This window comes from Triturus cristatus, chromosome 10 (genome assembly GCF_964204655.1).
Source record: "Triturus cristatus chromosome 10, aTriCri1.1, whole genome shotgun sequence".
NCBI lineage: Eukaryota > Metazoa > Chordata > Amphibia > Caudata > Salamandridae > Triturus > Triturus cristatus.
In genome coordinates this window covers 299,570,618-299,642,706 of record NC_140593.1, presented here as the reverse complement: position 1 = coordinate 299,642,706, position 72,089 = coordinate 299,570,618, and positions in this window count along the sequence as shown.

The following is a 72,089-nucleotide window of genomic DNA, read 5'->3' as shown; positions in this document are numbered from 1 at the left end:
TTAATTTTAATGCAGTGACTACTGATATTATTGTGCATCAAATGTAATGTCTATGATGGGATGGTCTGTATTTTTGTGGCCTCAATTTAATTGTTTGTATTTTTTTGTCACAGGTTCTTTGAACGCTGTTGGTAGAGAGCTTTGTCCATCAGATACACAGTTGTGTAAACACAGTGGGTTTGTATGGGAAACAATTTCAAACAACTTAATGAGAAAGTTGATCATTATTTGGGGTGAATGTAAGTTCATCATGATTAATAATGTTACTATTCATTTTAGGTCCAGTAAAGGTTTCAGTAATTAAAACCTGAGCTCTAACCTTGGTAACTATAGCACAGAGCAGACAGACTTAATTTTAGAAAATCTGTAAAGCATTTAGAAGTGCCACAACAGTTACAAAGGCAAAAACACAAAAGAGTAAAAATCCCACTTCAAATGATAAACATAAAGAATACTTTAATGAAGAAAACGACAAGAAAATGATAGAAATACATTAAGGGGAATCTGAGATATAATTTTTTACAAATTGTAAATAACAATAGCACCCAAAAGCTTTAACTCTTCGCTGCTAGGCCTATCCCCCCGTGCTAAGCGTTTTTTTTGGCTATTTGGGGTAGTTTGCGCTTAGGCCCCTGTAACATTTTGACCACATGAGGTATCCATGCCAAATTTGCTTCCTTTTCTTCCAACATCATGGCAATTTTACTGGTACCCAGGGTTTGTTGATTCCACTGGAGAGGACCCAGAAATTAGCCAAAATACAGCCAACTTATTTTTTTAAATGGGAAGAAAATGCTGCAGATGAAAGCGTCTGTTTTTTTTCCTGCAAATGGTATCAACAAAGGGTTTGTGGTGCTGAAATCACGATCTTCCTGCTTTCAGGACTGCAAATTTTGTCACAAAACCAATTTTTTTTACACAGTTTTGGTATTTTAGTAGGACATAGCCTATTTTTGCTATTTTTTGTGCTTTCAGCTTCCTTCCAGTTAGTGGTAAAAATGGGAATGAGAGCAATAATGGATCCTTGTATTGTAAGCTATACACTTTAGAACAGTAGACACAATTCTGGAGTCAGCAAGGGGTCATTTGTGTAGTTCCTTCAAGGTTTTTTCATAGAAATTAACAGTTGAATATAGGAACTATTGAAAATGAGTTAAGCAATATACCGTTACAACCGCTGGACCCTTCTGGTTGTGGGGATACATAGGACTTGTAGGTTCACCAAGAAGATCAGGGGCCTGTTCAGTGGACATAGGAAGGAGGAGGATCGTTCTCTGGATGTGCCTGTCCTTGTCATGGCGGTTCCAGGCAGGTGTTCTCAGAGCAGCAATGCTTGAGACTCTACACCCCGCCTAGGCCGTAGTGGCCCTTCCGAAGCAGTGCCGACGCCTAATGCACCCGGGGTAAGGAGGCCCGTGCTCACTTCAGTGGACACTCCATAGCTGCAATGAGCGCCTGACTTTAAGATGGCCAACGCTGAGGGGTGCCTCCGCACACACACCCACGCCCTAGTGTAGGGGGCAGATTTGCTGACTATTGCAGGGACCCCCTGGTAGAACACCTCCCATGGTGGGGACGCCACGATAGTAGACCTGGAGTATACTTAACCAGGGCCCCTGCTGGGAACCTCATCTATGCCACTGAAGAAGGCGACTGCTAAGGTATCGAGTTATTTTGCGCCGGCGGAGAAAGCTCAAAATCAGGAGAAAGATCCACCTTCACCAGCAATGGCCCTGACTAAGGAAGAGCTGCTTAGCTCCCTCAAAGACTTTAAAACAGAGCTCAGGGCTGAATTAAAAGGAGACTTGCAGGCCACCATGGCCCAACTTAAAGCAGATCTTTCCGAAAGAATGACTTCTATTCAACAGGACGTGGAGTCGATAGGCACGAGAATAATGGAAGTTGAGTCCCACAATCAGGAGCTCGGCAAGCAAACAGCGTCCACAGAGGATCAGCTTCACCTCCTCCAGTCGCAGCTGCATCTGGCCATCTTGAAGAACGAGGTCCTAGAAAACAGGTCACATCGCGAGAATGTGCGCAATAGGGACCTGGAGGAGGGGGTGGAAGGTCTGGACTTGGAGGCCTTTGTGGAAGGTCTTTTTGCAGAGATACTGGGGCCTAAAAGTCTGAAAATTAAAATCGAGAGGGCACATAGGGTAGGCCCAGCCTTGCCGGGAGAGAGACGCTGCACCCGTGATGTTCTGGTCAAACTCCACTCATATAAGGTCAAAGAGACCATCCTGCAGAATGCCAGGAAAAAGTACACCATTTCGTTTCAAGGCTATAGATGCGTACTGTTCCAGGACCTGGTGTCAGCGACTCTTCAGAGGAGGCAATCTTTCCGACCTATCATGGAAAAGCTTCAGAAGGACTAGATACGATATCGATGGACCTACTCTTTCGGACTGGTCTTTGAATACAGAAATAGGCAGCGACATGTCACTGAGCTCAAGGAGGGCTTGGAGTGTATTGGGCTGCACGTCCAGGAAGAGGAGACGCCGAGCTCACCGTCGGGACGAAGTGGACCTTCATGATCCAAATCGACGAATTGGGAGACGGTCACCAAGGGGAGATCTCCCAAGCCCTGAAGCGCGGCTACTGGAGGCACGCTCAAGCGGGAAAAGCTACCAAACATGTGTAAGGAGTCTGACAGCCCTATCTCTAGGGGAATGGATCTACACACTACTTCAACGCCTCGGCCAGGGGTGACGGGGTCCGGTGGAATTGTGGTCTAGTGACTTGGCACTTTCTACTATGCCGCGACCTACAGTCAGTCTTGGCCTGCGGATGTCTAATGCGTTGCCCTACAGGGATGGAGCCTACGGGTTACTGTCTGACACCGAGAGGTACTGAGCCCTGTCGGATAATGTTACCCTTTCACTCTAGGATCATCTAACAGGCAGTGGCACACAGACTAAGGTCAGGCAACCAGCACCGAGCAATAGGTAGAGGACGCTGAGTTAAACAGCTTACAGACGAGAAGTAGCTTTGTGCAATGGGGTCTTCCCATATCATCTGTTCTGGGTTACTGTGGAAAAAAATACAGCTACCACAAGTCGATATGCGGGGGCCGGAGCCTCCCGGCTTGTCGCTCTTCATGAGGACTCTCGATCCGTCAGGACACGTGAGGGTCCTGTGGACATTTTTTGCTGTTATGTGTTTTGGTTATGGGCTAGTTCTTCAGTTGGGGTTTGGGGAGGGTTGGTGGAGAAAAAGGGGGGAAGGGTCGGGGGTGGGGACTACACCTTCTGGGGTCCTATTGAGGCGACGGCCACAAGGTACAGGGGCACAATTCTGGGCCAGCATGGGAAGTAGGGAGTTCTCAAGGCACATATGAGGCGAGGGAGCGGGACCACCACACATGATGATTTCCATCACAACATGGAATGTGAAGGGCTTGAATTCGCCGTCAAAGAGGCACAAGATATGGAAGTATCTGGAGGACCATCAATTCGATGTGGTGGCGCTCCAAGAGACGCACCTTAAACGGTCTGAGGAGCTACGGCTAAGACATAGGCATTACTCACTCACATATAGATCTTCCGCCACAACGAAGCATAATGGGGTGGCTCTTCTGTTCCACAATAATATTAAGTTTCAAACGGAGGGCATCCATACCAATAAACAAGGGAGGGTGGTAATGGTGAAAGGGTAGCTCAGAGGGAGAATGGTGACATTTGTTTCAGCCTACCTCCCTAACTCTGGCCATTCGTCCTTTGTAAACACACTTTAGATATGGTGGAAGGTTTTGCTGAGGGACACGTAATTGTCATGGGGGACTTTAACCTCACCTGGTATCTAACCGACGGCAGTTCCCAGCCACATAGACAGCCATGAGGCGGATTCTCTAAAGCCCTGAAGCAAGCCCTCTGCTGTCTGGGTCTTTTTGACACATGGAGATCTCTCTACCCCTCCACAACAGATTACACGCACTACTCGCATGCCCACCAAACCTACTCCAGAATAGATTACATGTTCCTATCTCAGGACCTCCAGAGCACCCTCCAAGGGACTAAGATCCTTCCTCTCTCCCTGTCCGACCATAGTCCGGTGACATTGGGTTTTCACTGGGGTTGAAAAACACATGGTTTCCCGAAATGGTACTTCCCCCCCTCACTGACTCGAGACAAGGCACGCCAAGACAAGTTACGAATAGTGATTACAGAGTACTTCCAAGCAAATGACCCAGGGGACACCACTCACCAGAATAACTGGGACGCCGTTAAGCGGTCATTAGAGGAAAGTATATTGCACTGATGTCGGCCTTAAACAGGGAAAGGGCGAAGGAGCGGGAGGAGCTGGAGGTGACACTCACTGAAGCTGTAAAAGAACACAAAACAAATCCCACCCGTAGCCTGAAGCACCAGCTGGGGACTCTCAGGGGGAAATTGGGAGCGATTTACACCAACAGAGCCAAATTCACCCTACTTTGTCTCCGATGCGGTGCCTATGCGCAGGGGAACAAGGTAGGTGCTCACTTAGCGAGACAGCTTAGGGAAAAAAGGGTGAGAGAATATATTGGAGGAATTAAGAACCATGATGGAGAAATGGAACTGGATGACAGTGGCAAGGCTTCCTTATTCGGAGCATTTTAACAGGATTTATATAAAGTGGCCGCCCCAGACATATCAGCCCAGACAGCCTACTTAGACTCACTTACGCTTCCCAGAATCTCAGAGACTTGGAGAGACCAGCTAGACGCCCCAATTTCGGAAGAGGAGGTTCTCCGGGCGATCGAAACGCTTAAACTTCATAAGTCCCCGGGGACGGACAGCTTGACAGCCCTCTTCTATAAGACATACACATCCAAATTACTCCCTCACTTGACAACACTGATCAATGACATCACAATGAGACAGTTGGTCGCACCTACCATGGCGGAGGCTCTTATCACAGTGCTTCCAAAGCCAGGGAAAAACCGGCAGCATTGCACCTCATGCAGGCCGATAGCTCTGTCAAATCTGGACGCCAAGCTCTACTCAGCCATTTCAGCCACCCGCTTGGAGATCTTGCTCCCCAACCTTATTCACCCAGACCAGTCTGGATTTATTAAGGGGAGACAGACACACAATAACATACGTAGGACACTTCACCTTATCGAAAAAGCTAACAAATGTAAGTTCCCAGCGATAGTCCTGGGACTAGACGCGGAAAAAGCATTCGTCAGGGTAAACTGGCACTTTCTGTTTCTCACCCTTGACAATTTTGGATTTGGGGAGCAGTTCACTCGAATGATACAAGCTAATTATGTCAGCCCCGCTCTAGAGTGCAGGTTAATGGCATGAGCTCAGCATTCTTTGAGTTGGGACGAGGAACGAGGCAGGGATGCCCCTTGTCTCCCGTGCTGTTCGCACTGAGTATTGAGCCACTGGTGGCCAGACTCTGGTATTCAGGGGATCCGGTTTGGCGCTGATGAACATAAGCTGTTGCTCCTTGTGGATGACATACTGTTGACCCTCACGGCGCCCAGACTATCCCTCCGAGCTCTACAACCAGAACTGTCCTCCTTTGAAAGAGCAGCAGGTTTTCAGGTCAACTTCTCCAAATCCTCGATTCTTAATCTGACACTTCCTGAGGGAGAGTGTCTTATAATACAGGGAGAATCTCCATATGTGTGGGCTAAACACAGTTTAACTTATGTAGGGATTCAGCTTACCCCCAGTCTGGATGGACTGTTCTGGGTGAACTTCCCTCCCCTGCTCAGACAGGTTAAGCAAGATCTCCAACGTTGGAAGCCCCTGTTTCTCTCTTGGCTGGGTAGGATACATGCTGTCAAAATGTCGCTCCTCCCCAAAATGCTGCATCTGTTTCGGGCACTTCCCATAGAAATAGACAAGGCATATCTTAAGGGAATACGGTCATTGATACTCCTCTACATCTTGCAGGACAATAGGGCGCGGTTACCCTTCCACGTGTTACGAAGACCGAGGGAGGGGTGGCTCATCCGGACATCGAGTTCTACTATAAGGCAGCACAGTTGAGGGTCATCACAGAATGGTCAATGAGTGAGTCAGACAAGCACTGGCTCCACATGGACCGAGCCATTGTGGGGAGGTCAATATAGGATGTATTATGGAAACCAAAAAAGGACAGACCCCTCATTGCTTACCTTAGCACCCAACCAGGACTACGCTGCGGACAATGGATGAGGTAGTTAGGAGCAGAGGCTAGACTTCTTTTCCATCTCCCTATTCTCCTATACACGTTAACCCTGCCTTTCCCCCAGCACTAAAGGAGGTGCCTTTTGATGCATGGAGGGAGGGGGGATGTAAGGTGGTTTTAGATCTCTTTCACAATTATGATATCCTTTCATTTGAGAATTGCCAGTGGGACTATGGGTCCCGCCCTCCATGCACTTCCACTACTTACAATTAAAACATTGGGTACTAGACCCACGAGTCCAGGAAGTGGCATCTAGGGAGCTGACCCCGATAGAAAAGTTGGTGCGGAAAACTAGTTTGGGTAAGGGCACGATTTCTTTTCTCTGTAAAATATTGCTTTCAACTACGAATGCGCCACAACCCCAGTATAAATATGCATTGGTGGAGGTTCTGGGCCTAGGTATCCCTGAAGAGGACTGGAAACACCTTTGGACAGACATCCCCAAATGTAATCATTCACTTTATCTGAGGGAAGCACATTATAAGATCCTATTTGACTGGTACTTAGTACCTGCCAAACTTAAGAAGATCTTCCCCCTTACCTCCGATCTCTGCTGGAGGGGGGTGTGGGGTTTTTGGGGACTTCCGCCACATCTGGTGGGATTGCCCTACAATTAAATCACTTTGGGAGGAAATTTTAGCCCAAATGAAGGAGATGTTAGGTTACCCAGTCCCGACCTTTGTAGAGAAGACCCTGCTGGGTCTGAAAGATTCCACCCTAGAATATCAAACTAAGGCGGATAAGGCTATTATGTGGGCATGTTTGGGTGAGGCTAAAAAGCAATAGCGGCAAATTGGAAGAAACAAGAGGCTCTCATCATAGCGCAATGGCACTCCAGCTTATGGAAAATACTCACGATGGAACGTATGGCAGACATATTTAGAGACAACTACAAGAACTTTGAATATAAGTGGGGTCCATTAGTGGCATATCTTACAAAGGTGCTCCCACTGGCCTTCTGCCCCCCTACACTGAGAGGGCTCCGCCTGTTCCAGTTTTAGAGCTGATTCGGGGGCCATCCGAGATGACACCTACAAGAGTGCGCAAACGGAGTCTGGGCGGGATTTTAAATACATCATCTACGTTAGAGGGAGATATGAGCTCGGGGAGGGGAGGGTCTGCTTCTCCACCACGGAGGGGTCTGTAGTTGGGGAATGTTGAATTGTGTTTTCTTCTTATTCTTTCAACTTCTGGGACGGAATTTTTCTATTGCTGGCCTTTGCCTGGATGCCGAGGGCTATCGACGAGCAGCACTACCCAACCATTCCACAACGTTAAGCAACTGTAACCAAATTAGATTTACTTGGTTCGTGTTTTGCCTGGAATGTTTTGAAGGCTTGTAGCCCTGAGTACCTGGTATTCTGTTCTTTATTCTGAAATGTCAATAAAAAGAAATTTGACAAAAAAAAAAAAAGCCTAGGTGACCCCCCTTTGCAAAATCAGGTTGTTTTGTGATAGGAAATTTCGATGTCTCCACAATACGTTTTGGGCCCTTGCCTGTTGCTGGTCCTTGGCCCACCCACGCGAGTGAGGATCCATTTTTATTGGGAGACCTGGGGGAACACTGGGTGGTTTAGCCCGGTGATCCCACAACTTTCCCACACAGAAGTTTGAGAACAATTTGATTTATTCAGCTAAATTTGAGGTTTGCAGTGGATTCTAGGTTGGACACTTTGGGGGATCCACGCAACTCATACCTCCATGGACTTCCCAGAGTGTCTAGTTTTCAGAAATGTGTAGGTTTGGTAGGTTTCCCTAGATGGCTGTTGAGCCTGGGACCAAAAACACAGGTGACCCCCTTTAAAAAACAGGTTGTTTTGTGATAGATAGGTGGGCACCTATGTTTTTGATCCCAGGTTTGGAGGCATCTAGGGGAACCTATAAAACCCAGATATTTCTGAAAACTAGACACCTGTGGGAGTCCAGGGAGGTGTGGCTTGCGTTGATCCCCCAATATTTTCCTTCCAAGAATCCGCTACAAACTCAAATTTAGCTAAAACGTCACATTTTCCTCTGATATCTGTGTTGGAAAGCTGTGGGATCACTGCACAGCACAAAGCCCTTCAACTCAGACTCCCAATAAAAATGATACCTTACTTCTGTGGATGGGCCAAATGACTACGATATGGAAGGGCCAAAAACATGTAGAGATTGAGGGGGGCCCAAGGCAGATCTAAAAGGGCAGTTTCTTTAAACGTTTTTAGGATTATGCTACTTTGAGCACCCACACAAGTGACACATCATTTTTCTTAGGAGACCAAGGGGGATGCTGGGTAGTAGGGAATTTGTGCCTGCATGATGATCCTACAACTTACTCACACAGACGTGAGGAAAATGTGACTTTGCAAGTAAATTTGAGGTTAGCAGGGAATTCCTGGTAAGAAACCGCTGGGGGATCCATGCAAGCCACACCACCAGGCAAGGGTCAGTACACACACACCACCATCCTCATACACCACCAGCCAAGTGCTATCCAAACACACCGCCAGCCAAGCACCATCCAAGCACACTGGCAGCCAAATACTATCCAAGTACACCTCCAGCCAAATGCTATCAATGTACACAGCCAGACAAGCAATATCCACACACACCACCAACCAAGCACCACCCATGTATTTTGCCATCCAAACACCATCCCCGCACACCGCCAGCCAAGCAGGGCTAGACTGGGAACAGAAACCAACCCTGGCAGATTGCTGCTCGTCCGGCCATGGGGGAGGGGGGCATGCTAGTAAAAAGCACTGCTCCCGCTTTTGTTACTGGGGCTCAATATTGCAGCACTGCTGAAAAACCAGCCACCGGTGACAAAACTGCACCCCCTGGCCAGAAAACCAGCCCACTGGGGAAACGCCCAGCGCCCCATATGGCCAGTCCAGCCCTGCAGCCAAGCACCATTCATGCACACAGCCAGCCAAGCACCAGTCCACGTACACCACCAGCCAAGCACCACTCCATGTACACCACCAGGTAAGCACCAATCTACACACATCATCAAGCACAAGTCCACCCACACCATCAGCCAAGTGCAGGTCTACAGACCACCAGCAAAATGCCAGCTAAAGGTCAGTAGATGCAGACCGTCACCTAACCTACAGTTCAGACACACACAAACTCTCCCTGGTTTCTAGTAGTTTCCTACCCTTGCTTGGGTGCAGAATAGATGAGAATAAAAACATAACTGAAACAGCCAAATGGTGGCTAATTGGCTATCTGCCCCCCCCCCCCCCCCCCATGGGGGGCAGGTAAGGGGCTATTGCTTTGATCCACCTTCTAGGGGGCAGAAAGCCTTATTTGGTGGTGAGGTCATTAGCATGCCCATTCTCAGCAGCCCCCATCCCTATGTAAAAAAAAAAAAAATCCCTGGTGCCTAGTGGGTTTTCTGCCCCCCGGTGGCATATTAGGGACTATTGCCCCATCTACCTCCTGGGGGGGCAGAAAGACTGTGGGATATTTTTGGGAGGGGTGGGTGAATTGGCATACCCATTTTGGGCAGCCCCCACCAAAAAAATCCCTGGTGCCTTGTGTGCTTTCTGACCCCTGGGGGGCAGAAGAGGGACTATTGCTTCCATCTGCCTCCCAGGGGAGGCAGAAAGACTGTGGGATATTTTTGGGAGGGGTGGGTGAATTGGCATACCCATTTTGGGCAGCCCCCACCAAAAAAATCCCTGGTGCCTTGTGTGCTTTCTGACCCCTGGGGGGCAGAAGAGGGACTATTGCTTCCATCTGCCTCCCAGGGGAGGCAGAAAGACTGTGGGATATTTTTGGGAGGGGTGGGTGCATTGGCATACCCATTATGGGCAGCCCCCACCACTACCTATAAAAGAAAATCCCTGGTGCCTTGTGTGCTTTCTGACCCCTGGGGGACAGAACAGGGACTATTGCTCCCATCTGCCTCCCAGGGGAGGCAGAAAGGCTGTGGATCTTTTTTTTGGGGGGTGGAGGCATGGGCATGCCCATTTTGGGCAGCCCCCCCTTACGTATAAAAAACAAAATCCCTGGTGCCTAGTGCGCTTTCTGCCCCCTCAGGGGCAGATTATGGGCTATTGCCCCGATCTGCCTTGGGAGGGCAGAAGGACTGCAGAATTTATTGGGGGAGGTGGGGGCATAGGCAGGCTCATTTTGGGCATCCCCCACCCCTAAAAACTATTAAAAAAATAATCTCTGGCATCTAGTGGGCTTTCTGCCCCACCAGAGGGGACAGATCGGGGGCTAATGCCCCCACCTGCCTTCAAGGGGGGGCAGAAAGACTGGAAGTTTGTGGGAGGGGGTGGGGCACTGACATGCCCATCTTAGGCAGCTCCCACCCCTTAAATTTAATGAAAGAAAATCCCTGGCATCTAGTGGGCTTTTTGCCCCAGGGGGCAGAAAGACTGTAATTGTGTTGGAGAGGGGGGTGGGGGCATTGGCATGCCCATCTTGGGGAGCCCCCACCCCTAAATTCCATGACAAAAAAATCCCTGGCATCTTGTGGCCTTTCTGCCCTCCCTGGTGGCTAGTGGGTGGGTCCCAGCTTGGGGATCACCCTCCTGGGGTGATTCACAAGCAGGGATCTACTAGGAAGGGTTACCATTGTAAAGTGGAAATTCTCCCCTTGCCAATGATACCTCTCCTAACTTTCTAATGCTCAGGGGGCTGAGATAGCCCCCTGAGCATGTAGAAAGTGAAACTCATTTCAGTTTTGGTTTAACTGAAATGACGTCAGCGCAACGTGCGCGCTGATTGTCATTTCAGGGAAACCACACATACAGCCTCGGGAGCTGGGGAAGATCTTCCCCAACTCCTGAGGCTATTGGGGACTAAAGGAAATCCCTCGGGTGCCTGCACCAGAGGGATTTCAAATGCTGCGTGCAAGGACGGCTGGGAGCCGTACTGCACACACGATCACTGTGGTGCAGGATGGCTCCCAGCCGTCCATCACATGAAAAGTGTTAAGGGCCAATTGCGTTCATCTGGTTGTGCTTGACTTGGCTGTAGGTGAGAGTAAAGGCCTTCACAATGGACCGCAGGTTGAGTAAAGAAACCTGATTCATCATGGTTGGATGTTTTACCTCCTGACTTAGGACCCGATTTAGAGTTACACTGAAAGGAAACTCCATTGCATCAGTGACAGAGAACCCTCTCTGCCAAACTGAAGATCCACCCTCCTCATTTAGAGATGGCTGGAACTTCAGTATGTTGATGGCGGAGACTATGCCGACCAAGCAAAAGTTGGGGACCCCCTCTACATCGGATGCTTTAAGGTCAGGGAGAAAAGGGGATAGCAACTATACAATCTAGGAGAACTCCCTTGTGACCTATATTTCTTTCACAAATCTGAAATTAAATTCAGCATGGGCTAACCGACTATATCATGACAACAACAGAATTCAAAAGAGTAGCAATTTAATTTTGAAATTATTTATTTAGCTTCTTTGTTGTCTATCAAAATCCTTTTACTTTTTTTCTTTTTTTAATATAAAAGTATTATTATAAACATGTACATACAAATGAGCAAAGTTGGTACATACAATTTAAATACAAAACATTCTTAGATTAGTGACCCCTGAATGAAAGATCATAAAAGATATTCATGCATGCTAAATCACAAACATCCGACCTCAGACACACTCATACAACATTCACAAATACATATATCTGGAAAGTGGGAGACAAAAGATTCCACAATCTCCACGACCAATTAGAGTGACTGTGTGTAGCAGGATCTGAACAACATTGGTCGACGCGTGTTTCGGTGGCATAAAGAATGGTAGCACCACCTTCCTCAGGACCTTAGCCAGATACCAGAAAGACACATGGACACCCAAGGGATACTAGTCCTGTCAATACCAAAGTCTGACAGTAGAGAAAGCCACTGACAATCTCTGTCATATGTGGCTGTATTTTTCTTAGTTGGTTAAACACGTTCTAAAAACCTTGCGTGTAATATGCACTAGGTTATGTGGTACGTATCAGCGGGGGTAAGTTTCCTAATAATGCAGGGCCAAGAACTAGTCGAGTTAGTGGATCTCATTTAGTCATACTGTCCCAAGTAGCTTCGTGAGTATTTTTTAAACTCATCAAAGTCAGCACCAAATGGCTCGGGGCATGTCGCCGCAAAGTCGTCTATCCATCAGTTACGTGGGGATCAAGAGATAACCCAGCGAATATGCCGTCTGCACCACTTACATACACCCCTGGCAGTCCCGCAGAGTAATGGCCATTGGAGGTTTTGCCATTTGTCCACCCTCTCTATTCTGAGTGGGAGGACACATGACAACTTTTCACTGTCTAGCCACCAGTAAGGGGCAGTGAAAGCTACAAAAGGACTCGCACACTATTAGGGAAAATTCCCATGGTGGGGTGGAATTGCTTTTTTTATTTCAATTTCCAAAAACAAAATCCCAAAGCCTTTTGATCTTGTTTTGAAAATTAATATAAAGAAAAAGTTGAAAGTTTGAGGTATGGCTCTATCATGCTGATTGAGCTGTTCATCATTCTTTCAAAGCATTTATAGAAACTGCCATGATGTCAGTTACTGTAAATGCAAGAGAGGTCCACGGGGCAGCAGTTATCTCTTAATTTGGTGAGCAGAGTACCCTCGCCATGGCAGGAGTAAATTACTCCGCCGTGGCAACAGTACTTAATCACCTGCCAAAGTATTTAAATCAGACCCTTAGTAGACCAGAGGTGTACGTCAGCAGCAGAGATGGAGTAGTCGCCCCTGCCGACATACTGAAAGTCCTAGCAATGCTAAAGGAGTCAGGTAGACCTTCAGGTTGGCAGAGAAGATACTCTCTGCCAAATTCTACATTGCTCCCTTAGTCTCTGAAATGGAAGTTAAAAATGTCCACAGGGCAAGGTATATTGCTCTGGCTGAGAAGGACTCTAGGAGGCCGAATAGCCATTTGACAAAGTCTGGGTGAAGCTGTTGACTATTGGTGGGAAAGCTCTTAGTGGGAGAAATTCAAAATTTGCATCAACAAAAGGACCCTGGCTGGCCAGTGCAGATATTTATGTTTAGACTTGCCATTTTCGGAACTTATATCCCTCCAGCGGGATAAGGCTGCAAAGTTGTAGCCAAACTGGGATTTACAAGGCCCGATACCTTCTCTGCAATGTCCCATTGAGATGGATTTGCTGCTGCCGAAAAGTTCTGAGCTATGTGGTAAAGAATGCTTATCTCTCTTCAGCTTGCTCATTCAGGGCAATCTGCTAGTCCCTGGAAGTCAGGTCAAATGTGCAAAGATGCTTGACAGCCCACTACCAGTTGATGAGCTCATTAACTCTGGCAATGGAGTGTGCATCAGTCTTGGTGGAAGCATTCAGTCTTCTCATAAATGTAGTTCAGATTATTAAATAATGATTGCTTAATAACATGAATGTTTTGCACTAGAAATGAGTAGGCTGCACTTTATTTGAGATTTGTATGTATTTACCTTTTTTGTGGACAATTAACCTCTTCAGTGCCCCGCCCTTTCCACGCCCTGTGCCGGCGTTTCATTAGCGGGCGGGGTTCATGACGAGATAGTCTCGTCATGGGCACAGCGCAACCGCGCTCCATGACGAGACTATCTCGTCATGGGCACTGAAGGGGTTAATAACATGCAGAATGCAGTTGTATATTTGATTAGACATTTATACACTAATATAGTATTATTGTCTTTAAAAGCAAATGTCCTATGCTGTGTACACATGCTTTTTTCTGACCTTGGTTAACCTGACCTCAATTTGGACCTACCAGCCATCTTTTTCAAAATGAATAACATCCTCATAGTTCTAATTGCAACTTTCACTTTGTTACTACTGCAGCACACAGTGTATCAGAGGCATTTTTTAAATTGCCATTGTCACTGTCCATGCTGTTCCTGATGAGTCTTCCCCAGCCCAATCACAACACTGCAAAGTAACTTTAAGGTCCTTCAGCTCACTCACTGTACCCTATTCATTCTTAATAGCTTGCTGTAGTTCATGTGTCTAGTTTGTTTCCCCATCTCTGGATGGCATTAGAATAGAGTAGCCAGAAGTGACATTCATGTAGTGGGATTGTGCGGAGGTATTATGGTGTTATGACTGTCAATAGGGCTATGCTTTTATTTGCTGAGAATGTAACACATTTGAGCATAGCACAATGATTTTAAAGTTCTGGTAATTTTATATTTGAAAATAATATGAAAAAACCCTCGGTGTTGGGGGTGAGCCAGAGCTTTTTTGAATGATACCAAGGATGCTGTCCATTTCTCTCTCGATATTGCCTCCCACTTGGGACTTGGAATATTTTTGATTTTGCATTTCTCTGTAACACCCTATTTGCTGAAAGTATTAAGGGCAATTATTCTGTACAGCCTTTTTGAATGTTTGTAATACATCCTTTAAACTATTTTGTGATCTAGAACTCAGTTATTGGGGGGAGGCTAAATTTAATTGATTGTATGTCTGCCATATTTATTTGTTTGTAGTTAACTTACCTTGGAAAACATATTGCCTCATGAAATTTAGGTTTAACGCCATGTCCGATTCATCCAATTCTGGGGGCCCTGCTGAAGTTAATTTTGGGGTGTTTTTCAGCATTGGCCAGACTAGGCTTAAACTAGGCTTTACTCTATCTTGTATACATGCTTGTGTCTCACTCTGTCTTCGCACACAATGGAATGTGCACAAGAGTAATACTTTGTTGGTTTGCTGTTGTTGGTAAACCTCAGAGAAATCATACTTATAAAATGTAACAGTTCAAGTTATTTTCCTTCCTGCTACAGCAAGTTAAATCACGATATGAGTTTGGCATTGTCTTGTGTGTAACTAGATTTGCACTGTCACATTCGATGACTTTAGCATGCTTACAGAATATTCATTTAGACAATGGTGTTAGGACAGGATAGTGTTTCAAAATGCTTTATAAATTCAGATTTGTTTAACCAGGGTCACAATTTGATCATCTTATGTTGACAATGCAGTTTTACTGTGCATTTTAATATAAAAGGACTCAAAACTAAAAGTGAGCAAGGAGTCATTTTCTTGAGTCTTAGAGGACATATCTACATCTGTCTGTCCAATGCTTAGGACTTAGAATATTTTTGTTAGATTTACTGCTGCACTCAATTAACCCTTATGCTAATTGATTATATTGTCTGTTTCTGGCTTCTGTAAGGACTTCTTGATTCTTTAATAAACCATCATGGTTTCTAACTTGAACTCTGTCCCACGAAGGCTCATTTAACTGACTATGCTGCCTGATACTTTTGGTTCTGTTTTCAACACATTGCATAATCTGTGCTTGAGGTCAGCACTGCCCATGATCCTGGAAATACGCTTTATCTATTATCCATCACATTATCAAAGAAAGTACCAACAGGTCCACACAGGACTTCCTATAGTCCTCCCTTTCTGATTGGCCTTGGGTACCAGAAACACTTTGCTCCTGGAAGACTCAATCACCATATGGGCCTATTTCTGAATCTTTGTATGACAACCTCTTTGCTTTCAGTTCAATTTAGGGACTTTTAATTTGCAACTTAATAGCTAAGTGGTACAGCTAAACATAAGTTCTTGATCCCACCACTGAATGCCAATGTGAAAACATGGATTATTATTTGGGGTGAATGATAGTCCCTCACCTGTAATAATGTCACTATTCTTGTTAGGTCCAGTAAAGATTCCAGTAATTTAAAACAGAGTTAATTATGTTAGTTGTTGCAAGGAGCAGGCAGTTTTTGCAGTATTTAAAATTACAAACAAAATGCAAAACACAACATAATAATAATCCCAAAACCAATAAAGAGGGAATAGCCTTTACAATTAAGTCTTTATCATGCAATGCATTTACCACACAGCCTTTCCCTTACGGGTAAAAATCACTCAGGTTAAGAAAGCTAAGGGTAATTTTATGGTTTAGAGGTGGGTAGTGGTTAAGAAAGCTAAGGGTAATTTTAGGGTTGAATAGTTTTAAAGTAAGTTAAAGGTAAGGTTAGACTTTGGAGTGGGCAATGTAAAGGGATTTAAGAGTAATTTTAGAGTTTGGGGTGGACAGTGGTAAAGAGAGGTAAGTGTGATTTTAGGGTTTAGAGGTGGGCAGTGAAAAGGGAGCTAAGGGTAATTTTATAATTTTGGGGTCTGTAGGGGGTAACAGGAGGCGAGGAGAAAATAAACACATGAGGAATTTGGTGGCCTTAGGGCTCTCTGTAGTTTACCACCGATAACCAGTGCTAACGTGCTTGTGCTCACTCACGTCTACATGATTGGAATATTTCCTTTACTTATAAGTCCCTTGCAGAGATATAACCAAATACTAAGGGCTTATCAATTAAGTGCTACTAGTGGGCCTGCAGCACTGTGTCACATACTTTGGTAGCCCCTTAAAGCATGTCTCAGGCATACCATTGAAGCCTGAATGCAGTTTAAACTGCCAAATTGACATTGTAATATAGCCCTCTTGCCAATCCTTAAACTCCCACTTTATTGCATCGAAGTCACCCCTAATGTAGGCCCTAGGTAGCACATAGAGCATGGTGCATTGTAATTAAAAGGTTGTGATTTAAATGTTTACATACCCTGGTAGAGAAAAACTCTTGATTGGGACCAGGTAGCCCATTCATGTTTGGTATCTATGAAACTGCAAGGAAAATCCTCTTTAATGGTAAAATCTGATTTTTAATGACTATTTTGAAAATGCCAGACTTAAAAAACATGTGCATGATGGCACACTTTTCAGGAAAGACTTACACTGTGGAAGAATTTAAATGTCAAGTGATTGACACGGCCATAGTCCCAGAAAGAGGAGGGGACATTACCCACATTCTACATAAAATGGAATGCAAATCGATGGATTTGTCACCACTCTTGAATCCTAACTGTGTATGACATTCAATGAACCCTTTTACTTGCTTTGATAATAGATATGCACTGAAATGCCTGTTTGGAATTTTATTTCTTTCCACCAACCTGATTTCCCATTTCCATACTCTCTTGGGTAAGTCCCTATGGAAATGCTATGGCTACATACCCTTGTTTTTTTCTCACCCAGTTACTAATTTTTGTTTCTCTTTTATCCTCTGTTTCCCTTAAGCACTCGGCTGGGTCCTAGGTGAGTAACATTTGCTCATATCACCATTTTTTCATTCTGTAAGGTGATTACCCATTGAATCTCCAGGTAACCACTCATCCTTAAAATTCCTTAACATGCGACATTACTTGTTTCTTTTTCTTTTTCTCTCTCTCACTTGCTTATCAATTCCTTTGTTATATCTTAGATGTCCCTTATTTTAAGGTCCTGATCAGCTATGGCTGATGCAGGTAAGAGCGGGTAGTGGGGGAAGTGGACAGACGGCGACAAGGTAAAATAAAATAAAATAAAATAGAAAACCACTTACTTTGCGCTCGCCACATTGTCGAGTTGGCAATGCGGTGAGTGCACGTTAAGTGGTTTTCTTTTCTTTTATTTTATGTTACCACTTCGTTGTCTGTTGACTCCTGCCCCACTGCACCCCCGCACAACCTGCTCTTACCTACACTGGCTGTGGCTGGTCCTGATGAGACCCCCAATGCTTCACAGGGTCTAAACAATGTCAAATCATGCTATAACTAACCGTTTTTGGGCCCCTTTGAATCCTAAAGGTGGCCTCTGTAGGACATTACTCATCTGTGAATGGTTGTTGATGTATATTTAAGAAATCCTAGATAAACTGTATTGTATCACATTTTCTGGTTCTTTTTCACATGGGGGAACCTAGCACTTTTTTAAAAAGAAACTTTTTCAATACACTTGCCGGCGAGGAGGGACAGGTGATTCAGCCTCGTTTTCTCCAAAGGAAGGGACACCATGTTCCAGGTGTCTACTTGATCCGCCGTGCACCGACTGAGATGAGACTTTCAATCTAGGGAGGTTACTGAACAACACTACTGAGAATTTGACCCATAGTGTTCACACGTGGTAGGTAGCAAGAAGCCCCACCACTAGTAGGTGTGGATAGATTCACTGATTAGGTCCTGAAGAATTGCCAAGGATCAAACTGACCATTAGGCATGAAACATGTTGACCTGGAGAGATGAGCATAGCTTTAACTGAACCCTTGTGACAGACAAGCTGCCACTCTGTTTGTTTTACTGAGGTGGATAGCCAGCCAGAATAAAAGTTTTATTTGGACTGTCTTACTTCTTTTAATTCACCTTTCCACTATACCTACACATTACAGGCCACACACCCCACTTCATCATACGGCAAGTAACAAAAGATCTCCGTTAAAGAGCCCTTTTACGGGTGCCTGTTGGGTATTGCAGCGCCGACCCAATGAGGTGCAGGTCCATATGATGAAGCATGACACCTAGCTTGCAGGGTGTGTGAGGACCCTAGTACCGAAAGAAGGAATTCCTCCACTCTCCTTCTCACATCAGACACGACCAAGCTTGTCATTACGAACGACGGTGGTTGGTCTACTGACTATTATTTTCTAGGCACCATTATAAGAGGAACAGAATACCTTTAGATAGTGAGTCCAAATGTAGAAATCTTCACTATGGCTTTGACTAAAGGCTCCCTGATGTCAATGCCTCCTCTTTGAATACCAACTGCAGCCTTGCCTCACGCTAGCTTCCCAAACCATTTTTCTCCAAATTTCTTCCAGGTTCTAAAGTAAGTGCTGACCGGGCCCAATCCAGTTCTTGTATCCGAACCGTGTTCCATCGCAGTCAACCATATTTTTTTTTTACTTTAACATAGTCTCATGAGATTAGGTGTCCGTGGTTGGCGCTTTGATCTTTTTGGCCCTAGTGTTTACTGAAAATGTAAAGAATCCATAACTTTGGTTTCTACTGATTGAATTTTTGTTGTTTTGGAAAAAGTAATTTACAAAAATGTCCTCAATTTTTCTAAATTGGTGTGGGACTTTAAAAATTACCTTTAAGTTAATCTTGAATGATTTTTGTTCCAAGCTACACAGAGTTAAGCATAGGTTCATTTGGTGACTTTTTGTGGTTCACCCTGCAAGGAATAGTGGCTTTTGCTTGACCAAGGTTCACACCCTAGTCATCAAACAACACAATTTGCACAGTGGTTCTTTTTAATTTTAATTTGTTTGAACTCCCAAGTACCGGTACAAGGTGCAGAGGCTTTCCCATTGAGGATGTGCTCGATGTTAGCCACAAAAACACATTCATCTCCCACAAATGTTTTTGCTGTCTTGAAAACTAGTTCAATGTGGTCGCAAAATAGAGGTACCCAGCCTCCTGAGGCCCAACCCAGCTGGAGAATTTTGAGAGCCATAAGAGTTTCATAGTCTGTATGTAAAACCTTGTACCGGGGCAAAGAGACACAACCATCCCAATGATGTAGCAGCCTAGGTTGCAATGAAATCCAGCTTTTTCCTCCTCTGAGCTTTTGGAACCCAAACATGTGGCTTCAATGGAAGTTTGTCAACTATGGATCCAATATCAAGGCAAACTCATCTTAAGCCTTGCCCCCTAGAAGTTTTTGATTCCCAGTAAAATAAGTCTCAATTACAAGTGTGACTGGGACTGGAATCATCAGGTTTGAAAACTCTGGTCATGCTAATTCAGGGCTTGTAGACTCTGGGCCTATTCCAAGAGGTACATGGGCTGGGGCAGTAAGCAACATTAGAGCACAGCCACATTTGATCCATAAATCAGTGTGGGGTAGCAGGAATTGCTCCTCCCAGATAGGCACAAGTTCGGCCTACACCCTGGCCCTCCCACCTTTCTGAATAGATATCTGTGATGCTGGGATACAGGGCAGTATCGTTGCACCCAAAACACTCATAATCAGGCCATTGGTCAGAAGGGAAAATCTTTGGTCGGGTGATGTTTTGGCATGACTGACCTCAGCTCCAGATCAGTTAGAATGAAATGTTTACTTTATTTTGCAATTGTTACAGGGGATTTAACAGATGTTCATTGAGCTTTGTGTTGATACCTAACCAAGGTGTGTTAAATAAATATTGGAAAATGAATATCCCATTTTTTTGGCACCATCTCTCTCTGTCCAGCTGCCTTTCTCCTCTGGTTTGGTAAAAGGGATTCCCAGAGTCCTAGGAAACAGGACTGTGCAGCATTCTAACAAACAACAGAAATGAGTCCAAAAAATGCTTTGACAAGGTAGCAAATTAGATTAAAAATCATGGGTTTGTGTAGGAAAAGTGTTGAATGCCTTTCAGACTAAAGTAGTCCCAACATCTTTTCAATCTCCCACAGCCCAATCAGAAAAAGCCACATCAGAAAACCTTGTCCCAACCACTCCCTGTCCTGCTGAATTACTCCTTTGGCCTGGAATAGCAGTTTCTTCTACCTGGGAACAAATGAACAAGTGTTAATATAGAAAAACAACACAGGTGAAGCTCAAAAAGTGTTCTGCACAATGTAGCAAACGACAAAAAATAAATTGGGAGTGAGTTGACAAAAGTCTGAATACCTTCTTGATAAAAACCATTGACTCTCCAAGACATAAAATCCAGATCTGAGGAGGTCAGTTTTATCATACCTGGAATTCCTCATGTGTTTCACTCTTATTAAAGCTGGATCAGCTTTCTCCATACACAAGCGAGTAGACAGTATAAAGCAAGCAATTTGGGGCAATATTATCAAGGAACGGCGATAACATTATCGCCACTTTAGCGGCAGGAAACTGCCGCTAAAGCGGCGATAATGGGCTTGATAATATGCCCTTGTGAATGCCCATAGAAGCCCAGGTTCACACCAGAGTCTGGGCTGCTATGGGAATTCGCGCATGCGCATTTGTGAGGAAAAAGTTGCGGTTGCACAAGGAAGAGGCAAAAACATCTGGATCTAACTGTGGCTAGCCCATAAGCAATGGCCCTGGGGCTTGTACTCTTTGCCGGCAAGGTCTTGGACAGGGTGGCAGTATGGAAGGGGTGGCCCTTTATCCCCTCACCGACTATCTACAGCGTGGATAACCCAGACTTGCCCCCGGATCAGGAATCAGTGATATTCCATCGCTGTCAAAAACAGGGCTGCAAAAGCATAGGGTCTATCTTTGATCCAGAAGGGCATGTGCCATATTTGTGGCCCATACAGGATTATGAATTTCCCGCTGCTGTTGTGTATTCATAATGCCAAATAACACACTGGGTCACTGGACTCTACGCTGGTTACGTCATATGCAAAGTGGTCAGCACGTAAGGAGGACAAACATTCCCTCATATCTGAGCTGTACGAAATGCTCATCACCACTCTGAGTGGTCTGTGCACAAAAGTGCAGATTTTGTTGGAAATGTAGCTGCGGAGGCCAATTTAAGACAAGGAATGGGAACGTATCCTGTATTGTGCACACCACACTGTACACAGTGTAGCGGGGGCTGGAACCCCCTACAATGTTTGCTCTCATTGTTGTCACACACCTGCGCAACTACATGTCTGGTATAACAGCCAGCCAGATTGCTGCTGTTGGGGATGCAGGATGGCTGGTACCCTCGTGATCTTACTCTGGCATTGTCCAAAATTGTAGAGATATTGGGGTGAGTCCTTAGATAACATAGATACAGCGTGCGACATAGCAATGCCCCGCGCACCAGGGCACACTCTCCTTGGCCTCTCACATCCGAAGGCCTTCTCACTAACATCCCTCAGAGCTAGGCAAATAGTCCCAGCATTGCTGGCGGACTGGCCGGTTATCCTAGCACAGTGGGGGACAGTGGCAGTTCCAGGGCTCCTGTTCTGGTTACAACGTCTAAGGAACCTATTAGCTCGGGAGCGCATGTATCGGGCTGCAGAGGGAAGGGTGAGAGAGTTTTTCCACTCAGTGTTTCCCCTTTGTGACTTCATTGTCGAGAGATATGAGGGAAGTCACATGCCCAAAGTACTTGCAGGTCTGACGCATACCAACGATAGGGCAATCATCCTCCGCCGGTCACACAGTGGAGTGACGAGGGAGCTCCCTTACACACATATTGTGTATGCTTACGCTCATCTAGGTAGGCTGCAACTATTGCGGAAGGTGGGGTTGTGGGAGGGTTATTGGGGGAGGGGTGTCTTTTCACCCTTTTTCATGATTGTTTCACTTCTCTGTTTTACATGGTTAGTCTTTGGAAAAAGGAAGACGCTCTTAGTGGCTTCTTTGCTCTTCCGGTATGCGTCCGGCCTCCGGGTGGCGGCTTAAATGCTGTGTAAATGCACACAATGCGTGCACACCCGACATCCGGATGTAGCCAGCAAGCTGGGTTGGCCACATTAGTCTGCCTTCCTATAAAAATAGGTAACCCTCAAATGGAGTCGGCCGTCATTGTGCAAACCTATCTTCACATTGTATTATTGTGCAGTGACCAGAGAATTGGCCTGAATGTCCATCATTGCCATATAAATTCCGGGGTGTGAGATTCTCATCGCAAACACGATGATATATCCCCGCGCATTTAAAAGCACTTGGCTGGACACACTCCCCAATACGGTATCAGCGTCAGGCCAGTAGCAGCCTCTTAGCGTGAAGAAACCCATTGAAAGCTATGAAACATGCCGCATACACATTACAGTAAGCATATTGACATTAGCGGGTCCCTAGCGTGCAGATTCTGGTCACATGTATGCTGCATGATTACTTTAGCTGCCCCTTAGCGCGCAGATTATGATCTCTTTTCATTAAACTGTATGCATACACATTACATTAAGCATATTGACATTAGCGGGTCCTTAGCGTGCAGATTCTGGTCACATGTATGCTGCATTATTACATTAGCTGCCCCTTAGTGTGCAGATTATGATCGCTTTTCATTAAACTGTATGCATACACATTACAGTAAGCATATTGAAATTAGCGGGTCCTTAGCGTGCAGATTCTGGTCGCATGTATGCTGCATGATTACATTAGCTGTCCCTTAGCATGCAGATTATGATCGCTTTTCATTAAACTGTATGCATACACATTACATTAAGCATATTGACATTAGCGGGTCCTTAGCGTGCAGATTATGGTCGCATGTATGCTGCATTATTACATTAGCTGCCCCTATCGCTTTTCATTAAACTGTATGCATACACATTACAGTAAGCATATTGACATTAGCAGGTCCTTAGCGTGCAGATTCTGGTCGCATGTATGCTGCATGATTACATTAGCTGCCCCTTAGCATGCAGATTATGATCGCTTTTCATTAAACTGTATGTATACACATTACAGTAAGCATATTGACATTAGCGGGCCCTTAGCGTGCAGATTCTGATCGCATGTATGCTGCATGATTACATCAGCGGCCCCTTGGCGTTCAGATTATGATCGCTTTTCATGAAAACGGGCTGCATACCCATTAAAGTATCAGCCAGAGTACAGTAGCGGCCTCTTAGCGTGCAGTTTCTTGTCGCTTTGTACAAAAAATTGCCTCTAACACACAGGAAGTGATGTATGCCTGCTTCCTGTCTCCATGTGTGTGGCATTCACTTTCACTTTCTCTTTTGAGCACATTGTGTTGGATTTGGATGAGTGAGGAGGTGTTTTTGGGATTGTGCTGGTGGAGAGTGTAGTTTGTAGTGTTGCTGTGTTGCTGTGCCCTGTCTAACGTGTTTTTTTTTATTATTTCACATTTAAATTACTTTCTACTGTCTACTGTCCTCAGTCTTGTTGTGTTTTTTGTTGTGTTTTATACTATTGTCATCCTTGAGTTTTCTGTTTTGTATTCTGGGGTTGAGAACTGGGGTGTGTGGAGATGCCGGCGGTGGGCAGGTCAGGGCGGATGTCTGAGGAGGCATTGGGGGGCTTCCTGTGGCTGGTGTGGTGCTACCTGCCTCTGATGCTGGAGAGGGGAGGTTGGATCCTCCAGGGGTATGGTGTGACGGTGCGCAAGTTAAGGTGGGAGCGTTTGCGGGTGCAGATGCTCCGCTGCTTTAAGGTGACCCGGACCGTGCGGCAGTGGAAGCACCGCTGGCAGGATATGCTGGCGCTGGAGGCGGACCTGCTCAATTCCCTTGTTGTCCACAACTAATGTTACGTACATATATGAGTGACGTGTGTGAGAAGAAGTTAAGGGGGTATATGTATCAAAAACCGTATTTGCGATTCTCAAATAGCGATTTTTTGAGAATCGCTATTTGAGAATTGCAAAACGGGATGTATGTAAAAATTCACACAGATTTTGTGAATTCGCAATGAAGGAATACCTTCCCATTCATTTCTATGGGCCAGGAGGCCCATAGGAATGAATGGGAAGTCATTCTCAAATTGCGATACGCAATTTGCTAATTGCAAAATCAGAATAATTTCAAAGGTGCAAGGGGGTCATGATGACACCCTGATGCACCCCTGAAATGAGCATGTGTGCGCATATGGCGCACGTACATGCCATAAGGGCATGAATGAGCGCCACATGGCACCTTGAACAATGCAAAAAAGTGCATTTTTGAAAGAATTCGCAACATACCACCAACTTGAATTTGCTGGTAATTTGCGATTTCTTAAGGAGAAGTCACACAACTCAGGTGCTTGTTACATAGCATTTAAGGAATCGCAATTTGCAATTCCTTAAATGCTTACGCAAAATTAAGGAATTGCAAAATTAGAGATTCCTTATTAGTGAGATGTGAAAAAGGCTCATACATCGCGTTTTGCGATTTTGTATTCGCAAACGCTGTTTTCTTGCGAATCGCAGTGTTTGCAAATACAAAATCGATTGATACGTATGCCCCAAGATGTTTTAATGCTGTCCCAAGACCGTGACACTGTAACAACGTAGTTAATGCAATGCGACTTGCGATAAATACTTGCGCATGATGGCCTTGAGCTTGGATTTGCATGACACACTCTTCCCACTACAGTGTGTGCAACAGTACGGAAGGTGTTGGGATAGTCTATCAAAATACACATTATTGATGTGCGCCATGCAGTGCAAGGTGGAGTGACGATTGGCATTGCAATGACCGCGTAGAGTAACTTTGCTACTGGAAATACCACATAGGAATGGAGATCCCCGGTGTCAAACATCCCAAAACACACATGCCTAATGTGAGCGAATACTCAGCAGGAAGGGTTGCAGGGGCATGGCGGTGTTTGCATGTTGAAGTATATCAAGGGGTGTGTCTGTCGAAGAGCAATGTTCAGAGTTAGTGCTTGGAAAGGGGGAGCAACGTTGCCTGTCAGAGTTGTAGCGGAAGTGTGCCACAGGCCATATCTGCAAGGTAGGAAAAGGAGCCAACTCACAATCAGGTCCCTCTGGGGCGGGGGAACATGGCATAGGCCAGCTGGTTGGATCGTCAAGTCCTTTGATGTCCCATGGAAATAGAGTTGGATGTTAAGGTATGTTTGCCCAGTGTTGTGGATGGCTGTGTGATCCTGGGTGCACATCTTGAATGTGACTCTAGCTTTGATGTGGAGACAGTGGAGTGTGCGCAGGTGGTGGGAGGTGTGACAGGGTCCTGGCAGTGTGATGATCAGTCCTGTGGTTGCATTTGAGATGTCCTGCAGATTGCGGTTGAGATTCATGTTAAATATGTCATGGACTGTGTTGCCGTAGTAGGGTGAGCTATTGCACAGGGCATGAGTGAGTGTCTATGTGTGTCTGAGTAGGAGCCATTTGAGTGTTTTGACATAGGAGGCAGAGTGTGTGGAAGCACGATGATGAGACCGGATAGATCTTGCAATTATCTTGGACTTCGTAGTCCATGATGGATTACATGTCGCGTGCATTGGCCGTGTTGGGGTGTGGGTCCCCCATGCCGTGTGAGGAGCTTGTGTAATTACATGTGTGGATGTTTTGGTGCATGATGGGTACTTTTCGTTTGTTTTTGCTCACTTGTATGCAGCTCTTTGACATTCATCTAGGAAGCTCTGCCATGGATTTGCAATACTTTTGTTTGCTGTAGTTGTGTGGGCTGGATGTGTCGAGGAGGAGTTGGCAGTCGTATGCCTATGATACAATGTTGAGTCCATAGCTAATCACGATTGTGGCGTGCGGAGACATGTAGATGTGAAAGATTGTAGGTCTGAATGAGGATCTCTGGGGGACTCCATGGCTGGTTGTTTGAGGCTCCAAGACAACAGAGGGGTGTCTGACCCACACATATGTACGTTGAGGAAGGAGCGGATCCAGTTGAGGGCTTTGTCTTGGATCCCTTTCTTGTGGAGTCTGCATATTGGTGGGCTTTGTGAGACAGTGCTGAAAGCCGCAGCGATTGGTCAAGGATGATGAGTAAGAAGGTTTATTTGCGCTCCGTGTGGATGAGGTGCCTTGATATTGCGTGAAACAACTCAGATGTGCAGCTCGGCCAGCAGTGATGTTTTGGCAGTCCAGCCTCTGCTTCCACATGTTTGTATGTGGATGCCATTCAAAGTAGGCCCAGTTATGTCGCCAACATGAAGTCAACACCACAGGGATGTAGCATTGTTTGTCACTGTAACAATTCACATAGTGAATATGCCATGTTTGCTGGGGTTTTATAACAACACCTATTTGCATTTGTTCTCTCACAGATGGACGCCAACCGATCACCCAGGGGGACATTGACCGGTTCCGGGACCCACACGCCACTGGTGAGTAGTGACAAGAAATATTGGCATGTTGCGTGGTCATGAGTGTCTGTGCCAAATGCAGCACGTTGTTGATTAGCAGTATGGGTGTGTATCGCATGTCAATTGCCTATGATGTGCAGAGGTATTCAGCCTTTCTGTACTGTGTCTAATATGGTAGTGTAAAGGAGTACAATGCATCTCATTCAGAGTTGTGAGTTTGTCCATCAACAGTCATTGATACATGTGTCAATGTATGTGCCTATTTCCGAGCTAATAATGCTGCCAACTAGGCATTTACACTGCAGTTGTGATGGCAATAGGCCACAAGCATTTACTCCCATGTTCATTTGTGCAGCCTAGTCAAGATGTCACACATGCATGCGGTAGACATCATCCAAGGGCGTGCAGTGGGTGTAGCATTGTGCACAATGAGGCAGTGCTATTATGTCAGTACAAGGTCATACATCTTGGCACAGTGATACCTAAGGTATGCTGCATAGCACAGAAGCAGAAGTGGCAGGGTGTAGCTCAGATCCAATTTTGTCAATGGTGTGTAACACAAACACATTCCATAGATGTGTAGGTCAATTGAGAATTGATATTTGTGCACTGCAATGGTGTTGACAGGCTATGTCTGTGTGGACATACCAGGCTGGAATCAGGATCATGTGTACCAACTCATCTGACACAATTGGTGACAACACACATTTCATACCCATGCATTAGCTCAGCATCATTTGATGTCACATAGATTAGCTAGTCAGGACTGTGGCAACAAGATCTGTGTGTACATATTAGCCATAACAATTACACAATCCTCATGACCCCAGGGTGCCATTACAATGTGTAACCCATTGTAACAGTTTGCGTAGTTGATGCATACGTCTCATCTCTACTATGGAGTGAGATTGGGGGTTACAACACATGCATGACTGGCAGTTGTGGGTCAATGATGTATCCCCCTCGCAGTGGATGACTATCACCAATTGCATAGTAATGGTGGAGTGAGTAAGTGCCTAAGTCCGCATTCATACCCTAAACATGTTTCCATGTGTGCGGCATGATGCAGCATGATTACAAGTGTGAGTAGGGCAGTCCCAGGCCTGTTGTTGTGCATGTAGTTTGAGACTACAATAGGTAGTTATTCACACCTGCACACATACACCCTTGCCTGTCTTGGCACTGACTTGATGTACTGCACACAGTTCCTAGGGGACACACATGGCTGCACATGTGCATTGTAATTCTGATGCAGCTGTCTGTCATAGGGTGGGAGAGGGTTGTGCTGTGCACATAGGGGTTATGCCTCCCGAATGAAGTCAATTGTGCAGGTCACCCACAGCCCGGTTGTCCAATGGTGTCATGTTTGTAGCGTATCCTTAGCTTTCAGTTGTGTCAGTGCATGTACCATGCCATGCACTGTCATGTCAGTCTCAACAGCATGTAGTTATTTAATCCTGCGTAGGCATTGTGTTTAACAGGTCAGTCCTTGACTTAACATGTTGTTTTCCACTTGTGATACAGATCTCATGTTGTACGGTTACATAGTGTAGGGGACAGAAAACTGACATAGATTTTTTTTTTCTCATAGACAACATGACACCTGAGGAACAGCACCGGTTCCAGGTCACCAAGGACTAGTACCTCTATGTGCGGAAGGTACACAAGGGTTACAGGTTGATGGCAAGGAGGTACCGGGCCGAGAGGAGGGCAGGGACCTGGCCGTCGCTGCCAGAATGCATCACCACTGGCAGCGGCTCTACACCATCCACCTCAGGTGTCGTCGTGGGATTCCGAGACATCAATCCCTCTGCTACCACACCCGCACCGGTGCCAGGCCAGCATGCGCCGCCACCAGCACTGGCACCGGCACCAGCCCCCGCACCAGCACCAGCACCGGCACCGGCACCAGCACCAGCACCAGCACCGGCCACCATGGACCCTGGACTTGCACAGATAATGAGGATTGTCCAGGGCCACACTACCCTCCTACAGGACATCCGCCATGAGTTCCTCTATATGAACAGGCAGATCCACGAGATCAGGGCCTACCTCGGACTGCCCTGAACACTGCTCCTGTTCTCACCCCACCCTCTTCTCCCTTCCCATACTGTCCCCCTTTTATTATTATGTTGTGTGATATCCTAGTTGTATGTGTTGTTAAGCATAGTTTTAGTGTAGGCTTAGTTAGGGTTAGTTTTAGACTGGTTTTACTATTTGTATGTTATAGGATTTGGGTATAGGTTTCATTTATCTTTGGGTGGGGGGTTGATGTATTTATTCTTTTTCTGTGTTTGTAAATAGTTAGTTAAGATAGTTTTAGGTAGAATTCATAGTTGTACTTAGTTTAGGGCTAGAGTTAGGGACATAGATTAGTGTAGGTTATCATTTTATATATATATGTCTTTGTATAATAAATCTTGTTAACCATAGATTTCTGCTAGCACTTATATCATGGCTGATGCGGGGGAGTGGGTCTTGCCCCATCGTGAGCAAATCATACCATCTTTGGAGTAATCATTGTATGTGTAACTATGGTCGTGACCTGTCACTCAGCAGGATGGATTGAGGCCAGATACCTTAGATGTGAGCACAATGACCTTGCATGTCTGATAGATTAGCAATTATGGTTTACGGCCTACTCTGGTGACAGTTCATTGTGACCTCCAACATCTCACATGTTCCTGGCCATGGCCAATCGATCTCCATTCCATGCATGCTGTTGGTCTTTTGTGGGTCAATTGTTAATGTCACATGGCACAACAGTGTTAGTGAGTCACATGAGTTATATGAGACTGAGTAATGAGTTTGGAATAGAGGTCACTCACAGGTGTATAGGAGTATTAGCACTGTCCAGAATACAGACTTAACTTCAAATTTCTTGCTTTTGTGAAACACTTACTCATTACAGTAATGCCTTGGGACCTGATGATGTTGGTTTGCAGATACACAGTTGTGCTGCACACAAGTGGTGACATGCTGCATTGCTCCCTGTACCAACAGTGCCATAGCCACTCATCCCAGCTGTTACTTTCACATTGTCTCATAGTGATGACACCCTTGTAATTTTGTCACTGATCCAGACTATATGCTGAGTGCAGTTCAAATGACATCCATGAGCACATTGGCCAATATGTGTTCACTTCATGGCAGTGTTCAGAAGTTGCTTTGGCAGTGGTTTTGCACAGGTAGGAGCTGACTGACGCAATGCACTTTGGATTCAGTAAGTATTGGGGACTCAGCTGCAGTGTGGCTTAGTTTGTAGTTCCATATATGTATGTTAGACCTGTGCCCTTGGGTCTCCTCAGCGATGTGAATCTGTTGTGAACACCTAGAGATGTGACATGCAATGTGCTACATCACAACAATCTTTGGCCAACACGTCCCGTGTTTAGCTATATGCCAGGAGACCATGCTTTGCTATCATTCTTGCCATCACTACTTATGTCCTGTACATGTTGTCACACATGCATATTGTTAGAAAGTGGCTAGGTATATACTGTTCCCAAATAAGTATGGTGTGCACAGAGTCCACAGTCACCAGAGTTTGGGCAGAGCTTACAGTTAGCTTGGTTAAGCAGTAAGGCAGTATCAGAGGACAGTGTAAAGCATTTGTTGTACACACTCAGTCAGCAGGTGGTCTCACACACTCAATAACTGAACTCAAGGCCAATGTTTTTGATGTAAAAATATATGTTAGTTTTATTTTATAACCAACAATAGGTCTCAAAAGATACTTACTCAGATTGCGAGGCTTTAGTTACATACTTTGGCAACATGCCATTGACTTTGGTAGGTAATAGTTACAAGTTGTTGCAATAGGCAACACAATTTCAAACACAATAATACATTGAGCTCAATGTGAGTTTGAAGTGATTTGCTAATGATTACTTCCAGGATAACTTTTGTAAGTCATGGCCTGGATCCTATATTCAGTCCTGTGCAAGGTCTTGGAAACATGTGAGTATATCCGTTGTAGTTGCTGTTGTGATTTTCAGGCAATATTTTGCTATTACTAAACTTGACACTAAGAAGAAATTTTACAGAGAAACTGCCAATGATTTCCTATGGAAGAAAATAGTGTGATTGGTAAGTACGGTTGTGAGTGGTTTTCTGTGTCAGTGTTGGTCACCAAGATCCAGCATTGGGATCTCTCCTAATTAAGCCTGGGCAAAGCACTTCGCTACGCTCGCGTAGTTTGCGAAGTTCGCGCTACTTCGCACTACGCGAACTGCACGTAGCACAGTGCGAACACGCGTAGCGTAGTGTTGCGTAGTGCTGCAGTCATTTTTTGCTTGCTCGCGGTCCTCAACGTCAAGTTGGCGACCGCGAGCAAGCAAAATGACATCCCGGCGAGACTTTTTCCTTGTTCGCAATCAGCAACTGCAAGTTGGCGATCGCGAGCATGGAAAATAAACCTCCCGGCGAGATTCCCAACGCGAGGAGATCAGGTTTCTCATTGCGAGTGGTCGCGTATGCTCGCGACCGCTCGCGATGAAAAACTACCAGTTCGCGTTGAGAAAGCTGAAGCTCGAGTAAAAATCTACTCGAGCAGCAGAAAACTACAGCTCGCACTGTGCAAGATGCCATTTTCAATGATTGCACAGTGCCGGTTGCTTGTCCGCACTGTGCAATCATTGAAAACGACATCTGGCACAGTGCGAACAAGGTACTACGCAGTTCGCGAAGTGCTACGCGTAGCTCGCGTAGTGCGAACCTCACTTTGCGTAGCTTCGCGAAGTGCTACTTCGCGAACTACGCCCAGGCCTACTCCTAATAGCAGTTGAGTTTTTCCATTTCTGTTAGTTGGTTGATTTTAAGCAAAAATGTAACTTTTAGAATCTCCACACTTACAAGGAATTTCTGATGAAACCAATCAATGTTACCCTATGGAATACATTTGGGTTATCAGCTTTTTGATAAGTACTTGACTGGCAGAGTTAAGGTTCTGGGCACAGACTCAAGGTTCCCCCAGGCTCAGGTTTGTACAGTTGTTACACCCTCTGTGGGACTGTGGCAGACGGGGGCAGAGTGAGTTTGGCACGATGTTATCCTATGGGAGGCAGGGGGGCCTTGGTTGCTGGCTGCTGACTAGCAGGCCACACGGCTGTGGGAGCTGGGCTCATGGTGACTTGCTCAGGGCAAATGTGGGAAGTAGGTAGGAGTAGAAGTTACACTGCCAGGGCCACTTGGGCAGGTGGGTGCAGGGTACCTTTTACCCTTTGTGCGCTCAATGGATTGCAATGGGAAAGCTTCCGGGCAAACCAAGGCTGCAAGCTCGGGGTCACAGTTTCTTCATGTGCCCCCACCATTTTGTGAGTTAAATTGGGTATTTGGAGGGTGGGTATGTCCCCAGGAGTCAGGCACAGGGGGCCGCAGTGCGCCGGGTGCTGGGGTGACTTTTGGTCTTGGTAAATCTTACCCTCTGTTGATTGTGGTCGGGGGGTCCCTGGTTCTAAGGCTGCAGGTGTCGTCATGAGCATCGAGGTGGGACCTTGGTGGCCAGATTCGGGGTCACAGTTGCCAGGGGGGACGTCATCGGGGTCTTTGTCCACTCTGACACAGGCCAGGCTTGTCCAGTACAGAGTGTGCAGGCTTTGCGGTTCCGTGATGACGCCAGGGATTAGAAACTTGCTTTGAGCAGAGCTACTGCTCATGGGCCTTCCAGATGATCAGAGTCACAAGGTAGCCAGGTCTGCAGGGCTTTGTGAGGTTGCTGGCCACAAGTGGGTCTGGGCTGTGGCAGGAACAGGTTCAAGTGTCGACAGGCCGGTAGGGCTGGGGCCAAGGCAGTTGGTGTCTTTGCCTTCTTAGCAGCTGCACGGAAGTTTCTTTCTTCTTGCTCTTCAGGGTGCCTCTAAATACTATGTTTAGTTGCGTTACAGGTAGGTACAGGGCAGGGACCAATGGGTCCCTGCCCTGGGGGGGTTACACACACTTTCCTGCCACGCACCTGTGGAAGTGGGCCAGTAGCCTAGACCTGATTGTGCAGGGCTTCACATCTTCAAGATGTAGAGCGCACGGAGATGGGCTTCACCTCGCCTCCCCCATCTGAGGGTTGGTGTTTACATGCTGGAACATACCCTGTCCTTATTTTGTGTTTCCATCCAGTCTTACCGCAAGAGTGGGTGTCAGAACGGGGTATTGGGGGCAGTTTTCTGGGTACAGCCCGTGGCCTGTAGAAGCTCACTGAGTCTGCATGCCTTTGAAGGTTCCCCCTGGCCATCCTGGGGGAGGAGACCTAGCAACCCACCCAGCATGTGCATTATTGCAGGCCCAGGGGAGCAGGGGCTGTACACCCTGGGGTCCAGCAACATGTCTGATGTGTGGCAGCCTAGGCAGCCTTCAAACCAGACGTGGATTGTAGGTTAGTTGTCCATGGTTTTACAATTTTGAATGTTAGTGTTTAGGGAAGGAACATAGGCCTTGGGCACCTGATTGGCAGGAGTCCAGGGCACACTCAGTCCAAGTCCATTCAGCAGTTCATCAACAAGTGGGTGAATACCATGCATGAAAGATTGTACTTTCTCACACATATGTCATACATGTTGTGGGACCAGAATTGGGATATTGCTAGTTGTGCCATCAGATTAATGATGTCAGTGCAATGTATTGCTCATTTGCATTTCTTACCCTGTATTTGGACACGTGTTTTTGAAACTGCCTCCGCTCTCCCTTCCCGCCACAGTTTCCGCTGCTGAGCCGCACAGCAACACGCACTTTGGTAACACCCACATGCCAGGCTGATTCGCCCACCTCTCCTTCTACTTGTGTACATCCACGCCGGGTCCGTGCAAAGTGCAGGAACATCCTGGATCCACAAATGCAACTACACACGTTGCCACTACGATGCTAGCACACTCAACGCCCTCTACATAGGACGATCACACACCTGCTTCCTGCCCAGACCAGAACGCACACAAGGACACATCTCCAGCCGGAACTGGATTGTCCCCAGCATTGAATCTGCAAATCCACCCACTGTGTTGGAAGCCAACTACCTCAGATGCATTGTCCCCAACACCTGCCACAGATGCCAACACACAAGTGAACTCTGGGACCTACTCAACTCAACCTCCCCAGACATGGTCTCCATGACAGTGAACTAAGTGTACCCCTCCTCAGAACACTACCTCGCCATAGCCATCCTGTGCAGCTACAAGATCAACCACAGGGACAGCACCAACAGAGTAGGACTAGGGATTGCCATCATCAACAGGAACACTCGCAAAGTCTCAACCAACCACAACAACATCCTCATCAACACCAGACACATGCACATCCAGATCCACAACAATCCAAAAACCACCCTCAGAGTAACACGCGTCTACATAGCCTCCAGACCCCGAACACAGTTCTGCATCTCCATCACCAACTTTGTCAGTACACACGCCATCACATCCACAGACTACATCCTTCATGTAGAGCTGAACTTACACCTCGTGTACATTGACGACACCGTATCCACCACCCTGACAGACACCCTGGCCACCCTCGGGCTCATACAACTTGTCACAACACCCACCCACCACAACAGCCACACGCTTGACCACATATTATCCGCAAACTCCCATGTCTACTCCAACCACCCACCCAACCTCCACTGGAACAACCATCAACGCAGCACATTCCCATTCCATGAAGACACCACGCGCCACCACACCCAACAGATCCACTGACACTGCTGGAGAACAGTCACAGAAGCAGAGCTAACCAGCAACCTTGCCTGGAGCACAACCACCGACACTGACTCCAGCGCCCAGAACGTGAGGCAAGGGATAGGCAACAGCGCAAACCCACTCGCCCAGATTAAGACACACTCCGACAGACACACCAGCAAGTAAGCCAGCTGGTTCAATGCAGAACACCAGGCCTCAATGCCGCCCTGCCATGAGCTAGTGAAGAAATTGCTGCATGAACAGACACTGGACAGCTACGCAACCCACAAAGACGCCACACGCAGCACCATCAGCTCATCAGATACGCAATTGGCCCTCCTTCAAAGACCGCATTGCCAACAACGCACACACCAGCTAAGTGCTCTTCAACCTAGTGAAAGAACTCTCCAAAACCAGCTCCAACACCAACACCATCCCACCTTTGCAAGACTTGTGCAACTCCTTTGTTACTTTTGTCCATCGCAAGGGTGCAGCCATCCATGACAGCTACAACGCCACGACTGCCACGAATAGCACTGATACCTTCATGACCACGGATTCCATACATGCCAAGCCCCTGCTCTCCTGGACCAACGTAAACAACACAAACACAATGCACATCTGGTACAACATCCACCCCGGATCAACGTCAGGCACATGCCCACACTAGGCCTGGGCTAAAATTTTGTTCCGTTCGCGGAAATTGCGATAATTTGACATTTTCGCGTTCCGCGGAAAGCGCGAAAATGTCAAAATTTCCGCATTCCGCAGCTTTGCGATAATTTGGTTCTTGCTCGCGCTGTAAAATAATACATTCTCGCGCGCGCGAGCTCCCTCCGCTCCCTGGACTCCTTTACCCCTGCCAGTCGGGATAATGCAGCAGAGACACTGCTGGAGCTATCCTGCCGGGACTGTGTGTCCACTCTATGGATCAGGACCCCAGCAATGTCATCCAGGGAGCGTTGGATGTCTGTTTTCAAGCCGATTCAGACACCCACTGAGCTCCTTAAACTTGGCTGACAGGCTCTCCAAGCCCACCTGCAAAAAGTCCTGTGTCTCCAGTTGGACCTCCAGCACCATGATTTGAAAGGCCGCGTATGTGTTGGCTGGGTCCTGGGAGGCAGCTGTGGTTGGAGGTGCTTGCTGCTGGGTGGTTTGTGCAGGGGGTGGGCTGGGTGCAATGCTGGTGGGTAGCCCTGCTACTGGAGTTGGTGTTGAGAAGGAATCGAGGAGACGCTCAAACTCGTCCATATTGATGGTTGGTGTTTGGGACGAGTCATCGTGGTGGAGTGGGTCGTCCCGCTGTCCAGGAGATGTTGTCGCTCCCCCTGAAATGTTCATGGGAGATACAGTTTAACAGTGGTATCCATGTATGGGCATGCATTATTTGACTTAACAATCAGACTGAGGGAGACTGTACATGATAGATATTTGGTACCATATGCATGCTAGTTACTGGATGGTGATTATTTCAGAGACATCACAGATGTGTGTGTGTACTTGTACGTTGTAATATCACAAGTTCCCTATGTGAGAAATGTGTCTTGACAGTGTCTACACACAAATGCTACCTGTTGTGTCTTGGTTTGTGTCATGTGACTGATGCAGTTCGCAACACCTATTAGGCAATGTTGATGTACTCAGATTAGTATGTGTGTACACTGCATTGTGTGATGGTGGCGCCTGCTGCCTTTGTTTAGCTGCCCCTTGTCCCTTTCATGAAATGGGCCTTTGACTTCTATGTATGGACAATGCAGACATGTGGAAATCTGTGTGGATGGTGTATCCTTGTCAGAGTAGTGACACTTGTGCATAGTAGGTCATCAAGTGTCTTGGTCACATCAGGGGTTGTGTGTACATAAGTTTGTGCCATGCTCCCTTGAGGATGAGTTCCACACTCCGCAACATCAGTGAGGTGTCCTGCACCATGTGAATGTCTTTGTTCTGCAGGCATGCTATCCATCATGCCCTATCACATGCCTTATCAGTGTGGCTCAAGGAGTTGCAGCTTTGCAGGGGCTTGCACATGTGCATGTGTTTAGTGTGGTATTGGTGAAGTGCACACTTTTGGAACATTGGCAATGGGAGCCTACTTTGGGGCATGTTATCATGGACGTCCATGGTGTTATCTGCGCTTTAGCAGCAGGAGACATCCGCTACAAGCGGCAAAGATGACCTTGGAAATGTGCCGCATAGAATTCCAGGAGAAGCACATGTTCTGGTGTGAACATGGACTTTGATTAGAATTATCTGCTGCATGTTATCAGGCACATCATCACCGCTTTGGTGTCTGTTTCATGCCGCTGAAGTGGTGATAATTTTAAGAACGTCCTTGATTATATACGATTTGTTGTTTCTACAAAGCTGCACTGTGTAGGACACATGTGCCTCTAAGTTGCTTTGGCTCCTTGCAATTTGTGTTGTGTGCATTGTGTCTGTCATGTTTAATCTTGCTTCCTGTATTTCTTTTGGATTACCCTTTCAGAGTATGGTGCAGCATGTATGGCAAATGTTGTTGCTATCTGAGCAGAGAGTGTCCACACCCATTACCCACAGATTTGGTACCACATGTGGAGTGTGTGTGGCAGTGGTGGGCCGTTTTGTGCATCATACCAGGCGCAAACCTTCTAGATTCTGCATGAGCGGTTTGATTTTCGAAGGGGGGACTACATACTCCATGCAGCGATCACAGCGGATATTCGTGCGCATTGTAAAGGGGACCAAGCAGGACCTGAGCTTTCTTTAGGGTGCCAATACATATTGACAGCAGCTGTAATTTTTAAGGCAGTCACATGCCTGTACATGCGCATTTGTCTCGTGGAGCTGCCCCCTTTGGACAGACTGAATTGAAATGGGAGGTAGATGTAGTTAGAAAGATACCGGAAAGGGCTTGTGCTGAGATTGTAGAGTAATCATGGAGGTGCAGCAGGCACACCCGCTTCCAAAGGCTTATTTTTAATGTTTTACATTGCCTTACCTCACACCGGCAGAAAGTCAATGCATGTTTCTACACTGACTCATAGGCATGCACAAGGGTTCAGGGAGAGGGGGAAAACTCTCCTCACATGATTTGGGGGTGACCACTTTGGGCAACTTATTGGACCATAGTGATAACAGTCTTGAAGGTGTTGACAGACATGGAGGTAGATCTGTCGTAGGGGGCTTGTATCCTAAATTGCTTCCCACACACGGCTCTAAGTGGGCTTGCCGCAAGTTTATGGATAGGGTATTATTAGTGGCCATGAGGGGATATTACGATGCACTGGAAGGCAAGTGGGGCCACGAGTTTAGATCAATGGGAGTGCAAGTTCACCAAATGGGCTGTGTGTGATGGGATAGTTAGGCTACTACTGGTCAAGGGTATAGTGAGCAAGGGATCACTTGAGGCGGCTAGGGCATGGGACCATTTATTTGGACCATTTGTGGACGAAGACAGCGAGAGCAATGTCAACACTGAGCCAGGTGAGCTGGTACCAGGCTAGTGCCTTTATACCCCGTAGATGTGACCATTCCGCACCATTGTAGACATGCATGATGTGTGAATCTAAAGTAGCCTACCCCGAGAAAGAAGTTTATATTGTTATATTTACTTGCACTATGAGCACCCAATTATCAATGCCCCTGTCTCACTCAAACCTCTTGTGTTTCTGCCACATAAGTGGAAATCTAATACCATACACAAACCGCCTCTATTATTACAATCTGTGTGAATGAAAACTCCTATGTATCTATGTGTTTCCCTGAACTAGTGTGCTGTGAAGAGCTATTAATAATAAAGCAAAAAGAACAGGAAAAATGTGAAAGGCCGGCAGTGCCTCACGGAAGTAGCCCCAACGAGGTTGTGTAGACAGGTACTCGCCTACTACCTCACGTTATCATCATAGGCTGCTGCCGCCAAAACAGAAAAGAAGGAGTGCTGGAAACCTCATGCTGATCCTAATAACTAGTGTCTAGAAAGAAATTCATATGGTGACGTGTATCTATATTTGTAGAAAAGAAGGGGAGTGTCGACCCAACAGCAGGAAGACTGAGTCTGATCAGGACCCAAGTCACTCCGATTAAAACCGAGCAGTACTACACTGGCTATGTGAAACTTTATTCTGTGCTGTGTAGCTGCTCATTAAAACCAACATGTTTCGTTGCCCAATTAAATTTAGCGGCAACTTCTTCAGGGCTAGGGTCGACTGGTCTCTCTGCGTCGCTAGTTCAGACCAGCGATTTGTCTATCAGCACCTAGGGGAAACACAATTAAAAACACACACTCAGTTTAACACCCATATAATTAATATGGGTCCTTCACAGGTACATGAGAGCAATTGCTCATACAATACGGTGCCTGCAACACAACTGACGTTCATATTTACCATCAAAGATGATGTCTGTCAGCATACCTGAACCTTTGGTATGTGTGGATGTATGTCATATCATAAAAACCTGGACTGCTTGCCCAGCGGCTGCGAAACCACGTTTCTAGAAAGGCACAAAGATACATACAGTAGTTAAACATCTCGATTTGGACTATACAGTCCCATCTACTCATGTGTCAATTGTCCACTCTATTAAAAAACCAATTGTTTCAATACTCCAGGGATACACAAGTAATGCCAACGTTTTGGTATTACCCCGGTTTGTATTAACACTTCAGTACATAATCAGTATCATTGCATGTCCATAAGTATGATACCGGCTAACAGCGCTGCTCTACGAGTGTTGATAGTACTTCGACTATTAGAAAGACGAAACCCCCCCATTATCAGACGGTCCTTCGGTTGTACCTTGCCCCCATCTAGCTCAGGATTAGGGCTACATCCCTCAATGGTATCGCCGGGTCATGCCTGATCAATGTAACCACGGAAGCACGGAAACGAGCCTTGAACACTCCCAGAGCTGCTCTCTTGGAAAGAACACCTAAAACCAAAGGGGATTGTATTCCGGTGGTCACAACCTTTGGTCCCTTGTCCACCAAAGTTAGACAGGTGATCAGGAAACATTGGCCCCTGTTGAACACTCCGACTATGATGATGCCACAACCACGATTTGCCTTTAAGCAGTCTACCAATCTACGTGACCGCTTAGTGCACTCATGACCCCAGCATAAGAACAAGGACACTGGCATCCCGCCCGGACACTACCAATGCGGCGAATGTACAGTGTGCGAACTCACCACCCCAACCAAAAGTGTCACTTTGGTAGGTGGCAAGACCTGGCACTTGAACACATTCAGTAACTGCAACACGAATAATGTCATCTACAGACTGACATGTCCCTGTGGTCTGCAGTACATCGGTCTCACCACACGCAAAGTAAAGATCAGAGTACAGGAACACCTGAGTACCATCAGGGTGGGCAAACTGACCACGAAGTTGGTCCAGCACTTCCTGGTGGCCGGACATAACCCCAGAGATATACGTTGGGTGGTACTGGAGCGAGTGTTTGATGACACATATAACATGGAAGCCAGGCTATCGACCAAGGATGCTCGTTGGATTTACCAAGAGAAAGCAGACCAACAGGGCCTTAACGATTTCATTGAGTGGGGTAAGGTAGCACAGTAAGGCAGGACACCCATGACCTTTGTTTGGGAATATTTTTCTTTATTTCCTTCATTGTAACATGAATGCCGGGGGCCAATATAAGAGCAGATGGGCAGAGATACGCGGCAGAGGGCCTTTCTAGCATCTAAACCTTTTTTTGACCAGCCCACAGTAGATAGTCCCAATCTGTAGACCTACACATGGCTCATGCTTACGCATACATAGAACAACTTTCCAGCTGCAGTATACATGCCCGAGGTTTATACATGAGCAGACGGGCGCAACACACGAGGCTAGTCATTCCCGGGTATTTTAACCCCATCTTAGCAGCCCTCATAGTATAGACACATATGACTGAAGTTGATGCACATTTAAATTTAATTATTCTTTTTAGTTCATTTTCTCAAGCGGCGCTCCCAGTCTTTGTAAACATCAGTCTGGGATGTCAAGATTAAACTACACCTTATCTTAGATATAATCAGGGAGACACCAGGTGTAGTGGAGGAAGTGCGGGCGGTTTACACAATATGGCCGCCATCTCCTTCAGCAAACAACTGCGCATGCGCGTATAACAGCGCGCGAGATGCATTTAAGCAGGAAGTAGCCTTCCCGTCCGTGATGGAGGATGAGCCATGTCCGGACTATCAGGCTGACGAGGTAAGATCGCAATTGGTGGTTACATTGATCAGGCATGACCCGGCGATACCATTGAGGGATGTAGCCCTAATCCTGAGCTAGATGGCGGCAAGGTACAACCGAAGGACCGTCTGATAATGGGGGGGTTTCGTCTTTCTAATAGTCGAAGTACTATCAACACTCGTAGAGCAGCGCTGTTAGCCGGTATCATACTTATGGACATGCAATGATACTGATTATGTACTGAAGTGTTAATGCAAACCGGGGTAATACCATAACGTTGGCATTACTTGTGTATCCCTGGAGTATTGAAACAATTGGTTTTTTAATAGAGTGGACAATTGACACATGAGTAGATGGGACTGTATAGTCCAAATCGAGATGTTTAACTACTGTATGTATCTTTGTGCCTTTCTAGAAACTTGGTTTCGCAGCCGCTGGGCAAGCAGTCCAGGTTTTTATGATATGACATACATCCACACATACCAAAGGTTCAGGTATGCTGACAGACATCATCTTTGATGGTAAATATGAACGTCAGTTGTGTTGCAGGCACCGTATTGTATGAGCAATTGCTCTCATGTACCTGTGAAGGACCCATATTAATTATATGGGTGTTAAACTGAGTGTGTGTTTTTAATTGTGTTTCCCCTAGGTGCTGATAGACAAATCGCTGGTCTGAACTAGCGACGCAGAGAGGCCAGTCGACCCTAGCCCTGAAGAAGTTGCCGCTAAATTTAATTGGGCAACGAAACATGTTGGTTTTAATGAGCAGCTACACAGCACAGAATAAAGTTTCACATAGCCAGTGTAGTACTGCTCGGTTTTAATCGGAGTGACTTGGGTCCTGATCAGACTCAGTCTTCCTGCTGTTGGGTCGACACACCCCTTCTTTTCTACAAATACAAATATAGATACACGTCACCATATGAATTTCTTTCTAGACACTAGTTATTAGGATCAGCATGAGGTTTCCAGCACTCCTTCTTTTCTGTTTTGGCGGCAGCAGCCTATGATGATAACGTGAGGTAGTAGGCGAGTACCTGTCTACACAACCTTGTTGGGGCTACTTCCGTGAGGCACTGCCGGCCTTTCACATTTTTCCTGTTCTTTTTGCTTTATTATTAATAGCTCTTCACAGCACACTAGTTCAGGGAAACACATAGATACATAGGAGTTTTCATTCACACAGATTGTAATAATAGAGGCGGTTTGTGTATGGTATTAGATTTCCACTTATGTGGCAGAAAAACAAGAGGTTTGAGTGAGACAGGGGCATTGATAATTGGGTGCTCATAGTGCAAGTAAATATAACAATATAAACTTCTTTCTCGGGGTAGGTCTCTTTTTGATATATGGGTATGAGAGGGGGGCGACCTACCCTTTGACCCCCTTGGCTCCCTTTTGTTTGAGAGAGAATCTAAAGTAGGCCTGGGCTAAAATTTCGTTCCGTTCGCGGAAATTGCGATAATTTGACCTTTTCACGTTCCGCAGAAAGCGCGAAAATGTCAACATTTCCGCATTCCGCAGCTTAGCGATACTTTGGTTCTTGCGTGCGCTGTAAAATAATACATTCTCGCGCGCGCGCGATCGCCTTACCTGAATCCCTGCGTTCGCCGACAAGTTTTCTTGATCCGGTCGCGTTCTCCATGAGATGTTGTATTGTTTTTAGCCATTTGCGCTGTCTCGCGACAGTTCGCGCCCGCAGTGACGTCATGCGTCGAGCGATCACGTCTTTCTTCTCGTGATCATGCACCGCGAGACAACTGAAAACAAGATGGCCGCACCCGCGAGCAACCACATGGGTAAGTTGGCGAGCCGCAACCATGCAGAAAATCTCCCGAACATGCGGGAAAAAAACTTCCGCATATTTGCGATATTTCTGCGTGTTTGCGATAATTTTTAACATTTTCACGATAATTTGCGAAAGTGGATTTCGCAAATTCCGCCCACCCCTAATCTAAAGCGGCAGCCTGTATATTGTGTTTTTCGTGTTTAGCTTCTGGATAACACAGATTACCACAGATTACGCACTGCTAAGGCCATCAAGGAGTACAGAGCAACATGGGTAGTGACATGCCTTGAGGGATTGTGAAATAGACTTTCGTATGGATAATGATTGCGGCTTTAGCGGCAGGTAACGGCCACTATAGCGGCAGTGTTGGGCTTGATGATCGGCCCTTGTGAATTCCCATAGAAGTCCATGTTGTGGTGTGAAGATGGGCTTCTCTGGAAATTCACAGGGGCATATTATCAAGCCAATTTCCGCCACTTTAGTGGCAGTTCCTGCCGCTAAAGCAGCAATGATTTTAACACTGATCTTGGTAATATGTCCCTAGGTTTGCGCAATTGTTAGATCTGAAGATCTAGCTTTCGCAGACATGAAGATTTTTAAATTTTGCTAGTGAAAATAGTACATGCCATGCATTGACTTGGGGCAGGAGAAGGTGGTGGGTATTATGGACAGGGATATATGTGCATGCAGGTGAGTTGCCTTTGGATGACTGAATGGCTTTCATGGTGCGCCCCGCATTGCATTTTGCAATGGAGAGCACATAACTAAGGGGCAAATTATCAGGGTCGGCATTACAGATTATCGGCACTTGAGCGGCAGAGGACTGCCGCTTAAGCGGCGACCATGCCCTTGATAATATGCCCTAGGGAATTCCAATAGAAGTCCATGGTCTAGTGTGACCATGGGCTTGTTTTGCAATTCTCCAGGGCATTTTATTAAGGGCCATTATCGCCACTTTAGTGGCAATTTTCTGCCGCTCAAACAGATATTATTTTAACGCCGTCCTTGTTAATATGCCCCATAATCCGTATTTTTGGTGTGACATTGCATGTGTTGTCGGTATGCAGAGTGACTCATTACTTTCTCATCTTGCTGTACACAGTGCTGCATAGCATGTACAGGCAAGGGGGCATTTTTGTTGTACAGGCATGAGTTTGTCACAATGTCCCCCTTGCCTCATCACCACACTTATCCAAATCTTCTTCAGAAGTCCGCAACTCACATGTGCCAAAATGAGTATGCAGCGTGAATGTGACTGGTCACATGCACGAGTAAGCATGCCAGCGACAGGCTCAGCACACCTGCAACATTGTACATGTGTCTGGCTCGTGTGCAAGGTTGTGTGTGGCCCTCCAAGTCACACTTGTTGGCCACGCACATCCTTGCACATAAGTCAGCCATATGTGCTATTTTGCAGGTGTGCTGTTCTTGCTGTTGGCAGCTTACACGTGCACGTGGTCAGTCACTTTCACACTGCATACTCATTTTGGCACATGTGAGTTGCGGCCTTGTGGAGATGATTTGGATATAGGTTGTGATGGTGCAAGGTGTGCATTTTGTCAGCATTGTGCGTGTCTATTTGATGTGGCATTTTGGTATGTGATGTGGCAATTATTTTGTGGCCTGATAATGTAGCTAGAGTGTGTTTTTCTGAGGTTTATGTCAGTGTGTCATATCCTGCGCCATGGTGCGGGGTACTTACAACGTGATGCATCTGGGAGATGCGTCACATTGTAAAGCCCTGTGCCACATGTAGGCGTTCCTGCGCAGGGGGGGGCGTTCCGGCGCAGGAACGCCTCCTAAAAGTGGCTGAGTGAAATCTGCAAGATTTCACTCAGTCACTTTTAGGATCATGCTGCGTCAAAACCCTGCGCCTGCCTGAAGCAGGCGTAAGGATTAACGCAGCATTAACAAGATAGGGCCCCCCCAGACCATTGATGGAGCTCTGCCGCGCTTGCGACGCAACTCCAGCAATGCGCCAGTTTTACGGCACAGATGCGTCACGCATATGTGCCGTTTTTGCCCCATGGTGCGCCGCATTGTAATCTGTAATGGGAAGGGATCCCTTTGGAATTTCTTGTAATCTTTATTGTATATGGTTATTTAAAACCTTTACAATGAACAATACGAATAAAAGCCAGTCAATTTTATAAAATCAGACGGAAAACTAGGACATTATATAAAATTTGGATAAAAGATTAATAAATACATCATTACAGAATGGTCTAACAAGTGCCTTTGCGTGCTGGCAGACAATGAAATGCGCCTGGCAGCTTTCAGAAAAGTGCGGGTGCTCGAGAATAATAGCTGATTGTTCCTTGGCAAGAGGTATGGGGGAATGATTTATAAAGTGCTGGTGCAGGGCACAGGGTTTGGACCGGGAGACATGATTGGTGGAACTGCGGAGTATCTCGGTTGGCCTCCCTGGCCCCTAAACCTTTTGTATACTTTTTACTTTATGCAGTTTTATTAGCGCGAACTTGGGGGCATATTATCAACAAACGGCGATAAAATTATCGCCACTTTAGCGGCAGAAAACTGCAGCTAAAATGGCGATAATGGGCTTGATAATATGCTCTATGGAATTCCAATTGAAGCCCATGTTAGATGTGAAGGATATCTAACCTGAGCTTCAAGTGGAATTCCATAGAGCATATTATCAAGCCATTATCGCCGTTTTAGCGGCAGTTTTCTGCCGCTAAAGCGGCTATAATTTTATCGCCTGTCTTGATAATATGCCCCTAAGTGATTTGCCCAGATGGTGGACCAATGTAGTCATTTGGTTCCATCCACAGGGTGGCACCAGTGGGCTAGATGCTTTAAAAATAGCCACTCATCCCAGCCCCGTGAATCTTAGCTTCAAATGATTGGAACACGTGCAGGCGCAGGATGTAGAATGTGAAGCAGGCCTATATGCGTTGATAACCACCCATGCATGCTTGTACTGATCGTTGGTCAAAAATGTCAAGCTCCAATCTGATCTGAGCGGTGGAAGAGGACTTTGGAAGACACTGAACCCATTATTGATTCTTGTGGTAAGGTTATTCAATAAACCACTATCTTTGCCCAGAAGAATCTTGGTGCCGTAAGATAATGTGAGAGAGACCTTCCAGCATTATGGAGATAGTTGGGCCTAGTAGTGATTTTAAGAGTTTGAAAAGAATTGCTTGGAGGGCCACGGCCTTTGCTGAAATGTCTTTCCGATGCTTGATGAAGGAACCCTTGGCATCAATGTGTTACCCGAGGTAGATCCACCACAATCTTGTGGTTAGTGTTAGTCCAAAATTGTTGTGCAGGCAGTGGTTCACTGAACCCTGCGTCTTCTTAATCAAACAAATAAACAATAACTCAACTTTTCTTTAAAATGCAATCCCGTTCGCTTTAAGGGAAAGAGGTTGCATTTAAAATCACTTTATTAAATAAATAAAAATAACAGACATTAAGATGTGATGGCGGCGATTCCAAGTGGATCTCAGTATGTATGAGGTATGTCAATTTGTGACCCACTAGGAATTGGAAAACAATTGCTATTTTGAAACCACAGTTCTAAAAGGTACTACATCCGGCCCCTAGCTGCTATTCTACTTGTGTCTATAGAACTTACACTTTAACTAGATAGTGAGATGGGATGGAATTGCAGTTTCAGATGAATATGAATTGTTGGCTGTGATTCTCACTCATTTAGCATCTAACGCGCCCCTGTATGCGGGTATTGACCAAACGTCCCTAGGCTTGATACAACACCTGCCGATTTCCCCACTATTAAGTCTTCAGATTCGAGTCCTTACTGTTGTTTCCTCCAGAAATAAAATAACTTAAATATGCAAATTGCTCTTTAAAAAAATATGGCATTTACTTAACTCACATACATTTCTGCTAAATTCTAATATGTTGTTGTTTTTACTTTCTTTTGCAGGGCTGAATGTGCAACCTTAATGAAATAATTAACATGAATATTCAAAGTAGTTTTTTTACTCAATTATTGCACTGATTCCCTGGTGTTAATAAACTTGCATACAGGTAATCAAATAAACGTACTTAAACATGTACACAAATTCCCAAAGGATAGATTATGCATGAAATAATTATAGTACAGTATGCATAGGATTTTTAGGAATGCAGTCAGAGACATATGCTATGTACTAGAATCTGGGGGTTAAATATTTTTCTTGAGCTGAGACACTTGGAGTAGGTGGGAATAGTTACACCTTAAAATTAGATGTATGACGGATACGTTTTTCTTGTTAAATGTACATGTGTTTATCTTCTGTGAAATATCTTCTTATTGTTATTCCAGTTTATTGGTTACCTTGTTATTTGTACAACGGCCATTTATTTTAACCAGAAATAGTCCAATATATTTAAAATTTAGACAAATGACAGGAATTCAAAATGTTTAAACAATCAGGTTCCATGATCCTAAAGAACCTATAAACATTGTTCCTTATGTACAGAAAGCTACATGTCAGATATTGAATATACAGTGTTGAGGCCGAAAACTATGACAAATAGTACGTCAGGTTCACATAGTCCTTTCCGAGGCACAATGGCCATTAGCATTCAATGAGGTATGTCCATTCATCACATGGGAAAGATGTCAGGCAAAGTCGTCAAGGTCGTGCTCTGGGAGACGGTCATTATGTCAAAAAGGCCTGAGGGAGTCTTGTTTATGCCCCCACCACTGGGCAGAATTGGCTTGGGGCACGGTGGGGAATCCCTTTCATTTTGGGCTAAACTGAGTAAATGTTGTCTCTGATAATTGGGGATAATTGGGTTCTTGAGAGAATTACAAAGTGAGAGGCCAAGGGCTAGAGCGGTTGACCTTGTAGCTGTGGTTTTGGGCTAGTCACTTATTCTCCCGTGCCTAACTAAATAAATGTGTCCATCTGTAACGCAACTGGTGCTCAAGTAAAGTGCTATTTTACCATCAGGTCGAGTTCCTGCTATATATAAAAAAGGTTATTATTCCTTGACAGATTATGGCTGCATTGTGATACACTGGATGGGCAGCCAAAGTGAAACTTTATAGAACGAGAGAGAGATATCTCCAGAAGCACATGTGTCAAAGTATTTGGCTTGCCTCAAGTTAAACACAGACCAAATGGAAGTTCTGATCATCAGAAACACCTTGACAGGGGACTGCACCCGGTGGCTGATAGAACTTGGAAACACCCCTCTCTCTACAAACCACGCTAAGAATCTTGTGATACTCATCAACAACAAACTCACCATGACTAGCCAAGTCCATGCAGCTGCCTCCTCCTGACTCCACACACTAAATGTTAAAGAAGATTTTGAAATTGCTCCCTACCAACACCCACATATCCCTCACTCAGGCCCTCATTGTAAACAAACCCCTCTATTCCAGAACAAACACTCAACTGATCAGATGATTCCAGAGTATACAGAACTCTGGCTCCAGGCTCAACCTCAAGCTCCCACCTCAAAAGCACATCAACCCCGGGGGCGTGGCTTAGCAGGAGCAGTCTCCACAGCGTGGACTTACCATAGCTGGTGCCCGATGTGCTTCTGCGGCGCCCGAGCAGGATACTGCCGGTGTGATCGCGCTGCGTGTGCGACGCGGCCTGATTGCTGTGGAGGAGCCGGGCTGTTGCGGGGTTCCCTCCGGAGGTGCCGGGTGCCTCGCGGGGTCCCGCCCACAGGCGGAGTCGACTGACTGGAGAGCCTGAAGACTGCGGGGGACGGCAGCATCGATGGGTAGATTGTTGGCGGTCCGGTTACCTCGCAGTGGCACCGGCGGCGAGATGGCAAGAAATCGGACGGCGGACGGATCGGGCCACGCTGGTGAGGAGAGTTGGAGCGAGGCCGGCATAGCGGTGGTGGTCTAGACCCCCGACGGGTGGAGCACATCTCAGCGGTGGGCGCCTCCGTGAGACGAGACCAGTGACACGGGTATTGGGGCAGCATACGAGGGATCCGCACCCCCCCTTGCTGGGACCGCAGTGTGTGATCGGCAGCACTGTCGAGACACGGGGGGGGCAGACTGACTGTGTGATTCAGGTTGTCCCCCCTCCCCTTTTATCGAGCGCTTGCGGTGGTGGCCTGCACGACCTTGGCCTCCCGCCTGAGTGTGTGGTGGATCATCCAGAAGGCCCTGGAGACGCTGTGGGTCGGCGGAGGCGGCCTCTGGGGTTGGCTGCCCCATATCAGCTCTACACGACGCCCTAGCGGGGTCGGAGAGAGTGACATGGCAGTCAGGTCGGGCCGCGCAGGCGAAGGGAGCGGGTGTGCAGTGAGCGCTGTGGCCTGTGGTGGAGACTATTGGTGGAGGTGAAGGGACGACTCACAGTGACTGGTCCCCCCATAAGCAGCGCAGTAACAGGGGATCGGCGGTGTACCCTGGCAGTAGGGGATCGGCGGTGCAGTTGGGCCGCGGGGGGGTGACTGGGTGCTCTGTTGTCCCGCCTTGGGGTCACCAGCATAAGTGGCCAACCGGACCGTAACGCCCTGGAGGTTGGTGATTGTGGCAAAACAGTTGAGGCACTCAGACTGGGACATGCTTGGGTCCCCCCCCCATCACCTAGCAAGCATACTACCATTGGTGGTTGATCTGACCGCATGCATATTGCGGGGGGAACCTGGTGGCTTTGGGCCCAGGGGGCGATTCACTGGCCCTGGTGCAGCTGCAGCCATCATAGACGCCTATCGAGGACTCTGATTGACCTGTGTGGGCCTGCCTGGGCGGGGATCTTTGTGTGTGCGCCTGGCCTGGCTCTCCCCTGGTCTGCCTGGGACCCCAAGGGCAGCTATGACGAGGGATAAGAGTGGCAGCGGCTCGGCCAAGCATGGGCACATTGACAAATTCACCGGTCCGGACGCAGCGGCGGGCGCGACCGGGGGCCAACCGGTGGCTGTTCCAGACAACGCAGCCCTCATGGCGGCCATCACCCAATCCAGGGACATGCTGGATGCTAAAATTGGAGCAGTGGGGTCGGACGTCACGCTGCTGCGGCAGGACTTCCACAATGCAGTGTCCCGTATCACTGAAACTGAGAACCGCATCTCGGGAGTGGAAGATGATGTCGCAATCCTAAAGCAGGAGGGGTCCCCCGGGACAGCAGCGGAGGGACACTAGACGGTCGCGATCCCAGAGACGTTCCTTGTCTTGCGGGGCCTCCTCTAGGGGGGGCCCCACTCCTGGGCGCCAGATGTTGAAACCCTGATATCCAAGGTGGATGTAGTGCTGTGGAGTTCCATCTGGCTCAACATGTACTCTGGCACATACTGGTCAGGGGAATCTAAATGTGGGCTGGAACTCTGCCCATCTCGGGCTGGTCAGGGTCATGCCAGAGTACTATAGGCTGTAAGTTGGGGATCCATTGGTTGGAACGGTTCTTGTTCCCCCATTGGGGATCGGGAACTAGCCCTGCCGCGACAGAGACTTAAGTGTTCTTGAGGTATGGGGTGGGGGGTTTGTTGGGGGGTGTTGTTTGAGGTTCTGAGTCACATTTCCACTTGGGGTCCACTGTTCCATGCACACACGTCGTCACTGTCTTCTAACGGTACTGCACGACAATTCCTTTCCCTATGGCTAGCGCTTTACATAGAAATCAGGCGACCCCAGGTGTCCTTCGCATTATAAGCTGGAATGTACGCAGGGCCTTAGACAAAATTAAACATAGGGCTATACTAGATCAGACGAAGAGGGCTAGGGATGACATCCTTATGTTGCAGGAGACACATCTTATGGGGACGAAGATGCTCTGCTTGCAGAGGTATGGATTTTAGCAAGTTTTTCATGCAGGGTTCATGGGGGGCTCCAGGGGAGTGGCGATTCTGGCTCACTGCAGGGTCCCATATGTACACGAGCAACAGTGGACCGACAAACAGGGATGGTATCTGTTCATCCGGGGCAAGATTGGGGAGGACCCCTTGGTTCTAGGCTGTGTATATGCTCCCCCCTACAGTGGACTCTTGTGGAGCGGCTATATGCCATATGGGCAGACATGCCCGATGTACTATCCGTAGTGGGTGGGGACTGGAACGATGTTATGGAGCTAGCCAGGGACAGAAGTGGGGCTGGGGGTGGCTCAGGGAGGGGTCAGCCCACGAAATTACACTCGCTGGTGACAGGCCTAGACTGGGTGGATGTGTGGCGGCGTGTCCATGGTGACAGATGGGAGTACCTCTCGGCAGTCCATAAGTCCTTCTCCAGGCTTGATTACCTCTTTATTCCTCGAGTGATGGTTGGTAGGGTGGCTTTGGCTGAGATCCTACCCCGAGGCCTCTCAAATCACTTCCCCGTGTCTCTTGAGCTTTATATGGGTAGGGGGCGACAACCCTTCCGATGGCGCCTCTCGGTGTGGCATCCACAGAATGAAGAATATCATACACATATGAGAGAAGCCATTGACCAATACCTAACTTTAAATGAGGGGTCGGTGCCTAGCACTGCAACTCTATGGGAGGCTCTGAAGCCTACCCTGCAAGGCGTGGACATATCCTGGTGTGCGGCGGCTCATAGGAAGCATGCGGAGAAATTGACCTGGGCAGAGGCCGACATAGAGGCACTTGAGCGCCGGGCTCGGGAGGAGGGAGATGGTCAGCATGTGAGACAACTACTTTTGGCGCAACAGTCCTGTGCCGCCCTCCTGTTGGATGAGGCCTGCCAAGTTTGTTTGGCGACACGTAGCAGGCTAAATCAATGGGGGGGGGGACAAGTCCGGCAAGATGCTCCATTGGCTCTGTCAGGGCACCTTCCATTCCCAGGCCCTTCCGGGTATTCGGGACGAGGCAGGAGTACCGATTACTGACCCTGCTGCTATAGCAGAGAGCTTTGCCACATACTATGCAGATCTGTATTCTCCCGGGAGTGTTTACCAGCGTACACCGTCGATAAATTCCTAGCCGATCTAATGCCCCAAGCGGTGTCAGACGAGGTGCATGACCAATTGGAGCTACCCCTGACTGACGAGGAGCTGGGCACGGCTTTGGGTGAGCTCAATTCCAGGAAGGATCCTGGACCCAATGGGTTCCGAGTGAGTTCTTCAGGCGCTAAAATACGCAGTTAGCCCCTTATTATCGGGCAGTGGTCGAGGAGGCTCTGGAACAGGGCCTGCTTCCCCCGGATTGGAGGCATCCTGAGGTGGTGGTGTTCCTTAAGCCCGGCCGGCCCTCGGAACAGCAGGCCTCATATCGCCCCATCTCTCTCCTAAACGTTGAGGCTAAAATCCTGGCCAAGGCGTTTGCCAATCTCCTTTTGGCACACATCTCAACACTTATACATCCCGATCAGGCGGGGTTCATGCCCCAGAGGGCGACCAGGCATAATATAAGGCAGGCGAATATCGCGGTGGCTGCTGTTTGAGAGACGGGGGAATCAGTGGCACTCCTTTTAGCTGACATGGACGAGGCATTTGATTCCCTCAGTTTAGTATATCTATTTGCATTACTGCGCAGACTTAACCTTGGCCCACGCTTCCTATCCTCTCTCATGCTCCTCTATACAGATCTGACGGTGATGGTACGGGTGGCTAGTGCGGTCTCTTCCACATTCTCGATCCAGAGGGGTACTCGGCAGGGATGCCCCCTATCTCCATACTTATTCGCCCTATCCATAGAGCCGTTGGCGGCATGGGTGCACATTGATGCACAGGTTCGGGGCTTCGATTGGGCTCTGGGTCTGTCTGACAGGATTGTGCTATATGTGGATGATGTCCTGTTTTTTCTCACAGCGTTGGACAGGACGGGGCCACACCTCCTGCGGATCATGCAGATCTTTGGAGACACTTCGGGATTATATATGAACCCCCGCAAATCTACACTGTGGGTTCTGGGAGACCGACTGAGGGTGGGCGATTGGGCGAATACGATCCAGCTAGCAGTTGGGGATCTGAAATTCTTTGGGGTGTTCCTCACAGACATGCCAGCCATCTCCTGGGAGCAGAACCTGGCCCCGTTATGAGAGCAAGTCCGTGCAGATCTTAAGTCCTGGGTGCGTATGCCCTTGACACTGTACGGCAGATCAGCAATTTTTAAGATGGTAGCACTTCCTCAGCTGCTCTACCAGCTACAGAATCACCCGTACCCGATCCCACCTAGATGGTTCCGACTGGTGAACTCTGTGCTTGGACAGTTTCTGTGGGAGGGGGGCAACGTGGGTGTTGCTCTGCGAACATGCTTTCTATCCACTTATTGTGCAGGACTTGCGTCCTCAGACATCCTCTCGTATTACCAGGCCTCACACATAGTTGTCCTTAAAGAATGGTGGTACGGCAACAGGAAAGACCCAGCATATGCACTAGAATGACGACTTATGGGGTCCAATACACTACATCCCATTTTGTATTCGGCGCCGTTGCGGAGTGGGATGCCAACGGCCACACGGGTGGTATTCCTGGTATCGAGGCAGGCGTTGCGCCGCATGGGTTGGTGGAATACCCTGACTAGGGAGACCCCCCTTTTGAATAATGGGCGCCTGCCAGAACTGGCGGCCTTACAGGGATTCCGGGGTTGGGACGATATTGGTATTTTGACTCTGGGAGATGTTTTGAGAGGCACGACACTCAAGTCTTTCCGGGACCTACAGAGGAAATTTCGTATGTCCCAGTCACAATTCTATAGGTACCTCCAGTTTCGCCATGCATTGTCCCCTAGTCTGGAGGGCTTGGAATCTCTCCCTGAATTTAGTCCACTGGAGGCAAAGGTCTTTATGGGGGATCTAGAGACCAAAAAGATTTCCTGGATCTATCAATCCCTAGTCACATATTGCTCTACCACACTCCAGAAACTGGGAGGGGACTTGGAGAAGGATGTGGGCACACTGGAGGAGGAGGACTGGAGGGAGGCCCTGGCGGCTCCATGGGGGGCAACTATAGCGATGCGCCTTCGCCTCATCCAATTTAAATACTTGCACAGGGTCTATTTTACCCGGGCTCGACTGCACCGAGCGGAATTGGTTGCCTCCCCGGAGTGTCTTAGATGTGGTCGGGAGGAAGGTACATTCATGCATACTATCTGGCAGTGCCTCTCCCTGGATCGCTTTTGGAGGGGGGTGTTCTCCTGCCTATCAGAGGTCCTGGGGTGGGAGCTCCCGCAGACGCCACGGCTAGCTCTGCTCCATGTTATGGAAGGAATAGGGGGTAACATCTACAAAAGACACCTCATGCAACTAGGCTTCACATTTGCAAAGCGAGATATTGCCAAGGCGTGGAAAGCGCCGCGTGCCCCATAGGTGGCCGCATGGAAGAACAGCCTATCTTTGTGGCCAGGGGATGTCCGTGTAAACATTAAAAAATATGGAAAACATGGGCAGAGTACCGGGGTCTGTGGCTGGATCCGCCAGTGGCTGTAGAAGCTCATTAATTGGGATGATTTCAGATGTACACAGGGATGTGGTGGTGCAGGGCAGAGGGGAAAATCGGAGGGCGTGTGTTATCGTGCTACGACTCTATTGCTGTACACAAAGGCTGTGGTCAGGACCATGTGGACTTGGTGTGACTTAAGGGGAGAGGGCGAGGGAGGGGGGAGTTGGGGGGGGTTTGGTTATATTATTTTGTTTATTTTTATTATTTATCCTGTTGTCACTTACGAAAAGTCAGTTGCTCCTGTGCCACTCTATGGTTTGATTCGGCAGGTGTCCCTGGTGTGCAGAGCCCTGTGATGTGTATGAAATTGACAAATAAAAAATATGTTTTAAAAAAAAAAAGCACATCAACCCACACCTCAAGGAACTCCACTGACTTCCTGTCCACAAATGAGCACTATTCAAACTCCTAACACAAACATTCAAAGCCTTACACAACATGGGCCCTCATACCTCAACAACCACATAAGTTTCCACATACCATCCAGAGACCTCCACTCAACTGGACTCCTATTCGCACACATCCCTTCATACGCAGAACAAGAGCAGGTGGTTGCACCTTCTCCTGCCTCACTCCCAAAGTATGGAATGACCCACCCCTGCACATTAGAGCCACCTCTTCAATTCCCCCAAAAACGTGAAACATGGCCATTCCGTTATCTCCTTCAGCTTGGCGATAGATTCAGAGGTTGAGCTTGTGATTCCTGGCTGTAGGAGCCATCTCTTCAACCAGCTGAAAGTGAATGTGATTCCTACTATGCTCTGAGGGACACCGGTGCTAGCCAGACTGTGATAGTGGAAAGGCTAGTTTCTCCAGAGCTGTACAGTGGACAGGTGTGTAGTGTAATTCAGGCCCATCAGCAGGACTTTTTTTGCCCAAATACCCTGGGATCCCTGCATGGGTAATATACAGCTGCCCCTAGTCTGCACATTCATATAATCACCCCTGACACTACTCATATACTCATGCAATCACCCAGGCAGTACTCATGCAGTCACTCAGCAACTACTCACACACACATGCAATCACCCTGGCACTACCTATACACTCTTACAATCACTCAAATACTACTCATGAATTAATTACTAACTTACCCATACAACACATGTAACATTTTGTCTCTCTTTAACCAGAACATGCAGTTCTAAAAAGAGGCGTTTTTTTTTGGTTTTATGTTTTAAAGATTTTTTTGTTTTGTTTTATTTTATTTCAGGGAGGGGGTTTCTTCAAAGGTAATAATGAAAAATTGTCCAACATGCTGCATTCATACAGCAAAAACATTTTGCAACAGCAACTTTGGTATACAAAAAACTAACATTTATCATTTTTTGCACTTTGAATTATTGCTGCAATCGACTGTTCTCTAACAGATATGACTGTCTTGCATTTGAGACAGTGTTGTCCTAACCCAGCAAACTCAGGAACTGTAATAGGAGATTGAGATGCAAGAACTGAACCTAAAGATGTGCTTGGTCCAGAATTATCTTTTCCCTCAGCTTCGTCTCTCTTTTACCATTCTCGCTGTTTTCTCTCCTGTCGATTTGGTTGCATGGTTTGTAAATGCTTTAGCATTGATGAAGTCCCATAAAAGTACTTTTTTTCTGAACCACATGGGAGCACATTTTCACATAAAGTACGGGTAACTTTCCAAGCATTCACCTTCTTTTCTCCCTCAGAAATAAAAAAAACGATCCAGATGATGCTTTCTTCCTCCACATCATCAATCTCTTCTGGAGCTGGCATTGCGGATGCCATGTGTTTTAGTGAAGAGAAACACCAAAACAACAAATACTCCAGCCAGAGAAAACACAAGAGGTCTTTATCCAACAGAGGCTGGAGAAAGAAGAAAGAAAAAGGGTGGTACCTTCTAAGTAGTAAAATAGAAAGTTATTTAACCAATAGAATCCTTTCTTTTGAAGTCACATGGGGTTCACATACCAAGCACATATTCTACGCGCTCTGGTCACAACTCCATAAAGCATATTGTAACAATAATATATATGCAATGTTATGTTATGTTATGTTAAGCACATTTATAAAGCGCCTGGTTACACTCGGCTAGTGTGTCCCCACGCTGCGGTGCAAGCTGCCCTGGCAAGCTACATCCTAACCCAACCAGACCCAATTATCCAGAAGGAAATAAATAAGTTTTCACATTTTTCCTAAAGGTGCCCTCCAAGGGCTCCACCCGAAGGCTCAAAGGGAGTTTGTTCCAGTGCTGTGCAGCCAGAAGGCGAAAGGACCGCCCACCCATCCTAGCTCTCTTAACAACAGGAACGCATACCAAACCTCTCCCCCCCAGATCTGAGGCGGCGTGTTGGAACATAGGGAGTGAGAATATCAGACAGATAGGATGGAGCAGTCCCCTGGATAATGCAGTGACCGAACTCGCTCTCGTATCGGTAACCAATCGAGGGAAGCGAGTGCCGCCTTCGAGGGGGCTCTCCTTGGGTGCATGAGAACCAGACGAGCTGCTGCATTCTGCACACCCTGGAGTCTCTGCATACATTTCCCCGTTGCACCCAGATACAGGATGTTACCATAATCGAGGCGTGACATCACCAGGGCATGGACCAAGGTCTTCCTGGCTGCCGTAGGCACCATATCCTGAGTTTTACGAAGGCCCCTCAGAACTCCAAAACAGGCACCTGCCACCCGTCTAGTATGGTACTCAAAGGAGAGTTTTGTGTCCATCCACACTCCCAGGTTTTTTGCCTGGGCGCAGGGCAGAGGGGTAGGACCCAAGCTCTGCGGCCACCAAGTCGACCACCACACCGATGGCGCTCTCCCCACCACAAGCACCTCAGTCTTATCGCCATTAAATTTCAAGCAGTTGTTAGTCATCCACGAAGCTAGCTCTTTCAAACATGCCACGAAATTAGAGGCTGCCGTGTCCTGTGCTTGTGTCAGGGAGACCACCAGCTGGGTGTCATCGGCATAGGACACAACCCTGATCCAAAAACCATCAGCAATATCCGCCAATGGAGCCACATACAGATTGAACAGGGTCGGGCTCAGGGTCGAGCCCTATGGTACCCCATGCTTCAGTTTGATGACCTTGGAATAGTGGACAACCTGCCTCACCTGAAAACTGTGCTCCACAAAAAATGATTCCATCCAACTCAATGCCCTGCCAGACACACCTCCTTTCCTCAAATGGTGCACCAGAGTGTGATGGGCAACCGTGTCAAAGGCGGCACTTAGATCCAACAGGATCAAGGCCGCCGTCTGACTCGCATCCACATATTACCTGATAGTTTCCCTGGCTAAAATCAGGGCAGACTCTGTTGAGTGGAAAGCCCGGAATCCAGATTGAGTGGGATGTAAAAGATTAAATTTCCCAATATGCGCCGTGAGTTGCCTGTTTATCCCCTTTCTCCGCAATCTTTGCAAAGTACGGCAGTAAGGAAATTGGGCGCAGGATATCAAGTCGATCTGGACCTAGGTGTGGTTTTTTGGGTAGAGGAAGGACCACTGCTTCCTTCCATCTTCCTGGAACTGTGCATGTCCTGAATGAAACCTCCACAAGATGTCTAATGTACGGCTCCAATATTTCTATGCTCCCTCTAAGCACTTTAGGTGAGGTCGGGTCTCTGGGAGAGCCCGACTTTACACTCAGGCAAATTTTTATTAGCAGTTCTGGGGGGGGGGGGTCAGTAAAACTGTCCAACCCCTCACTCTCCTGAGCGTGCCCTGCCTCCTCCAAGATATCATGGCCTACTTGGGCAGAGTCCGGGAAGGTGGAGTAGATTTTCTCCACCTTATCTAAAAAGAAATCTGCCAAGCGGTTACATAGCTCTACCGAGCCCATTAAAGGTGCTGCCGCTGTAGCTAGGGACGATATCTCCTTATAAACTGAATAGTTCCCTTGTCGAATTACCCGCTGACCCAATTCTTTCCAGATAGTATGCTGCCTTAGTCCTTCTAATGAGCCCGTGGTAGCACTTCAACATAACTTTATATTCTCTCCTCCCCTGGTCCGAAAAGTCCTTCCTCCATTGCCTTTCCCTGCGTTTGCAGTCTGCTTTCGCACTTCTCAAAACGGCGTTAAACCAAGGAGCAGATTTTTGTGCTCTACCCGGTATTTTCCATGACCAGGGGGCAGTGCTATCTAGTGCCTCCTCAATCCTCCTGTCCAAATTTACACAGGCACTATCGGCATCTGTTCCCCCAGGTAGCCCACCCCTGCAAAAAGGGCACTATTAAACTTTCCCGGCGAAAATCCAGCTCACTTCCGGCATGTTATTCCTCCCTTAAGTTCCTCCTGCACCTTAGGCCTAGGCAGCCACATAACAAACAGGACCAAGAAATGATCTGTCCAAACCATTGGCCGAGGTGGGTTGACCACTATATCATCCCAATTTGTAAAAATGGGGTCAAGCAAATGGCCCTTCTGATGAGTAGGGGAATCAGCTATTAACCTAAGTTGTAAGGTAGCCAGTTATTGACATAATTCACCTGCCACCACACTCTTGGCATCCTCAAGATGCAGATTGAGGTCCCCCAATACTAGAAGTTTATCATAGTGTGGAAATATGGATTTTTCTGGTCAGTTATGTCCCCTATCTTGGACCCCAACGGTTCTATGTGCATGTTACAAGTACATGTATGTTCCCTCCAGTTCCAGTTATGAAGACGCAAACACATGTGCGTCCACCATCAACATGTCCTCTGTCAGATCCGCCATGAATAGGCCGGATATTCCATTCTTAAGTATGAAAGGCCACCGGCCTTATATGGTTCACTTATGACATTTTACAGTCCAGGCAAGTAGGCCCTGATTCTGTCGTCAAACTCTTCTTGCCTTCTGCCTCTGAAAACTCCAGTCTGAGCCTGCATCCGTGACCATGAACTTTGTCTCATTCTCTGCGCGGCTCACGAAGCCTGACATCAGCCTATTCTCTGCCAAGAACTGTATTTCACCTTCGAGTTATCTGCTTCACCCCTCAGCCGATGCATTCCTGTCTAGTAGTTTAAGTAAACATTCCTTCCAGCTACCGAGCAATGGCTCGGCTTCTCTGTCTTTATGCAAGTAATTCATAGTCCTGTTACCATGGAATATTCCTACCCCCTCGCATTTAGTGTAGACACTTAGACGCTTGTACACGCACACACAGTCAGTATAGAATAGATTCTGTCCGAGAGTCCTTCTTTTGTGGATAACATAGTTCTTTAAACATAGGATGTTAGATATGATTTGGGATTAGGTTGACTTGACCCCCCAGACTTTTCGTCTCCACATGTAGAGCTAAATGTCAAGTCCCCTTCACCCCCTAGTTGCACGTCAATCACACGTCATGCTGCTGCGCGCGCATCTATGCCAAGTATTATCTTATAGATCCACCTATATATGACATCATAACCAATTATGTTCCTTTTTACTCCTTATTACACCCATTTTCGGTTACGCATATGAATCGTCATTTTCCTTATCAATTGTTACGCCTACTGCGTTCGCTTCATTGTAATGTATGTACTATAAAAGTCATTTCTTGTCAATAAAGTATGTACTTCACTTCCTGAACCTCCGTGGTGATGGAACTTGGAGCAACCGATTATAATCGTTCATTGGAATAAAGCCCACTCCGAACCTCTAATACCACGGATTCTGCCTCTCATTTTACTGAGCTATTTTATTATGTTTCCGTATCAAATTAAGTCCCGGTAAAGGAATTTTATTTACCACATGAATGGTGCCCGAATAGGGACACTTTCTCATCTCACGCGCCGGCGGTGAGTTGCAGGCCCGGTCTCCTGCCACAGCTGGACGGACAATAACGCGTACCAGCAGGATTTCCTGTATCTCCCTCCGGTCAAGCGGGGGCGACTGAGGCTGCGATCAACACCCAGACGAGGCGGTGAGAAGTGCGAAGTATCCCGACCAGAGCCTAGCTGAGAGAGCAAGATCCGAGGTATACAGAGGCCCACCAGTTCGAAGTCGAGTCCAGTGTCCGAAGCGTTCGAGTCGAGTCCAGTCCGGTTCAAGTTCAGTCCAGTTTCCGAGGCCTTCCGTTTCCGAAGCTACCCGGTGAGTACCATTGCTGGGGAGGCATTTCTGACGTGCACATAGGTTGTGCCGGTCAAGACGGGTTTGGGTACACAAATCCGGTCTGCACTGTTTTAGCAGTGTATATGTACTGTTTAGCAGTATATCAAGTATTCCGAAGTATCTAGTTATTGTCAAAGAATTATGCTTGGTGATTAGTTATGCAGACGATCATCATTGTTGGTTATTTTAAAGGTTAAAAATGTTTAATGTTTAATGTTTAATGTGTTAAACGTCCTGCATATTGTGGTATGAATGGTTGTTCATTATTGTGCTTTTGTACTAAGTGTGTTCAAGATTAAGTATCAGATCAGTTCTCAATATGCCGCTCTTTTCGAAACTAAGACAGATCACTACAAGAAAAGGGGTACTCGAAGAAGCCGTTCCTATTCCTCCTAGGGACACTCCAGGGTACTTCATGTATCACAAACATGGCTTAGACGCTATATTATTTCTTGATTTATGGGTAGACTACACCAAGGAATTACCAGAAAGTCAGAGGTGGCCCACAGCGGGAACCTGGGATGCAGAGTGCATCATGAAAGTAGAGGAAGAGTTATGGAAAAGGAAAGTCAGACAGTCACAGAAAGACGCCATTGAGTTATGGCGTAAAGAATCACATAGACGAACAGAAAAAGCACGTAGACAGGAGGAGAAGAGTAAAGAGAATTCCAATAAAGTTCGAGAAAATCTATTAATTGAGGAAGGTATCCGAGTGAAATCAGAACAAGTAGACAGACAAAGAAATGCCCTTATGAATGGTATGTATCCCCTTCTGGCCGAAGGATTACCTAAAGCTACTCCAGAAACACCGAAAGACTTGCCGCCCCCATTATTCCCAATAAAGGTACATCCCAAAGGGCATCCTAGAACCGCAGAAGATGTTTTTCTTTCCTCATATTTAGATGACGCAGCTCCCGAGTATGCAAATTCCGCCCCACATAGACCGCCTGCCAGGGAGGTTCAACGCCAAGATCCAGTACCCGTATCCCTACAGCAACAGATCGTGTCACAAGTTCCGACAAGCACATCTGTTTCTACATCTGTTCCTACAGCTGCTTCTATAGCTGTGTCCACACCTATAGTTGCTGTGTCACGTTCAACGAATCCTTTCACACCCGACACCCCAGATGGGGCTACGGGAGGTGCTAGTAACATTTTTTCTACGCCACCCAGAATAAATAAACTTACCTTTCAAGAGTCAGCACATTCACGTACCCCCAAACTCATAAATGCCCGTACGCTTAAGGAACTTCTTATAGATTGTAGATATGACCCTGTGCCCGGAAAAGAGGACGAAATGACCCTAGCATCATTACGTATCAGACGAGCCGCAGTGTATTTAGGGAAATTACCAGGAATGACTGCGCACCTAGATAAAATATACCATTTTGTCCAAACAGGGCGAGATCCAGAATGTATTAACAGAGCTATGGAATACCAGAAAGTGGAGATACAGGGGGAACTGTTACGTTTCCTCATAAATTGTGTGATCAGAAATGAAGACCGACTGGGGGTAGACCCGGAAGCAATGCAAATTCTTACCAGATGGAGCCAGAATATATCAGAAGGTAGACATGATAAACAAAATTGTATAATAGCCATGTGCCGAAAGATCCGTAAAGAAATAGAACGCCTACACGAAGAAAGATTAGCGGTAGACGAGTGCGAACAAAACGAGGAAGAAGGATCAGGACTGCCCACAGGACAGTCAGACACTATAGCCTATGTAGGTAGAGGAAGATCTTGTAATAGTAATAGATGTCTTATTGACCCGATACGCCCGATATGTCCAGACAATAACAGGGGTTTCCCAACACCCATAGTCCATATAAGGTCTAACGAGCATTCGTTCCAAGCCGCCGACAAACTACTCCGAGAACGAAGGGGTTATCATTTTCTCGATTCTATGGATGAACAAGAATTAGCCAGGTCAGCTGTCCATTGGGTTGACAGTCCCGGAAAATATAGTGATGATACAGTAGCACGCGCATTTTTGAATCTCACCCCAGATGAACAGCGGTTAGCTGGGATTTATATGATTCAACAACTCATTATACTATATCAGAGTCAGCATTCGGACCCTGGTCCCTTACCCGATATATTGACTGAATTGCTTATGAATAGATGGAGAGGTTCAGGTACTAAATTAATTAAAGAAATTCTAGAATCAAGAAAGCAGTATATTCTTTTTGTATGTTCAGACCGTGTCTCATTGCCCATCAAGGAAAGAACCACGTATTACATGGATAGACAGAATCCCTTACGAGAAGTGCACCCAATAAAGGGCGAGGACAACGAGTTTAAGCGCGTATTTGTATATACGCCCATATCAAAAATAGAATTGTTAGAAATGAAGAAAGTGGTACCCAGTCATGACAAAGATCCAGCGGGTTTTCACCGAGAAATTAAAGACATGTTACTCATGGGAGAGTATACCTATCCCGACATTATGACAATATTAAAGGTATTGATGCCTGCTGGCATTTATGAGAAACTCAGGGAAAAAGAGTGGGAGGTAGGAGACCAAAAGATAGAATGGTCAGTATTAGAAGCAGAAGAAAAGGCCCGAACTGCAGGAGCAGGACTCGGGGATAAAACTAAAGCACTACCAGGTTTATTAGTACAGGTACTGCCACGTTTATTAACTACGAAAAAGGAAGATTGGGGTACAATTTCAGCCTGTAAACAGAAGCAAGATGAAGACACTAGTGATTACTATGCCCGATTTGAAAAATGTTTTGGTATAAATAGTGGCCTAAAAGCAAGTAGCGAATCATACCCACATCTGTTCGTAACAAAATTAGTAGAAAATGCCCTGCCCCAAGTAAAGAATAGAGTATTAAAATTCGAGAGTACCTGGCAAGGTAACACTCCATCACAAATGTTACAAATGTTACAGTACCATCACAATAGAATTAGAGAGGAACAAGAACATGAACACAGACGCATGAAAGACACAAAAATGAAAATGTTAGTTTCTCAGACAGTTCCAGCTGAAGGACATAAAAAGGGTATGACACATTCCGGTGATTCAGCCGGACCTGTAAAAGGGACATGCAATTATTGTAAAAAGCCAGGTCATTACGTACACGATTGTCCAGTTTTGAAACATAATATCGCCATAGGTAAAACACAAGAAAGACAACGGCCACCTAGACAGGACCAGAATGAACAAGGAGCCCCGCAGCATGCACAGTCCATGCCAGCTCCACCACAGTCTGTACAGTTTGTGCCAGCTGCACCAGCGCTGCCCGTTGCTGCCACACACACCACGACACGACAACTGTACCAGACCGCACAGTACGACTATCCTGATTATCAACGATACGCATGAACCAGCCTAGAGAGGGAAGTTGACTTACCCCTTATCGAGATCCCTGTAGATCAAGAAGGACCTTATGTACATAGTGAATTATTAGGCCAAGACAGAAAATTTTTACTCGATACAGGGGCAAGTCGAACAACCATAAAACGTAGTGAAGTTCCAGGGGCACCCCTCTCAGGCTCTCAGAATATTTCCCTTGGTTTTTCAGGAAAACCTATTGTTAATGAAGTGTCACAGCCTCTCCCACTTACGATAGGACCTTTGACCCGAACTACCGATTTATTGCTTACTAAATCATGTCCAGAAAATCTGTTAGGAATAAAAACACTGAAAGCTCTAGGAGCTATAATATGTTGTTCTCCGGAAGGAGTAAGGTTGTTTTTACGTGATTTTAAAGGTCATTATGTGTCTAGAGACATGGATCCCCGACTGCAGACTTTACCTACACATCTATGGGCACAAGGCCCTACTGATGTTGGATGCATGAATATTACACCATATCGAGTCACATTAAAGGCAGGAGTGGTGCTACCACGAATGCGACAATACAAGTTACCACCAGATGCTGTAGTGGCTTTACTACAAATCATTGACGAGCTCATTACCCAAGGAGTAGTTGTGGAAACAGACTCCAATGTATGTAATTCACCGATAATTCCGATTCTTAAACGAACAGATCCAAAGGCCCCGCCAGTATATCGATTGGTTATTGATCTGCGCGAATTAAACAAATGCATTGTGCCACAATTTCCTGTGGTCCCAGATATCTCGTCATTACTGACAGCTATTGATTCCGAAGCGACATTCTTTACTGTAATCGATCTCAAGAATGCCTTTTTCAGCGTCCCAATAGATCCGGAAAGCCAATATTTGTTCGGATTTAGTTTAAATGGACGTAGCTTTAAATTCTCACGCGCACCTCAAGGATTTACAGAAAGCCCCAGCATCTATAGCCAAGCACTGAAACGAGAACTTGACAGTATCCACATGCCAGTTAACACTGCCTTGCTTCAATATGTCGATGATCTGTTGATCACCGCTAGAAGCGAACCCGAATGTGAGAAAGCATCACTGACAGTTTTACAATTTCTAGCCGAAAATGGGCACAAGGTGTCCCCTTCTAAGCTGCAATTCTGTGTCCAGCGAGTTATTTATCTTGGACACTCGCTGTCCAAGGAGGGAAGGCAGCTTACACCCGACCGCATTCAGTTAATAGCTAACATGCCAATACCCAAGACACAAAAGGAGGTGCGGGCTTTCATAGGCCTCACGTCATATTGCAGGCAGTGGATCCCTCAGTACGCATTTCTAGCAAAACCACTCATTCAATTGACAACACAGGAGGCAGCCACATCGACTGTTCTCCCTTGGACTCAGGAACATACACAAGCTTTTGAAAGCCTAAAGAAAGCTTTATGTCAAGCACCTGTTTTAGCAACGCCATGTTACAGAAAACAGTTTACACTCTTTGTTACAGAACGCGAAGGTACTGCCTTGTCAGTACTCACACAGGAACAAGCAGGAGCACACAAACCATGTGCTTATTTTTCTAGTACATTAGATCCCGTAGCTCAGGCTTTGCCTGCATGCCTAAAATCAGTGGCAGCGACAGCTTTGGCAATCAGACAAAGCGATGCCATAGTGTTAGGACATCCATTGACAGTTCAAGTACCACACGCAGTAGAGGTTCTTGTAAATAGAACGCAAACACAACACTTGACTATAGCGCGACTTACAGGGTACGAACTTACATTGTTTCAGCCACACATAGAAATCAGACGCTGTAACACATTGAATCCTGCCACACTTTTGCCAGTAACCGGAACAGACCCACTAGCCCATGACTGTATTGAAGTTATTACAATAACGACGAAACCTAGACAAGACTTAACCGATGTCCCATTGTCAGACCCAGACCTGACATTGTATGTAGATGGTTCATGTATGAGAACAAATACAGGAGAGTTGGTGGCTGCTTACGCAGTCACAACAGATACTGAAGTCATTGAAACTAATCGTATAAATACTTTGTCAGCTCAAGCCGCAGAGCTTATTGCTCTGACACAAGCCTGTATTCAAGCCACAAATAAAAAAGTCAACATATACACTGATTCACGTTATGCATTCGGAGTTGTACATGACTTCGGCGTGCTATGGCGAGAGAGAGGTTATTTAACTTCCCACGGTGCCCACATTCAGCACGGACCCCTCATTCATGCCTTATTAGATGCAATACATCTACCTACTGCAATATCAATTATGAAATGTAAGGCTCACACGAAGGTTACTGATATCATTTCTCAAGGCAATGATCTAGCCGACAGAACAGCTAAACAGACTGCTCAAACCCAAACATCCGACATGACAAAGACAATAGTCCCGATGCCGACACATTGTATGACAGTTAAAGATCCTACCCTTGACGTAATTGACATACAGACACATGCTACACCAGACGAAATAAAGAAATGGACTGAATTAGGAGGGATCCAAACGGATCAAGGATGGATTATGAAGGAAAAGTCTGTGTGGTTCCTTCCTGATTCAATGGTCCAAGTTATAGTTAACACTATACATAGTCCAGCACATCTAGGAGAAAAAGCTATGCTGGACAGCATTCAACACATTTGGTTCAATAAACATTTACGAGCAGCAGCCAAACAAAAGGTCCGTACCTGTATGATCTGTTGCCAGTTCAACCCAGGAAAAAGTGTTCCCGTAGAACAAGGTGGATTTCATCCTCCTAATCACCCTTTTGAAGTACTCCAGATGGATTATATCCAGATGGAACGATGTCGAGGATTCAAATATGTTCTCGTAGTTGTCTGCGCTCTGTCCCGCTGGACGGAGGCATACCCGGTTTCAGATTACACTGCCCCGACTACTGCCAAACAGTTGGTTCGAGAATTCTTCCCACGATACGGTTTACCACGTGTTGTTCACTCAGATAACGGCCAGCCGTTCTCATCCGAATTAATGAAACATGTTTCACTTTTGTTAGGTTATCAGTGGAAATTCCACTGTGTCCGACACCCTGAGGCAGCAGGTCTCGTAGAAAGACATAATCAGATACTGAAAATCAGATTGTCCAAAATATGCAGAGAGAAAGGTGTCGACTGGGTAGTAGCGTTACCAGTTGCACTCTTCTACATGAGAATGGTCGCACACTCTCGAACAGGGCTATCCCCGTATGAGGTGATCTTCGGCAGACCACCAAATATGTGGGGGACGCCTATACCACGCAAAATAACTGATATTGACTGTAATATGCTGACAGATTACTTGGCTTCCTTGATGTCTGCACTACAATCTTGTCGTTCACAGGTAGCTGCAGCCTTTCCCGACAACACTGAGGTGAAACCCCATGACGTAATTCCGGGGGACCTCGTCCTTGTGAGGAATTTCGACCGAAAGACTCAGCTGGAGCCCAGGTGGAAGACACCCAAGTTGGTCCTGCTGACCACAAGGACAGCCGTGAAGATTGAAGGCAGGAAAGGATGGATTCATTCAAGTCATATCAAGAAATTTCATGGACTGAAATCAGATGTGAATACCACACCTTGTGTGTCTTCACCCATTGACTCAAAACTTCCTTTTGTGGAAAAAAGTGACTCCGAACTTTATAAACTAAAATTAAGGCCTAGACCGTCGGATGATTTGATTGTTTAAGTCCTCTCCTAGGTGAAGCGGTTGAATCTGTCTCCGACATGTATCGCCTAGACCTGAATCATGGACAGTCGCGAAAAATGATGAAACGACAGGCGTATTGTAAATCACTGCGTAGCCATTGCATAGTGACATTATTAATCTTGTTTTTCTTAAGTCTTTTAATAATTACTGCAAGTATATTGTTGCACATATATTACCCTATTGCCAGAAACGTTTACAATGTTACTGCTGAACATTCTTTTAGTGACTTACCCCCGCATGAATTGTCTTATAGACTTGCGCTGCGCAATAACACTTTCATTAGTATGTTACATCATTCCCATCAGACTAGTAATGCAACTAATTGTTGGGTGTGTGGCCGGCTCCCTCCCTATCAGAATTATGAAGGAGTCCTGCCTTTCTTTCCACATCCGTTTACACATAATGGCTCCTGTGGAGCATGGTTTAGTTTAATCAATTCCATAGACTCAGATACAGCCGTTTACCAAGACCAGTGGGTATGGGGAAATCTGAACCTAGTTTTATTCAAAGTCTGTTACCCTGACAAGGAGGGTCGCCCCAAAGGAACGGGAACTGATCTAGAAAATGAAGTATATGGATTAGGTAACTTTACTCCTAATCTCATGGTTCTAAATGCCGAATCCGAAGTTGAACTAGTTTTACCAACCATGTCAGTATTCCCAGCGAAAGGTGAATTGTGTGTAAGAAAAGTTGGTTCCATACATATGGGCCATAGTAAATGCACTACTATAGTAGAATTCAGTGATCAAGGCAAATCCTCATTTAGAGCTTATCGCCACTCCTACTTTATATGTGGTCAGACCGCATATATGCGTCTACCCCTAGATTGGGATGGTACCTGCTACATTGCATTCCTTTTGCCACCTGTTTTCCTAGCTCCTCCTGATTATTATAGAAATATTCATTTAGTACACAACAGAGAGCGGAGAGATCTCCCAATTGTCGATTACACTGAAACAGCATGGGAAAAATACACAGATTTCAATAAAGGCATCTTTCCCTATATAGGTACTGTTACTAATAGTAAGCTGATACGTAGATTAACTAGAACCCTTGAAGCGGTAGTGAATGAAACTATTTTCGCCTTAGGCAATTTAACAGAAGAACAGTCTGCTATGCGGATTGTTGTGCTTCAAAATCGTCTTGTCCTTGACGTCATCCTGGCTGATAGGGGCGGAGCTTGTAGGGTCATCGGATCAAGCTGCTGCGTATTCATACCAGAAAATTCGCCATCTGTATATAAAGCTATAACTCGCCTTCATAAGATTGTAAGCCAGATACACCAGAACCCAGGCACTTGGACTTGGTCCGGTTGGTTTTGGAGTATGATATCAGCCTGGGGATGGAGAGTTCTATCATTCCTAGGTATTGGCCTTCTCATACTATTCAGTTGCTGTCTATGTCTGCAATGTGGACCAGCGATTTGTGGTCTGTGTGCCACATCGTGCATTCCACATCAAGATTTTCATTCAAGATCCCGGAAGAAGAAAGAAGAACAAATGATGCTATATGAACAGATCAATGGATTAATGAAGATTGATATCTCTTGACGGGCAAGTAGGGGACAAGGAGGGAATGTGGAAATATGGATTTTTCTGGTCAGTTATGTCCCCTATCTTGGACCCCAACGGTTCTATGTGCATGTTACAAGTACATGTATGTTCCCTCCAGTTCCAGTTATGAAGACGCAAACACATGTGCGTCCACCATCAACATGTCCTCTGTCAGATCCGCCATGAATAGGCCGGATATTCCATTCTTAAGTATGAAAGGCCACCGGCCTTATATGGTTCACTTATGACATTTTACAGTCCAGGCAAGTAGGCCCTGATTCTGTCGTCAAACTCTTCTTGCCTTCTGCCTCTGAAAACTCCAGTCTGAGCCTGCATCCGTGACCATGAACTTTGTCTCATTCTCTGCGCGGCTCACGAAGCCTGACATCAGCCTATTCTCTGCCAAGAACTGTATTTCACCTTCGAGTTATCTGCTTCACCCCTCAGCCGATGCATTCCTGTCTAGTAGTTTAAGTAAACATTCCTTCCAGCTACCGAGCAATGGCTCGGCTTCTCTGTCTTTATGCAAGTAATTCATAGTCCTGTTACCATGGAATATTCCTACCCCCTCGCATTTAGTGTAGACACTTAGACGCTTGTACACGCACACACAGTCAGTATAGAATAGATTCTGTCCGAGAGTCCTTCTTTTGTGGATAACATAGTTCTTTAAACATAGGATGTTAGATATGATTTGGGATTAGGTTGACTTGACCCCCCAGACTTTTCGTCTCCACATGTAGAGCTAAATGTCAAGTCCCCTTCACCCCCTAGTTGCACGTCAATCACACGTCATGCTGCTGCGCGCGCATCTATGCCAAGTATTATCTTATAGATCCACCTATATATGACATCATAACCAATTATGTTCCTTTTTACTCCTTATTACACCCATTTTCGGTTACGCATATGAATCGTCATTTTCCTTATCAATTGTTACGCCTACTGCGTTCGCTTCATTGTAATGTATGTACTATAAAAGTCATTTCTTGTCAATAAAGTATGTACTTCACTTCCTGAACCTCCGTGGTGATGGAACTTGGAGCAACCGATTATAATCGTTCATTGGAATAAAGCCCACTCCGAACCTCTAATACCACGGATTCTGCCTCTCATTTTACTGAGCTATTTTATTATGTTTCCGTATCAAATTAAGTCCCGGTAAAGGAATTTTATTTACCACAATAGCGCAAAGCTGGTTGGGTGAGACAGTCTATCAAACTTGAAGAAAAGCGGGTGGGATATCCGGGAGGTCTGTAGACCATAAGCCCTTTCACGATATAGTTACTAGCCACTTTGATTGTAAAAAGGCCAGCCTCACTATCAGCAATGTTAACAGGCTCGAGGAGGCATTGGATGGCATGTTTAAAAATAATTGCCACTCCCCTCCTCTGCCGGAGTCCCTGTCTATTCTAATGAACGCATAACCGCTAGGTAATGCCTCAAGGATCTCTGGAGCAGAGTCCTCATCCAAGCAAGTCTCAGTAAGAAACATCACATCTGTCTGACCATCCAAAAGCAAGTCAAATATCTCTAGTCTATGCTTCCTGAGTGATTGACAGTTCAGCAGGCAACAATTCAGAGCAGAGAGTGCCTCCTTCGCCTCCCTCCCCATACTAAACTTAAATGGGCAATGCCTACAGTCCCTTACCATGCTTCCTCCTTCCATGCTATGTTTGCATGGCTCTGCCATTGGTGGACATAGGGCATGCAGTTCCTTGGAGCTATACTGTAGTTCTGCACCAGGGCGGCCCCAGGCCCCAGTCGGCTGCGGACGGGCGCAGACAGGCTTGCCTTTGGCTGCCTTCGGCGCGCCGGCGGTGTGCCCGCTGCACCTTTATCCCTGCCTGGTCCCACCAACTAGACCGCTAACCGGTCTCCCGGAAGTGCCTGGCTCTCACCTTCCCCACCCTCCGCACAACTGTACTGGTTACTGTGTCAGACCGGGGTGGGAAGGAAGCAAGACTGAGCCCAGGCTTCCGCGCTCTTCCGCAGGTAAGCCACTAAAATGCCCCAGGAATGATGAGCAACAAATTAAAAACAATTACAAATATACTAGTTTTACATACATAAAAGTAAATCTCTTGGTATAATCTATAATATAAAATTATATCTATATGTTTTTTAGAACTAAAAAACGTATGCAGGAGTTGTGCACCTGTTGCACCCCTGGAAATATGTGTGCAATGTTACACGGACGCGTCGCAGCTTCCGCAAATTTATCACAACAGTTCTAATATACAAAATATTTATGTTAATTATTTTTATAGCAGTTTTTACAAAAAAATATGCATTATTCAAAATGTATATATTATATATCATGCATATTAAGCAAAAAAAAAAACACAGCAGAGTTACACATCCATCGCGCATACCAAAATATGGCGCCACACTGTGTGGAATCGTCGTGACATGTAAAACACACATACCCTATTATTAAAAAACATATTTCAGTAATATTTCTATATTTAAAAATAGATTTGTTGAACAAGATAATAACACTGGGTTCGCTCACCTACAGCGATATGTACGTGACCAGTATTTGAGGTCTATAGTTTTTTTTAAAAGAAGAAACGGATTATATTTAACAGCTATGTTACACTTAGACTATACATTTATACAAAAACAACACAAATTATGACACGAACAAGAAATAAAAAGTACTATATTGAAAAAAAACGAATGATGCAAAAATATTGTTTTACTTTAAATCTCAAAGGGTAAACACATGTTATAGTTATGAAATATTATTCAAAAAATGTAAAAAATTAAATAAGGAAAAGTGACTGGCATGATATACCTAGAAAATAAAACTAAAATAACCTTACAAATTCCCTGAAAGAAACAAAGTTTATAGGTATGTTATAGTTAGAAAATGCAATAAAAAAACTAAGAAATTCAATTAAAAAACAAAACGTTATAGGGACGTTACAGTTAGTAAATAGAATAAGAAAAAAACTGAGAAATTCACTGAACAAAACAAGGGTTACAGGGACATTATAGTTAGGAAATGGAATAGAAAGGTTAGAAATTCCCTGAAAAAAACAAAGGTCACAGAGACGTTATAGTTAGGCTGACATTTCACTTGTACAATACCAGAGAAATTCAGCTGTTATAGTTAGCAAACTAACTATAACTCACACCTCTGCAATGCACTGCTTGTGACCTCACATGTTACATCACTCATGACATGGTCAGTGGCATTACTGATGACATCACTGATGACATCTCAAATGAGATCAATGATGACATCATCCAGTGACTGTGTGTGTTTTCTAAATGTTTATCAGTGTGACATTATCCAGTGACTGTGTGTGTTTTCTAAATGTTTATGCGTGTGAAACATATATACCAAGGTGCTACATGAGTTAAAATAGTATACTTTCTATCCTACTAACGAGTGATACTATTTCTACCATATATCATGTGAGTGGCTGTGTGATTATGTGTATCCATGTGTGAGTGGGTATCTGAATGCCGGTACGGGTGTGTGTGTGAGTGGTTGTATGGATGTCTAAGTAGGTATGTGAGTAGCTGTGTGGGTGAGTGAGTGGCTGTGTGAGTAACTATTTTGGTGAGAGAGTGAGTGTGTCAAAGGCTGCATGGGTGAGTGAGTAGCTGTATGGGTGCTGTTTGCTTAAGTGAGTTGGTGTGTGAGCAGCTGTATTGTAAAGTAACTTTCTATGTGAATGGATGTATGGGTGAGTGAATGGATTTGTGAGTGCCTGTACGAATGTGTGAATGGGTATGTAAGTTGTTGTATGGGCATATGAGGGAGTGTGTGAGTGCTTGTATGTGTAAAAGAAGTGGTTTTGTTGAGGGCTGTATGGGCGAGTGAGTGAGTGTGTGAGTGGATGTATAGGTGAATAATTGGGTGTGTGAGTAGCTGTTTGGGTGAGTGTGTGACTGTGAGTGGCTTTAGGGGTATGTGA